The sequence below is a fragment of the Arachis hypogaea genome, chromosome 5 (assembly GCF_003086295.3).
Source record: "Arachis hypogaea cultivar Tifrunner chromosome 5, arahy.Tifrunner.gnm2.J5K5, whole genome shotgun sequence".
NCBI classification, from domain to species: Eukaryota; Viridiplantae; Streptophyta; class Magnoliopsida; order Fabales; family Fabaceae; genus Arachis; species Arachis hypogaea.
This window is the reverse complement of record NC_092040.1, coordinates 13724447-13794791: the sequence shown is the minus strand read 5'-3', so window position 1 is coordinate 13794791 and position 70345 is coordinate 13724447. Positions and strand designations below refer to the sequence as shown.

Genomic DNA, 70345 nt, shown 5'->3' with positions numbered 1-70345 from the left:
GAGATTATGATTCATTATAAACAGGGGCATAGGAAAAACAAAAGTCAGCGAGCGGGCTAGGAATGGTTATTTGTGAGAGGAAAATAAAATCAAAATTGTGGCCACCGAAACTCAATAGATCATTGTTGTCCATTCAAAATAACACCACTAATGTCAAATAGATAAAGATCTCCAAATGCTTTAACATTTTCACACCTGGCGCAGCTACTTGTCCCACACACACCGTATACTACACACGACAATGATCTTGATCAAGCTTCTTCAAGCACATCAAATTTTAAGCCATACACATCGTTTCATATCCATTACATCAAAGACTTGTGTTAGTAGTAATGAACTAATGATACGATGGCCATCTCTACTTTGTAATCCTAATCAAACAATGTATGATGACTCCCACTCACTTTGAAAGCAAACCTTAATTTACATATACTTTATATTTAAACAAAAAGAGAAAAAGAGTTACACAAGTATTATTTTTCATAATCCCTTACCCTATTCCATCATAATGTACATCCAATAAATTAGCGACACATATACGTGGTGATGACGAAATGGTTGAGTAAGATTTGAATCAGGGGAGTGGATCAGTAAAGGGAGATGGGAAAAAGATAAATCATTTTCGTCTCTAATAAGAGTTGTTTGGGATGATATAACACATGTAGGTTATAAAAAATATATATATGATATAAAAAATACGAGAACACCCCATAAATATATATATTAGTTCCAAGGTGGCTTTCAGAACCCATTGGTGGCCCCCAATTGGTCTCTGCCTCCTTATAATTTTTGTTATATATATAGGTGGGTGTGGGGCAATTGGGTTATTGGAGCAATCAAAGTAAACAAAGTAGTGTGTTGGTATAGCAGTATGGGGAGACAACCATGCTGTGACAAAGTTGGGGTGAAGAAAGGTCCATGGACAAGTGAAGAAGATAAGAAGCTTATGAACTTCATCATGAGCAACGGACAGTGCTGTTGGAGAACTGTGCCTAAGCTTGCAGGCCTTAAGCGTTGTGGAAAGAGCTGCCGTCTTCGTTGGACCAATTATCTTCGCCCTGACTTGAAGAGAGGCCTCCTCACTCATTCTGAGGAGCAACTTGTCATCGATCTCCATGCTCGTCTTGGCAACAGGTACATACAATCTTATTCCAACACTTTTTCCCTTGTTTTTGCTATACACAGATTAACTTTATGGAAAAGTCTAGGGGGCCAGCAATTTTATTGAATTTTGGCCAGCATGTAACCAGCAGAGGAAGGTGAGCCATTGGATGAAATCTCACACCAATCTCACATCATCAAATCATCATTGATGGCTAGTTGATGGCTAACAATCACAAAAATTGCTGGTCCTCTAGCATTGTTCTAACTTATGAATACTTATCTTTGGATGCAAAGCAACAAATAAGGAAGGCCCAAAACACATAGGTAGTGTTTGTCTACTAAAATTAAAATTTTGGTATTGGGACACAAAATTTAGTCCTTTCGGACTGAAATTTCTAAAACCGAAAACTAAAACTTTAATAATATTTTTTTAATAATATTTTTATTTAATTTTTTAAATTTTAAATTTATTTTTTGATTATATATTTATCTTAAATCAAACATAATACTTAGACATAATTCAATATATTTTACACAAAACACAATACAGAAACATAATCTAATCTCAGTTTCTAAGTCTCTGTCTCCCGATCTCCATTCCAAACGCAGCCTAAAGCTTACTTAACTACTTATGGTAAAGTTTCTTTGTCTCAGGTGGTCTAAGATAGCTTCAAGGTTACCAGGGAGGACAGATAATGAGATTAAGAATCATTGGAACACACACATCAAGAAAAAGCTCCTTAAGATGGGTATTGACCCTGTTACTCATGAACCTCTTGCTAAGCAACAGCTAGTTTCATCATCATCATCTTCATCCGAATCAGCAGAGCAATTGCCAGAACCTCAACAACAGCTCAAGGAAAGTGTTGTTAACAACAACGATAATAATGGGGTACCGGTTCCCATCAATTCACAGCAGGAGAACTCGTCGAGTTCGTCACCACCAACTGAAAACTCTTGTTCTGCATCGGGGGATGGGGATGAATCTCTAATATTGAACAGCTTGTGGCTTGATGATACTCCACTCATTGATGCATTATGGGATACTACTCCTACATCTTGGTTATTGGACTGTCAAGACTTTGGCATTCATGACTTTGGTTTTAACTGTTTCAATGAGACTCAGTCAAATGCTCCCCAAACTCTGGAAACAGAGGAAACAAAATGGCATTAGCATTTTAGGATATACATGGAGTACGGTGATGAGTGACCTGTGTATGTTTAAGAAGGTGAACATATATATATATAACAGATATAACCTTTTAATTAAAATACAATCTATATATACGTACATAAATACGTAAATATATACCATGGTTTTAAACTAAAGTGAAGTTGAAATTTACTATTGTATGTTCCGGAATATTCTAGGAAGGTGGACGTGAACCTTTACTCTTAATGAGGTTCCTCGCCAACCAAAATGCAAAAGTGATAGCAAACCAAATCCCCCCAATGCCGCATTGCTTGTAATTTTAAAAGTGCTGTAATCATTTGTGTATGTGTTAGGTTTAGGGACAAAATCTGGGAACTGTGAACTGCAAACTGTGTGTTGCTTTTTGTGGTTATAAAACCTATTGTACATGGATGTTGACCTTGAAGCAGATATAATGGTAAATCTTGTTTTTATTGCGGTTATAAATTTTGCTGTTTTTCTTTCCATTTCTTTGTTTATTTCACATCCTCATGGCTAGACAGAGAGAACTCTGAGATGAACATGCATGATTTAGCAGTTACCATCGGCATTGAAACCTAAATAAAGTAGTGGTTAATGTCATACTTTCATTTTAATTTTGTGTTAATGGTTGAAACGTGAATTTTTTTTAAGGATTTATCTATCAAGGTACATGTTAAGATTATAAGTTAAAATTTTTTTGTTGAAAATATAAAAAAATTTAAACTTTTAATGTGTTTATTTTATATTAAATTTTTTATTAGTGATAAACTTATCGTATGTCTTTAGGATAAATTAATTAAATTTTTTTAAGAGAACCACTCAGGTTAAAAAAAATATCATCTAAAGTGACAATGTTAGTAAAGTAATAAAATGATATTTTAATTACTTTTAAATTTATAAGATTTATTATTTGTGAGCCTACTATCTTAATTCAAGAGTAGGGGTAGAAAAAGGTTAGACGGCCTGCTAGGTGCCTGTAGTCTGGCCTGACCTGTTATAAAATAGGCACAGGCTCAAGTTTTTATAAAAATTTTATTATGTTAATAGACCAGTCCCAAACTCACTAATTAGCCTTATTAACCTGTCAGACCTGTTTGGGCCGGTTAATACATAATTACATATATAAATAATTTTTTTATTATTAACAAAATTATGAGATATTTTAAATTTATTATATTTAACTATAAATAGTTTTGTATATTTTAAATGTTTTAAAATTTAAAATTTTTTATAAATATTAAATATGACATATTAAATATAAATATGGTTATTAAAAAATAATTTTTTAAATAATATTTTTATTTTTGTAAGAAAAAAAATTATCAGGCCTTTTAACAGGTTTCATGTTAGGCCAGGCTGAATAACAAGCCAGACTTAGTACTTTAAAAAAAGTCTATAGCAGGCTGCAAGTCAGGCTCTGGCCAATTTACTACATGACAGGCCAGGCCTGTTAAAAGCAAAGTCTGGCCAAGCCTGACCTGTTTCCACCCCTATCCAAGAGTGATTAATGGTGTATTTTTTTCTAAAGTGACAACATAATTTTAGAGTAGTCGAATCCCAGATAAAAATGCCTATTTCATTTTTTGCTAATGATAGTTATGTTGTATTTTAATTGCTTCCTATGTAATTTATTCAGTATTCCTTTTCACATATTATTAAACTCCTTAAAAGATTTTTTTCAAAAAAATTGGATTGGGCTAAAACAAAACTGAAATAGCTTAATTATTAGGTTTTTTTTCTAATATTGTTTATACAAAAACAAAGTATGTCACAGCAAAAACTAAAAATGGAAGCACATCATTAAATAATTTATCATCCCAACTATATATGAATTAAATCGATAATAGGACTAATACCAAAAAAATTTATAACAAGACTAGAGGGATTCACAAAACGTTTTTTAAGTTCACAAAAGAAAATCACTTATATTTGTGTGACATATAAAATAATTACCATCTCTTATTATTATTATAGGAGCAAAAAAAGTTCAATTGATTTAAAGTATAATTTTCTTATATTGTATTTAGTATTTTTTTTTGGACTTCCTCTTAGTTAAAAGTATAATTATTATAATTTTTTTAATTACTATTGTTCGGGATTTTTGCAGATTAGATATGACCAAAATTTCAATTCGATTCGTACTAAACTCATTATATCAGATTCGATATCCGCACTTTTTATGTTCGGTCGGATATTAAATATATCTGTAAAATAAAAAATATTTAAAAAATATTTCTATAAAAAAAGTCAATAAAAACTTTTTGAAAAAAATATAAGTAGACAGCAAAAATCTGTCACTTTTTAAACAACTCTAATTAATATATATTAATTTTATATTTTAAAAAAAATAAAGAATTGATTAATAGGTCATTAAGCAAATTTTGAAAAATGAGGATTCCATTACGCCTCCATTTCACTGTTGCGTTACTTTTTCTTTGGTGAAACCACAAAAAGCCCCCATCCTGAATATTAACCATTGTCTCGCCAAATCTCAACCTTCCGAATTCTTATGCCGAACGCTATCATCGATCCCACTACATTGCCGATCGTATATATCACCGAAAGCCGCCTTCAACGTCCGTCATAACGTATCCGGAAGAAGCATCCGACGTCCTTAGTAACACTATTGACGTCGTCCGAAGCCGCAGACAAAATCCCGCATTCCCGACCGCTTCGTCGATGAAATGTACATTTGGAGAAGAAGAAACAAATGCATCATCCATTTACGAGGATTTTTTTGTTTTTTTATGAATGTGTTTTTTAACGGATGTATCTTTTTATGCATGTGTCTTCAAAAAGTATCTTTTTATGTATATATCTTCTAATGGAGATGTCTTTTGTGGATGTGTCTTTTAAATAGAGGTGTCTTTTGCAAATGTATCATCTACAGGAGGTGCCTTTTTGTGATTTATCTTATACAGGAGGTGTCTTCTTATGCATGTGTCTTGTATAGGAAGTGTCTTGTACAGCAATGACGACACTTAGATACACTTTCGAAGACTAGTGGTTACTCGCCGACGAAAGCTCGAGTGGCGCTAACCACCGTTGACATCGGCGATGAAAATTAAATGCATCCAAGGATGGAGGATGTAATAACTCAAAAAAAAAAACAGAGAAAGATATGCAAATAAATAAAATAAAATTGTGGGCCACTCTTCTTTTTCTTTTTCTCTAACCCTAATCACACACAAACACTCTCTCTCAACCTTCAGTCCCTCACTAGCCGTCACCCTCCCTAAACCCCCCTTCCTCACTCACACATGGACACAAACTCACAACACACACAAATCACATGAACAAAGAAGAGAAGAATGGAGGGAGAGCTGCGCTGTGAGGGAGAAGAGAGGACCGCCGCTGCGTGTCCTGCCGCTGCCCTCTCCACCGAGCCGCCGAATCCGCCACACCTCGTTGCCAGTTGCTGCCGTCATCTACAACGATGAAGGAGAGAGAAAGAGGCGAACGCAAGGAGAGAGAAGGAAGCCTTTGTGTTGTTGTTATCGTGCTGGAGGGCTAGCTGTCGGGGGAGTTGCTGCGACGAGCTCACCGCTGCCGAAGGCCCGTCGCCGTCCGTGGAAAGTCGTCGCCGTCTGGGTCACTGCCGAAGGAAGTGAGCTTGCACAAGGGTTTGCTGGAGTGGCTCGCCGCTGCCGCAAGTGTCACCGCACCTCTGGCTGTCGGGAAGTCACGTTGAGGTCGCCGTTCTTCTGTTGTCGCCGCTGTCGGGGTTTTTGGTCAATGGATATGGCACTGTTGTTGCTGGAACCACCACTAGTACTGCCGCTACTTGTTTCTCTTAAGTCGAGTCGTTGTGGTTGTTGAGAAAGTGGTTTGGAGCTGAGGTTGCGGCTGTCGCAGTTTTGGGTTGAGAGGAAAGGTTTCGTTGACACGTTTGGATTATAGTTTCAACAATCAAGAACTATCGCCAGCTCCATCTTGTCGCTACTCTGGTCCAAATTCTATGCTCATTCGTTCCATTCCACTTCAATCCTCCTTACCTTGAATTTGACACTCTGGGTTTGGTATTTTCGTTCCCTTGGGACCACGTTGTGAGTAGGTTTTATATTTATAATTATTTGACTGTGCATCTATAATTATTTTGACATATATCTATTATGATCTTTGAATTATACTCACTATATTTTCCTTGAACGGTTTTAAATTGATTAGAATAATTGATTTATTAAAATTAAATAATTCGTTTTTATGAAGTTTATACCTTCCAAACTATACATGAGACCATATATATTTTTGATGAAGTTTTGAATTATTTTAAAATGTTTGATTTTACTTGAATATCTATTTTTGAAGCATTGAAGTATTTGTTGGTATCCACTAAGTTTAAAGATTATAAAATATGTTTGAAATGTCTTATGATTGAAAAAGTATGATTGGAAGAAATTCTGATGAGAAAGTATAATATGATTTTATTTAATTCGATACCTTATATATTTGAAAGATCAAAGATTTGTTATATTTGAAATTATATGTTTTGAATTGGTTTGGAAGGCTCGTATTAGAAAACTGTAGTTAACGGCAGTTATAACGTTAACTTAGATGTGATGAGTTTGGAAAACTCTAATTTAATTTTGATGATGAACAAAAATTATTAAAATAATTAATTACAAAATTATTAATTTGATTTTCATTTAACATATGTTAATTAATAATTTTGTGATGCAGTTTTTAATATGGGCCGAAAATGAAATAAAATGTTGCAAGCCCAAGTGTGAATTTATTTCTCAATTCAGCATTGATTCAAAAATATTCAAAGATGTATGGCTGAATTGTTGTGATGTTAATTGGGTCAGATTGAATCTTGTTGTTACAAGCCCAAAATTAAAATTTCATGAAGGCAAGCATGATGGGTCCAAAATCATAAGGAAATGGGCACAATGCATTTCTTTAACTAAAATCCATTCCTTTAAACATGTTACAAGCTTCCAACGGATTCCATCTCTCACTTTAGGATGGATTTCAAATTTAATTTGCTAAGCATTGGAAACATAAGTGAGAGAGAGAAATTGATTTGATGGCTTTAATGATTCTACACGCCTCTCAGTAAAGGGAAGTAGGAAACTTGAGTGCACTTTTATTCCTTCTCTTTGCTACATTAATTATTTGATCAAATCCATTGAATATCTTCTTTCTTCTCTCTCTAATCTTTCTTTCTTCTCCCTTCGGTCATGTCACAGCAACCATGGAAGCTACATTAAGCTACCAAAAGGAAGGGAAAGCAAGTCTAAAAACCATCATGTTGATGGCAAGAAAATATAAAAAATGTGGTGGCTAAGATCATCAACCATGAATGATAAGATATGGTGATGAGATCTTGGCTTCTTCATACCAAAAATGGGTGATGAAGATTCGGCCAGCAAGGAAGATCTTTGGAGGATGGCTTGACGCTGATTCTGCTCAACCACCACAAGAAGTAGCTAGAGTGGCGAAGTGATGGAAGAGGCAGAGATTGGAGCAGATGAAGTCATCATCATCATGAAGCATCAAGGGCCAGAAATCCATCTTGGAGAGCAAGCCAAGGATGGAGCGCTCGGATTGATGAAGAGTGGTGACCAAGGAAGAACTAGAGATACTTGCATGTTGGGTTCTGCATGAGTTTCCTCTTCTCTCTCTGTGGCCGAACCGGTTTTGAAGGAAAAGAAGCTAAGCTCAGTTTTGTGTTTCAACTGTGAAGGCTTCACTTCTCTATAAAAAGGGTGAACAGTCATGGTTTGATTCAAGGAAAAGAAAGTGAGAGTGCAAGGCACAGAAGTCTCATAGCTACCTAAGCTTACAGATTTTCTTCTCCTTCAATGTTTTCTGTTTTGTAATTTTTCTGTTTAATTTTGTCATGTCTTGAGTCTCATGGAAAAAGGCAAACAGTGAGGTTTGTATGAAAAAGCCATAGAGCGGAAAAAGGCAGAGAGTGCAAAATTAAAAGAAAAAGCCATAGATGTCTTAGAGTTCCTTTGTTCATCTATGTTGTGTTTCATGATTCTGTGGGAATCCCCTTGTAAGTTGGGTTAGCACTTTACAATTTGTTATCTGGAAGATTATAGTGAAATTCCATCATGTTTGTGATGGAGACTGGATGTAGGCTGCACTGCACTTAGCAGCCGAACCAGGATATATCTGGGTGTAATCTTTTCTCTCTCCTACTCCATTTCTGTTTCTACTGCACAGGAGCTAAAAATAAAAAATGTCTCATGCCAAGTGACGAGACAAAATGAAAAAGTCTCGTGGCTAGGGACGAGATAAAAATAGAAAAGTCTCCTCTAAGTTCATCAAGTGTTAGCAAGCAAAAAGGGGGCTATGATTCAACCCCCCCTTCTCTTAGCCACTGAAACCATCAATTGGTATCAGAGCTTGGTCTCAAAGAGATCAAGCTTTGCAGCTTGGAGAAAAGATCCTCATGGCAGAAAGCAGTGGCTCAAATCTGGTGTCCTACAATCTCACAGAAGGACAGTTAAGCAACAGACCGCCTCTTTTCAATGGGAAAAACTATACCTATTGGAAGGAGAGAATGAAGATCTTTGTGCAAGCAGTAGACAACAGGCTTTGAAAGATCATCCTAGAAGGACCACAGTTTTCTACTAACACAAGTGCTGAAGGAGTAGTCACTCTTAAACCAGAAGCAAGCTGGACCGAGGAAGATAGGAAGAAAGTGGAGCTAAATGCCAAGGCCATAAATCTACTCAACTGTGCTATCAGCTTCGAGGAGTACCGACGGGTATCACGATGCACAACAGCAAAGGAAATCTGGGATAAATTACAAATCACTCATGAAGGAACCACCATTGTTAAGAAGACTCGGATAGACATGTTAAACAGGGAATATGAAATGTTTACAATGAAGGAAGGAGAATATATCGATGAACTGTTCGAACGATTCAATACCATCACTATTGGCTTGGATGCTATGGGAGTAACACATTCTAATTCTGTGCTTGTGAGAAGAGTGCTGAGATGTCTCACTAAAGAGTGGGAAACAAAAGCTTTAATTATTTCTGAGAGCAGTAGTCTTGATTCCATGACACTTGATGATTTGAGAGAAAATCTTCTTGTTTTTGAAAACACTTATTTGAAAAAAGAGTCAAAAAAGAAAGGAATTACATTTTCTTCTGTTACTAACCCTCTGGATGATGAATCCAGTGATAACTCATCTGAAAATGAATTTGTGTTGGTTGCCAAAAAATTCAGAAAAATGATGAAGTTCAAAGACAAAGGCAACAGCTCAAGGAAAATGAAGAAAGACCTTAGCAAAGTGACTTGTTTCAACTGCAAGGAAATATGGCATTACAAAAGGGAGGAGAAGAAAAAAGGAGGAAAGAAAAAAGATCTGATGGCATCATGGGAAGACTTAGAAAATGACTCGGACAGTGATGAAGAATCTGAGACTAATTCACAGCCTTGTCTCATGGCAAATCATGTAGATCAGGTATTTTTTCAAAACCCTGACACTGAAGACCTTCATCTCATGATAGATCACCTCTCTGAAAAAAATAAGATATTTTCTGACTGATAATCAAGATCTTGAACAACAAATTTTCATTCTTAAAGCTGAAAATGATTTTCTCAAAGAAAAGCTAAGGGAGGCCGAAACTGCTTGTGATCTTGTGGAAGAAAATAAGCAGTTGAAAGCCCAACTTAGAAGCTGTGAAAGTGATCACTCGGTAGTTGCGTATGTAAACTGTTTTAAGGAAAATGAAGAGTTGCTGGAAAAGGTTAAAAATGTTGAAAATGACTTAGCCAAATTTACTCTCAGTTCTAAAAATCTAAATCAAATCTTGGCTAGTCAAAAATCACTTTTTGATAAAGCTGGATTGGGATTTTATAAATCTGATGAGAAACCATCTTTTAAAGATAAACCTTCTTCATCCAATGACACAAGGTTTCAAGATCCCACCTATTTTAACAAAACAGCAACTCCAAGGTTTTGCAGGTTGTGTAACCGAAGTGGTCATTTTCCCATTCAGTGGTTCTTTGGTGAAAGATTGATTGGTGATAAAATTTACAAAGTTGTTTTTGATTACAATGATTTGGGACATAAGAGATGGTTTAACGTGAAAGGATCCAAGAAAATTTGGATACCTAAGGTCACTTGAGCTTATTTTGTAGGTATGCCTAGCATCCAAGAAGAAAGAAAATATGTGGTACATGGATAGCAGATGCTCTAGGCATATGACCGGAAAGACAACCTTCTTCATAAAGCTTGATGAATATGATGGAGGACTTGTCACTTTCGGTGATGATGCAAAAGGAAAAATAGTGGCTGTTGGGAAAGTGGGTAAAAATTTCTCATCTTGTATAAATGATGTCCTCCTTGTACATGGCTTGAAACATAATTTACTTAGTGTTAGTCAATTATGTGATTTGGGTTTTGAAGTTATTTTTAAGAAGTTTGTTTGCTTAGTTGTTTGTGAGAAAACTGGGAATGTTCTATTTGAAGCTAAAAGATGCAACAATGTGTATGGATTAACTCTTGAGGATTTAAAGAAATAAAATGTAACATGCTTTACCTCTCTTGAATCTGAAAAATGGCTTTGGCATAGAAAGTTGGATCATGCTAGCATGTACCAAATTTCTAAGCTAGTCAAAAAGAATTTGGTTAGAGGAATTCCAAACATCAAGTTTGATAAGGATCTTACTTGTGATGCTTGCCAATTGGGCAAACAAGTAAAATCCTCTTTTAAATCAAAAGATGGAATCTCAACCAAAAGGCCATTGGAGATGTTACATATTGATCTTTTTGGTCCTACTAGAACTCAAAGTTTAGGAGGTAAACACTATGGTCTTGTGGTGGTAGATGATTACTCTAGATTTGGTTGGGTACTTTTCCTTGCTCATAAGAATGATGCATTTTATGCCTTCTTCACCCTTTGCAAGAAAATTCAAAATGAAAAGAATTTGAAAATTGCCCATTTGAGAAGTGATCACGGAAGAGAATTTGAAAATCAAGACTTTGAAAAATTCTATGATGACTTAGGGATTTCTCATAATTTTTCATGCCCTAGAACCCCCCCCCCCAACAAAATGGGGTGGTTGAAAGAAGGAATCGAAGCCTTCAAGAAATGACAAGGGCTATGTTATGTGAAAATGAAGTTCCTAAATTTTTATGGGCTGAAGCTGTAAATACAGCATGCTATATTTTGAATAGAACAATAATTAGAAAAGGGTTGAAAAGAACTCCTTATGAGCTATGGAAAGGAACCCCTCCAAATCTTAAGTACTTTCATGTTTTTGGATGCAAATGTTTTGTGCTTAACAACAAAGAAAATCTTGGAAAGTTTGATCCAAAATCTTATGAAGGAATGTTTGTTGGATATTCCACCACTAGCAAAGCCTATAGAATTTACCTTAAAGAACATAGAACCATAGAGGAATCCATACATGTTACTTTTTGTGATTCTAACTTAATTCTCAGTACTGTGATAGATAATGATTCAGATGGAGAAGAAGCTGGAAGAAGCAAAGAAAATTCCAAATCTGTACAAAATGAAGAATCTGTTAATCCAGTTTTGTCTCGTCAGATTGGAGGAGACATTTCCATTTTGTCTCCTGAGCAGGCACGAGCAACTGAAACAGTGAGACCACCAGAAGTTCATCAAAGCTCTACACCTGTCCGAAAGCCTAGAGAATGGAAGTCTATGAGGGGTTATCCTCATGACTTCATCATTGGTGATCCCTCTCAAGGTGTAACAACAAGATCCTCCACCAAAAGGCAAACCGAACCTAGCAACTTTGCTCTCTTGTCACAAATGGAGCCCTACAATGTCAAACAAACTCTTGAAGATCCATCATGGGTCAAGGCTATGCAAGAGGAGCTTGCTCAATTTGACAAGAATAAGGTTTGGATATTAGTACCTCATCCGGATGGTAAGAAGGTAATGGGTACTAAGTGGGTATTCAAAAATAAACTTGGTGAGGATGGACAAGTTGTTCGTAACAAGGCTAGATTAGTGGCCCAAGGTTACGATCAAGAAGAGGGAATAGATTTTGATGAGTCTTTTGCTCCGGTAGCTATAATGGAAGCAATTAGGTTGCTTCTTGCCTATGCTACCCATAAAGGTTTCAAAATGTTTCAAATGGATGTCAAATGTGCTTTCCTTAATGGCTTTATTGATAGAGAAGTGTATGTGGCTCAACCCCCCGGTTTTGAACATAAAGATTTTTCAAATCATGTTTTTAAACTCTCAAAGGCCCTTTATGGCCTTAGGCAAGCTCCAAGAGCTTGGTATGAAAGGCTTAGTGCCTTCCTATTAGAAAATCATTTTCAAAGGGGAACCACCGACACTACTTTGTTCATTAAAGTTTCTAATGATGACATCCTTCTTGTTCAAGTTTATGTGGATGATATTGTGTTTGGATCGGCCAATGAGTCCTTGTGTGAAGAGTTTGGAAAACTCATGACTAGTGAGTTTGAAATGAGTTTAATGGGAGAGCTAACTTTCTTTCTTGGCCTCCAAATTAAACAAACTCCTAGTGGTACCTTTATTCACCAAGGCAAGTATGCAAAAGAATTGATAAAGAAATTTGGCTTAGAAAATTCTAAACCAATGGGAACACCAATGCATCCTAACACTAAACTTGAAAAGGATGATGATGGCCTAGATGTGGATGAGACACGGTATAGGGGAATGATTGGTTCACTAATGTATCTTACATCCTCTAGACCGGATATTGTTCAAAGTGTGGGTGTATGTTTAAGATTTCAATCTCACCCAAAAGAATCCCATCTTTCGGCTGTTAAGCACATCATTAGATACATTAAGGGAACATGTGATTATGGTTTATGGTATCCAAAATCTGATGATTTTTGTGCAGTAGGGTTTTGTGATGCAGATTATACGGGAGATAGAGTGGATAGAAGGAGCACCTCCGGCTAGTGTTGCTTCCTTGGAAGCTCACTCAACATGTGGTCAAGCAAGAAACAAGCCACAGTAGCTCTATCCACAGTTGAAGCTGAATATATATCCGCATCTGCTTGCTGTTCACAATTAATTTGGTTAAAAACTCAATTGGAAGATTACAAATTAAAGATCAATAATATACCCTTATTTTGTGATAACATGAGTGCAATAAATATTTCAAAAAATCCTGTTCTACACTTAAGAACAAAGCACATTGAAATCAAATATCATTTTATTAGAGAACATGTGCAAAAGGGTACTATTGATATTCAATTTGTAAAATCTGAAGAACAACTTGCTGATATTTTTACAAAACCCCTCTGTGAAGATAGATTCTGTTTGTTAAGGAAAATCTTGGGAATGTTTGATTTAAGCCATGTTGGAAATTTGTGAATGTCTGATTCTGTCCAGTTTTATCTCGTAGGAATGGACGAGATAAAATTAAGGCATGCTGGAGGAGCTATGATTAAGGGGGAGGCTGCGCAGACTTTGCTTCTCATGGGCCCCACAAAATCTTATTTGACCCCACCTTGACTTTTTATTGATCCCTCATTTTATGATGATCAAAATCTTTTTGTTTGTCATTTCAAATCTTATTGGAAGTGGTTATTGTCAAATCAAATCCTTCTCTCCATCTAATCCCTTGATTCTAGGAAACCACCTTTTTTCAAAACCCTTTGGTTAATAACCGCGCCATTATGGTCATTAACTTCCCCATCATCTCTCTCCAATCCACATTTATTGCACCACTAACCTCCTTCCCTCCTCACTCTCTTTCGGCACTCTCACCCCTTCATATTCATCTTCTCCATTCATCCTACCATGAAAAAGAAAACGGCACTTAAGAGAAGTGGCCGAACCCCCATTCCAAAAAGTCCACCTTTTTCATCACCTCAAACTCATATACATATCCATCTTCATTCTACCCCCTCTTCTACTCATTCACCTCCTTCTAAAAGGACCGAAACCATGCGCCGCAAGGTTATTGCTCATAAAACTTCAGGGAGAGGCAAGACTGGAAAGAACAAGCAATCCAGTGTTCAAGAAGATGAAGAGGAATCACATACCTCGCCACCTTCATCACTACCAAAAAGATCTACTCCACATACAAAAAGCTCTCAGAAAAGGCAGAAAAGCTTTGTATTGCATGATACAAGAGAACCTGCAAATTTGGAGTCACTAGAGTTCAAGAACAAATTTCACAAAAATCACTCCCACTTTGATCCCTCTCGGTTCTATTCATGTGCTTTCTATAAATTTCACAATGATGTTTTGTTGAAACGTCCTCTCTGCCTCTCATACTTGGTAAATTTTGAAAAATTGGCCACCAAAGGAATCAACTTTTCTTCCATGTTTGATGCTCTGAAGTGGACTCCACTGATTCACATTCAGAAATTTGCTTACTTGGGGCTGGTCCGAGAGTTCTATGCAAACATGCGCTTGATTGATGGCTCAATCCACTCTTACGTCAAGCGTGTTTACATGACCCTCAATTCTCAAACCATAGGCGCTGCCCTTGGGTATGAAGATGAAGGGTCGAAAGTTTATATGATTGATAAGTGGGATGATCAAGTTGGCATTGCACAGCAAACAGTCTTGCAACACATCTGTGCAAATCTCTCTGGTTTGGATGGACTAATCCCAACTCATCGAGCACTCGGCCCTGAGAACTCTCTGTTGCATCGTATCATCACTCACATCCTCACTCCACAAGGCGGTTCTCACCATAGAGTAACAGTTTCTGATTCAATTATCTTATTTGCTCTCATTACTTCTTCCCAAATTTCATTTGCTTACATTATGATACGTCATATGTGGGAAGCAGTGAAAAGTACTAAAAAGGCTAATCTTCCATATGGCATGTTCCTCACATGTATATTTGAGTATTTTAAGGTTGATATGTCTAATGAATCTGTTGAGAACAAGGTTTCAATGATTAAAGGAGGAAGAGTTTCGGGCAAGAAAGGAAAGCGGTCTGCTCACTCTGAACCATCTCTCAGCGATCTGGAGAGCCATCCTGAAACCTCAAATGTCACTGCATCAATCCGGGAGGTTCTCAATGAGTTACGCAACATGTCCAAGTTGATGTTCAAATCCCACAAGACTGCCCGGAAATTGGAATATGAACAGGAAAGGGCTAGGAAGAAATGTCATGAAAGGGTTGGCTTCATGATTAAGAGCTTTGATGATGAAATGGGAACAAGGGGATTGTGAAGATGATTCCGGTTCAGAGTTCAATCTTTCTGATGACTAATGACTGTTTCTTTACCTTTATTTGATATTGGCTCCATTAGGCTCAATCTGTTTTTTGTATGAGCATGACTTGATACTCACTGCTCTATGATACTTTGATACACTCTTGTTACTTTATTATGGATATTTTGTTGTGTTTTTCATATTTTGTGCAGGTACCCCTTGATGACAAAAGGGGGAGGAAAATTAGTTTCCAAAATTTAAATTGAAACTAATGAAACGGGGATGAAATTTTCAATTGAAAATTTATGATCACCATTGTTTAAAGAATGCATGTTGATAGTGCATTTGTTTCACTATGGTTACTACTGCTAAAAATGCATTTGGCATTTAGTAGTTTATGATGTTGTTTGACAAATATATTATTCTGATTATATAAATGCCTGGATGTTGATTTATCTTGATGAACATGCTTTTATTGAAATAGGAATATTCTTATTCATCTTGGTAAACATGTTGGATTGAAAACTTATTTTTGGCAGTTCCTTTAAACTGTGATATCTAACAGCTGTCATGTTTTGATCATGTGTGATTCAAAAATATTTTCCTTACTTGAATAATATGGCTCTGATATTTTGACTGAAAAATAATTGAAATTTTTGAACAACATTGTTTTGTGCTCAGTTGATGTGTGTAAAAGCTTTGAGCAGATAATCAATTTATTGATAACAAATGAGTTTTGTATATCACCAAACTCTGCTCATAAATCAAGCATTCAACATTTCAAAATTAATATGTTGAATAACATTGTTACTTCAAGCTTGATTTCAAAATTGTTACAGGTTAATGCTTCCCTTGGTAAAATAAGCAAACATTAAGGGGGAGCCATGTGACATTTAGAAAGGGGGAGAAATTCAAATTCAAAGAGAGTATTCTTTACTCAATCTTTAAATTTCTTTCCATTTCAATTTTAATAATGTTTGTCATCAAGGGAGAGATTGATGAGTTTGAAAAACTCTAATTTAATTTTGATGATGAACAAACATTATTAAAATAATTAATTACAAAATTATTAATTTGATTTTCATTTAACATATGTTAATTAATAATTTTGTGATGCAGTTTTTTAATATGGGCCGAAAATGAAATAAAATGTTGCAAGCCCAATTGTGAATTTATTTCTCAATTCAGCATTGATTCAAAAATATTCAAAGATGTATGACTGAATTGTTGTGATGTTAATTGGGCCAGATTGAATCTTGTTGTTACAAGTCCAAAATTAAAATTGCATAAAGGCAAGCATGATGGGTCCAAAATCATAAGGAAATGGGCACAATGCATTTATTTAACTAAAACCCATTCCTTTAAACATGTTACAAGCTTCCAACGGATTCCATCTCTCACTTTAGGATGGATTTCAAATTTAATTTGCTAAGCATTGGAAATATAAGTGAGAGAGAGAAATTGATTTGATGGCTTTAATGATTCTACACGCCTCTCAGTAAAGGGAAGTAGGAAACTTGAGTGCACTTTTATTCCTTCTCTTTGCTACATTAATTATTTGATCAAATCCATTGAATATCTTCTTTCTTCTCTCTCTAATCTTTCTTTCTTCTCCCTTCGGTCATGTCACAGCAACCATGGAAGCTACATTAAGCTACCAAAAGGAAGGGAAAGCAAGTCTAAAAACCATCATGTTGATGGCAAGAAAATATAAAAAATGTGGTGGCTAAGATCATCAACCATGAATGGTAAGATATGGTGATGAGATCTTGGCTTCTTCATACCAAAAATGGGTGATGAAGATTCGGCCAGCAAGAAAGATCTCTGGAGGATGGCTTGACTCTGATTCTGCTCAATCACCACAAGAAGTAGCTAGAGTGGCGAAGTGATGGAAGAGGCAGAGATTGGAGCAGATGAAGTCATCATCATCATGAAGCATCAAGGGCCAGAAATCCATCTTGGAGAGCAAGCCAAGGATGGAGCGCTCGGATTGATGAAGAGTGATGACCAAGGAAGAACTAGAGGTACTTGCATGTTGGGTTCTGCATGAGTTTCCTCTTCTCTCTCTGTGGCCGAACCGGTTTTGAAGGAAAAGAAGCTAAGCTCAGTTTTGTGTTTCAACTGTGAAGGCTTCACTTCTCTATAAAAGGGGTGAACAGTCATGGTTTGATTCAAGGAAAAGAAAGTGAGAGTGCAAGGCACAGAAGTCTCATAGCTACCTAAGCTTACAGATTTTCTTCTCCTTCAATGTTTTTTGTTTTGTAATTTTTCTGTTTAATTTTGTCATGTCTTGAGTCTCATGGAAAAAGGCAAACAGTGAGGTTTGTATGAAAAAGCCATAGAGCGGAAAAAGGCAGAGAGTGCAAAATTAAAAGAAAAAGCCATAGATGTCTTAGAGTTCCTTTGTTCCTCTATGTTGTGCTTCATGATTCTGTGGGAATCCCCTTGTAAGTTGGGTTAGCACTTTACAATTTGTAATCTGAAAGATTATAGTGAAATTCCATCATGTTTGTGATGGAGACTGGATGTAGGCTGCACTGTGCTTAGCAGCCGAACCAGGATATATCTGGGTGTAATCTTTTCTCTCTCCTACTCCATTTCTGTTTCTACTGCACAGGAGCTAAAAATAAAAAATGTCTCGTGCCAAGTGACGAAACAAAATGAAAAAATCTCGTGGCTAGGGACGAGATAAAAACAGAAAAGTCTCCTCTAAGTTCATCAAGTGTTAGCAAGCAAAAAGGGGGCTAAGATTCAACCCCCCTTCTCTTAGCCACTGAAACCATCAATATTCATCTTACTCAGGTCCCAGCTAGCAAGGGTGTTGCTAGCCTAACGTGTAGGCCACACGTTAGATCTGTTATTCTGTTATGACACACAAGAGGAAAGGGCTACCCATAGAGGTAGAGCCGCCTAAGTGTGGACTTTTGATTTGATTTTTGTATGAGAACTCCCTCATTGATTCACTTATTATAATTAACTATTATTTTCTAGTTAAAATTACTTTGATGATAATGTTTATATAGTCTCATGTCAATTATAAATGTATTGTCTAGTCACTAAGTTACAAAACTCACCTCGTTTTTCTAAAAATATTTTTCAGGAACAAATATTTGACTATGTAAGACTTTTTATTCAAGAGTAACGGTCTGCATTGAGTACTTATTCTTTATCGAATTTCTAGAAGTGTATGCTCTATATGTCACAGGCAGGATCCAACCATTCTTAGTCATTTTAATTTTTTTGTTAAAAATATATAACTATTTATTTTAGAACTTGTAAAATATTTGTAACTTGCTTATTTAACTTATATTTGACTATGTAGGCTTGCTATAGGATTATTTTTCTGAGCGCCAGTCATGACTCATTTTGGACCGTAACAGAGGAGGGAAGTTGGAAAGGAGACCATCAAGGGTTGGGGGATGAGGCTAGATTTGAACGGTGAAAGATATGGTTAATTATGTTTACTAGTGGTGGGGTTGAATTAGGTTTACCATGGGTGATTGGATATGCATTTTTTTTTCTGAAATGCGCTATGGGCTCCAACCCAATAGAAATTGGCAAGACCCCTCTTGATTACCTAGTGGGATTGAAACTTTTTTTTTAACTCTTTTAAACATATTCATTTCTATCCGTTTAGAGTGTGGATCAGATCTGACTAATAATCTTAGAGATCGGATTATATCCATAAATTACGGATTAGATATACAGATAAATATTGTAGATTTATGAATATAATTTAATTTATAAACACCCCTAACTACTGCTATAAATTCATTATTGCAAAAGTATGCTTCTTTTTTATTATAAACGATTATTAGATTTTAATTACTATTAAAACAACTTAATTGTCAACAGATAATACTTATACTGACCTCTGAAATTATATTCGTGTTTCAATCTAATTTCAAAAATTTTGATTTACTCAATTTAATCTCCCAAAATTTAGTAGTTACAACTCACATTGGTTTTTTATCTTATTTTTGTCACAGTCTCATAAAATCGTTAACGACATGTTGAGATGGACTGATAACTGCTACGCTGTACTTTCTAGCGATTATTTGATGTGACAATTAAAATTTTTTTTTACCTTATTTTTTTTAGCCAAACACTTAAAATCCTAATGTGAGTCACGAATACTAAATTAAAAGATCAAACTAAATAAATTAAAACTTTAAAAATCAGATTGAAGTTCGAATGTAACTTTATTTAAAATAAAATTTTTAGTTAGTGATTATTTTAAATGAGAATAAATGAATTAAGATTTAACATAGTTATCAATGCTTTCAAATTTAAAATTTCTATACCAAAATTAACTAAGATTTTCCTATAAATTGAAATTTTAATGAAATAGTAACTTTAATTATCTTAATCAATGCCCTAATTAATTATTTTTATGTCTTTAAAAAAACTGTATATGAGAAGAAATTAATTAGTTTGTCCACTTTAATAAATAGTTATTTGACTAAAATAAAAAATTACTTTTCACGAATTTTTTAAAAACTAATTAATATTATATATATTTTGTTACACTATATCTAATTATAAAATTTTTATTTATTTCTAATGTTTATATTAAAAATGAAAACAAATTTAAATTAATGAATTTTAATCTATAATATAATAATAATATAATAATTGTTTTATATATCACATGAATATAAACTAGTTATTTTTTTATTTGTAAAAATTTTATGAGGCTTGAATCTTGTTATAGATATAACTCGCTCGTATAATAAATTTCACTTTTAAAAATTATATATATTTATATTTAAGACAGTGACATATTTTTTTGTTTTAGTCCAATCTAAATATTTTTTATTGTTTTTGAAAAAAAATTAATTTAATAATATGTGACGAAGAACACCAAATAAATTATATAAAAACTAATTAAAATACAACACAAAATATCTTTAATAAAAAATAATATAAACATCTTTACTGGAGTGATTTTTTCTAATTGGACTTAAAATTATTCAGCGGTAGATGCAATTTGAGTGAATAATGTATTTGATAAAAAATATATTCACCTAACATAAATCAAACGTCATGTACCACTGTATCAGCAATACTGCTTCACTTTAATTTTATGAGCGTACAAACTTTCTCTCCGTTTCCCACCAGCGCCTCAGCATTTTGCTAGTTATACTCCATTATCATTTCTCACTTTTAGTTTCCTTTACTTTACCATGTAGAAAAGACTAAGAAGGATGAAAATATACAACAACAATGATCAAGGAACCGAATTGCATGCTAGACAAATGAAAAAGCATAGGACATTTCGTCGTATTTAGCGATAGATAACTTATTTGACTCAGCAAGTAGTGGCGGGATCGTGATATATTCCAGGCAAGGTGGTGAATATTGAATAGGTAACTACTCAAATGAAGATGGTAAAAATATTTTTTTATAAAGATGTTCTGTTTAAAAATGTGATTTATTTATTTAGCCACACTTTAAATAAAGATAACACTTTTATAAATATTAAAATTTAACCATCCAATTCATCATCTAAAAGTTAAAAAAAAAATTTCATACGAAGACAATTATAAAATTTTTTTAATTGTAGTATTCACCTATTGAATATTCTCGATGCTTCTTGTGTTACAAACTTACAAGTTACAATTGTACCCGGCAAGAATGCTATGATTGGCGGGTGCATGTAGCTGTTTTTTCATATATAAATCAAATTGAAAAGAAAGTGATGACCGCATTGTACAGTATATAGTTATATACTAATTAGATATATTTATTATGATATAAGCAATTGAAGGATTATTTTTATCTCTGTTTAAATGGATTCGCACTACCAAAAACTTAAAAGAAGCATTATATAACTCTAAGTTAAATGATAATTTTATAAAACAATGCATGTTCACATGGCTAGCGAAGAGGAGATAGACGAATGATAAATCATATGAGCAAGTTAGAGTGACATTCCAAACATGAAATAGAAATGGTGTAAGCACCGTACGATACATGTGTTGGTCCATATATCCTGATTTGAATTGATTGGGGAGTGGAATGTTAGATGTGGATCATATTATTCTGATTTTGATTCTGATTGTGTGGCTTTAGCGGATATCTGGGGGAATGTCTTGCCTCTTCCTTTGACTTGCACTGGAATTCATGAATTCGGTGCCACATGAAAAGTGCTTAGCGTGCACATAACAATTAACATCTCATCTCAACCAGGCCTATGGACGATGTATCGGCTCTCCAAATTTAAGAATTTAATCTTAAAAAATACTATTTATACATTAAAATTAATTACTAAAATTAGTCACTAATATGTTTGTATATAAATATTTATATAATTTATTTTATTTTTAATATATATTTATATTTTAATATATATTTTATATTAATAACTAATTTTAGTATATACTTGTAATTGTTTAATCTGTACTTTCTCCTGGCCTCTTCTCTCCTCAGCAAGACAGTAATAAGACATGCACAAATCTCATTTCATGGTATAACGTTATTAAACTCAATCATTTATATTATTTTTAATATAATACTTTATTTAAATAATAATTATTTTAAAATGAGAGAAGTTTATGTTATAAATAACTGGCAAGGGTGTGTTCGGAAGTATATTTTCAAGGGAAAAAAAAGTGAAAAAGAATTATTATTATTATTGTTGTTGGTATTTTCATCTTTATAGAAAATTTTAAAATAATTTGAATAAGGATAATATCTAGGATACACTTAATAAGATTAAACCACTGGTAATCTAGTTACCAAAAAAAAAAACCACTGGTAATCTTAGTCACAAAAAAACCACTGGTAATCTTAAAAGCATTGTAGATGCGACTAAGTAATTGGATAAAAGTATTAAAATATTTAAAAATATTATTTGTACGTTAAAATTAGCTAATTATTATTAGTATTTTTTAGTTCAATAGGTTAAAGATTAATCTATTGTAAATCAGAGTTTTATTTAAGAGTTTATTACTGTCTAATAAATTGCTGCACACACATAATAATAGTCAAATGCCTGACATTTTGCTTAAACGGACTAACGAACTAATTAACCCAAATTGGTTAAATTATTATTATATATTTAACCATGTTTTGTTGTCAGAATTATGTAATTGGACCAAACCAGGTTTGTTGTTTTTAAGAAAGAATAGAATGTGGCCTAATCCAATAGAATATTTTCAGTGTACCTTGTTTAAGATAATGGTCCGTGGAAGAGACGCTTGTTGAGAGCATTGTGCCCTGTTATGCAACCAGGCAGAAAGTCAGGTGTAATTATTGTCGACCGGAATTCAGTGGAGGTGTTTATAGGATGAAATTCCCCTTGACCCAAATTCAAAACAAAGATGTTATACCCTGCACTCAACTTCCAATGGATGTGAGGGACCATATTCAAAGTATACTAAGTACTCCAAAAAGACCAAAAACACCAAAGAAAAACAAGCCAGAACAAGCTGCTGTTCTAGCAAATGGTCAATAGAGTAACTCTTCTGCTAGTGGTGGCTTCCATAATAACCATAGATCTAGTAGGCAGAATGGTAGTGCTTCTCCGCCTTTGTTAAGATAGTGGAAGATTAAGGTCATGATGATGGTACTTACTTGTTTGAGTTTCTTGAGTCAGTTGTGCTGGAGGTTGGTGTAGAAAATGTTGTCCAGGTCATAACAGATACCAGTGCTAGTTATGTTTATGCTGGAAGGCTTCTCATGGGGAGGTATGGTTCTTTGTTTTGGTCTACTTGTGCTGCATATTGTATCGATAAGATGTTAGAGGATATTGGTAGACAAAATTGGGTAAATACAGTCCTGGAGGAGGCAAAGACCATCACACAGTATATTTATAGACATGCATGGATTCTTAATATAATGAGAAAATTCACTGGTGGAAAAGAATTAATCAGACCAAAAATTACTAGATTTGTCACTAATTTCCTTTCCTTGAGGTCCTTAGTGATACAAGAGGATAATTTGAAGCAGATGTTCGCTCATTCAGATAGATTTTGGAAATGCACATGAAGCCGTGAGCATGGTTGATGGGGACATGCCTGCTATGAGTTATATATCTCATGGAATAGAGGGCCAAAGTTGCGATTAACTATTGCATTGACTCAGTCCATTTATGATTTTATTGACATGTTAAAAGCATGATGGCAGTCCTTACACTGTTAAATTTTAATTATCAAGGATATTATAAGCATGCAACAAAACAAATGTGTGTGGTGGATTAGCTTTAAATAATTGCATATTTAATTCTTTTGGTTCTGTAGGTGATTGGTGGGCAAGTTATCCCCACACTTCAAAGAGCTGCGGCAAGGATACTTAGCCAACCTTGTAGTTCCCTTTGGTACACATGGAACTGGAGCACTTAGTATCCATAACAAGAAACGCAGCAGCACTATTGGTTAATGCCAAAAGCCCTTTGGTAATCTTGTGATTCTGGATATAGTTAAACAAAATATCAGATGACAATAAAAGTAAAGCAGTAAATATTTGAGTACTCTGACCATCTTTTTAGATATCTCCCTTTATTTGTATTCCTTAAAACTAAATGGATTAAGTTCATGAAATCTGTGTTATGCCGTTGATGGTTTGCGTCTTGGTAGCAAACTTGACCATATTGCTTTCTTTTATTTCTTTTTTTTTTTTTTTGACCTTATTGCTTATGTTAAAGTCCATCGTGAAAATGATGATAATAATAAAAGATTAGTTGCCCTTTTGGTACGTTATTGGTTTGCAAGATGATATGCATCATGCTAAATACAAAATAAATTTCCATTTTCATACTTAAATTCAGTATATATTGTTTAATGTTTATTGGCTATAATGTACGGTGTCTGTTGAAGTGTCGTTCTATGAAGCAAATATGAAATATGAAATGGAATCAGTCCATGTAGCAGATAGCGTGGCGCAAGAAGAGTAGAGTGAAAAGAGTTAGGAAGAACGACTGAGTCAGTCAAGAAGAGTAAAAAGTCAAAACACTGAAATTAAATTACGGGAATGCCAGTTCCCATCTGATTCATCTCCCTTGCAACCTAAACTATGTCTTTGGAATCTATCCGATCCCATTTCTGAGAACAAGAGAATCAAATCAAAACCATCTTCTCCTAATCCTTCCAAGAAACCCCAAAAATGTCGCTGGTGAAGACGGTGGCGGCGTCACACAACAACGTCGACAATAACATGCTGCCATCAACACCGGGCAAGTTGAAACCAGAAAAGTACCAACCCTACAACCACTACATGATCCACCGCCTCAGGCTATCAAAACTCACCCTCTGGTCCTCCATCTTCCTCGCCTTCATCCTCTTCTTCTTCATCCTCTCCCCTCCATCTCCTTCCCCCGCCGCCAACCGCCGTGAATCATGGGGAAGCCACCACTGGGAAAAGCGCGTCACCAAGTCAGCCTGCAGGAACTCCGACTCCGGATTCACCGTCCTCGTCACCGGCGCTGCCGGCTTCATCGGCTGCCACGTGTCCCTTTCCCTCAAGCAGCGCGGCGACGGAGTCCTCGGCCTCGACAACTTCAACCGCTACTACGATCAGAACCTGAAACGCTCCCGCCAGAAGGTGCTCTCACGCGCCGGCGTCTTCGTGGTGGAGGGCGACATCAACGACGCTGCGCTCATTCGCAAACTCTTCGACGTCGTCCACTTCACCCACGTCATGCACCTGGCCGCCCAGGCGGGCGTCCGCTACGCCATGCAGAACCCGCATTCCTACGTCCACAGCAACGTCGCGGGGTTTGTGAACCTTCTAGAAGCTTCGAAAGATGCGAACCCGCAACCAGCGATCGTGTGGGCCTCATCGAGTTCCGTGTACGGACTCAATTCTAAGGTACCGTTTTCGGAGAAGGACAGAACTGATCAACCGGCGAGTCTTTACGCCGCTACGAAGAAAGCAGGTGAAGCCATTGCGCATAGCTATAACCACATCTATGGGCTTTCCATCACTGGGTTGCGTTTCTTCACTGTTTATGGTCCTTGGGGTAGGCCTGACATGGCGTATTTCTTCTTCACGAAGGATATTCTGAAGGGGAAGCAGATCACTGTGTTTGAGGCGGCAGATGGTGGAACAGTTGCGAGGGATTTTACATACATTGATGACATCGTGAAGGGGTGTTTAGGGGCTTTGGACACGGCGAAGAGGAGCACTGGCAGCGGGGGGAAGAAGAAGGGGCCTGCGCAGTTCAGGATATATAACCTGGGGAACACTTCGCCGGTGGCGGTGAGCGAGCTTGTGAGGATATTGGAGAAGCTTCTGAAGGTGAAGGCGAAGAAGAAGGTGATGGTTATGCCGAGGAATGGGGACGTTCAGTTCACGCATGCCAATATTAGCAGAGCGCATAGGGAGCTTGGTTACATGCCCACCACAGATTTGGAGACAGGTCTCAGCAACTTTGTGAAATGGTACCTTGATTTTTACTCTCCCTCTACGAAGAACCCTGCTTCTTCTTCTTCTTCTTCTTCTTGGTGATGTATCCATTTGTATCAGCAAATAATTACTATTACCGTAATCTTTTGGAATGTCTTAGCCACTGTACAGTTTTTGGTTCACTACTACTGAGAAATCAAGTTGAATCTTTTTTGCCTTGATTGATTGATATATCTGTTTATCCACAAATGATTAATTAATCGAACATGGCAGCTTCCAATTTGACTTGTTTTTCTCTGCATTTGAACTAGTTTCTTTTGTGGTGATAGTAACTTGATACTAACTCTAAATGGCATTCACATTTTATCACTCGTCCCGATGTTAATGCCATTTATCCAAAGCAAATTAATTGATGAATGCGTAATTAAATTACAGCACTGTTAGGCCTCAGCACTTTTTTAGATTTTGGCTAGCAAAAAATCAATATTGAGAAAGAATCTTCCAACAAAGATAAAATTTGTAAGACGAGCTAATAGTCAAAATCTTCACAAAAGATCATTCAATCTTCATTTTAGTTAATTAGTCAAATTAGTCTCTAAAAAATAAGTGCAGTTGATGATGTGGCTAATATTTACTGAGGTGAAATGTTAGTTGACATTAACGTACTCTAAAACGATATATTTTTGTTCTTTTTGCCTTCAAGAATTGAAACGACGTTGTTTGATATCCAGAATGGGATATTCAATTGTGTTTTTTTCCATCACCACTTCTTATAACAACTACTCTTCTGTTTTGCTCCAAAATCTTTTTTTTTTCTCTTTTTTTTTTGATGTAAAATGCTTTTGTCTGAGGTGGTGCTGCAAGATCTTGCTACGTGCAAAATCCTTAATTTGGAGCGCTTTTAGCGATTCTTTTGCAAAATAGGTACGGGTCAAGTAAACAGAAGCAGTGGTGGTGGCCTAGATTCTAATAATGGTGGCAGTGATGGTTATTGTGACATGAGCTACTATAGCCGTATTTTCTCTTCGGGTTTTATTTTTTTTTTTTTTTCTTCGGATGGATTGCGACTCTTTATGGATGGTTCGCTTTCTCACTGGTTGTTTACGTGGATCTTTCCACCGTGGGTTGTCAAAAGGATAACAAGGATTTTTGGTCAATTGAAAATTTTTATGGTGAATCACCATTCACTCTTAAATTCATAGAATCTGTGAATTTTTTTCAAATTCTTAATCTTTTTGTTTTTATTTATAAAATTTATTGTGGTTTTTCTCACATGCAAACCTATGTTAGCTTTTAATTTGAAGTTGGTAGTTTTACTTTTGTTCTGCTGTGATTTTCAGTTTCATTATCTTCATGAGAGAAATTAATTTGAATTTTGAATTGGAGAGATTTGTTTTAGTGTGGATTATTTTTTGTTCTATAGAGGTAGATGGATGAAGGTGTTTGATTGTGCGCCATTCATGTGGAGGGAACCAATTTGAAGATTATCTCCGGTCAATCTTTTCTCGTCGAGTTTGAGTTCAGGCGGCGATAACTCAGTCCAAAAAATATCTCTTCGACGAAGGAAAGTGAAGTGGTGACGACGATGAAGGCTAAAAGAAGCAGAGACAGGCTTGTAGAGATGAGTTCGTCAACGTTAAAACCAGAGAGGGGAGAGCAGTGGTTCGTGCGGCGCGACACGATCCTGGAGTTTCGGAGAGGAGGAAAATGGAGATGGCACACATCTCTTTAGCTGGGTTGGAAGGCGAGGGTGTAGGGCTGGCAATGGGTAGGGTAGAGTAGGGTTGGACCTTATCCGTGGGTTGAAATTTCATTAAAACTCTATCCTATCTTATGTACGGGTTGAGAATCTCTCAACCCTAACCCTATCTGCACCCTAAAGTTCTAAGCCCCACTCTACTCGTAGAAATATCAAATTTTTTTAAAGTAAATGTAAAATTCAATCATTCCAAATTTTATACATAAAGTAAAATATCATTTTTGTCCCCAACGTTTGGGGTAAGTCCTATTTGTGTCCCTAACGTTTAAATCGTCCTATTTGTATCTTTAATGTTTATAAAAGTGATTCAATGTTATCCTACTATCAATTATACTGACAAATCAGATTATATTTTTCAATTATTCTCACTTGGATGTATTCATTCTCAATTAGGTCTCATTTGGATGTGTTCGATTTTAATATTATATCCATTATTTGTGTTTAGATTCAATTATGTTCCTAAAAAAGTGAATGAGTAAAGTATCGTTTTTGTTCCCAACGTTTGGGGTAAATCCTATTTGTGTCCCTAACGTTTAAATCGTTCTATTTGTATCCCTAACATTTTGAAAAGTAATTCAATGTTATCCTGCCGTCAATTACACATCATGAACGCTTTAGTTTGAGTTTTAAAAATCTCTTTTTGAAGTTAGAATACAAATGTTTGGGATAGAATTGATAATCCACTTCGAAAAATAGCTCATAAAAAATTGAAACTAATTCTTACCACATTTATATAATTCACTTTTCTAGGGACATAATTGAACCTAAACACAAATAGTGGGTATAATATTAAAATCGAACACATCCAAGTGAGACCTAATTGAGAATGAATACATCCAAGTGAGAATAATTAAAAAATATAATCTGATTTGTTAGTATAATTGATAGTAGGATAACATTGAATCACTTTTATAAACGTTAGAAATACAAATATGACGATTTAAACGTTAGGGACACAAATAGGACTTACCCCAAACGTTGGGGACAAAAACGATACTTTACTCAAAAGTGAATTATGTAAATATTGTAGGAATTAGTTTCAACATTTGATGAGCTATTTTTCGGAGTAGATCATCGATTCTATCTCAAACATTTGTATTCTAACCTCAAGAAGAGATTTTTAAAACTCAAACTAAAGCGCTCATGATGTGTAATTGACGACAGGATAACATTGAATCACTTTTGCAAACGTTAAGGATACAAATAGGATGATTTAAATGTTAGGGATACAAATAGAATTTACCCGAAACGTTGAGGATAAAAATGATACTTTATTCTTATACATATTAATAATATAAAAAGTAAAAAGACTAATGCTCTAAATTACTAAATTAATTAACTAATTTAGTAATTTTTTATTTATTGTAAATTATTACATGAGAAAAATTGTAAGTTCAATTTTTATTTTTTTTATTATTTATTTAATTTTTTATAAAATATGTGTTAAAATTGTTATTGACAGAATAGACGGGACCAATTTAATGATCAAGTAATCTTTTGGGAACCGCTGGCTGAAGAACGGCTAAATTTGATTAATAATGTTATGGATAACATTACATTGTCGAAATTGAGGATGGAAAATTGGAACATGGTCGAGTAAATCATGAAATTCGTGCGTTTTTCAAGAATGACAATTTATTGTTTTGACTATATGGTAGTTATTAATATTTAAAATTATGAACTAAAGATTTGATGTTATTAAATTAAAAAAATTGAATTGATGATTAAAAGTATTGATTAAAAATAATAAATTTTATTAGTTTTTGAATATTTTTTGTTTTTTAAATTGGTTTTATTTTTTAAATATTTTAAGTTAATTATATATATTTTTTTGTCATTTTTATTATTTATGATATCAAAGTTAATTTATATGTTAAGTGATATTATAATATATATCTAATAATTTTAATTGATAGTTAATATGATAAATTTATAAAATTAAATTAAATTAATTTTAAATTAAAAAATTTTAACTTTTTAATTTAAAAATGATTTAATTTAACTATATAAATTTATTATATTAACTACTAGTTAAGATTGTTAGTGTATGTTGTAGATTTGTGGTTAGTGTGATGTTATTTAATATATTATATTAATAAATTTTAACTTATTAATAATGAAAATAACAGAAACATTAAAATAATTAATTTAAAATTTTTAAAAAAATATTTTAATTAAAAAAAATTAAAAATTAATTTAAAAAATGAATAATTTTTTTCGGAAAAATTTGACCATTTGTTCGTAATTTCGTATACCATCCTTCCTGCGTGATGTCATTCGCGGTGCGGTGAGATATTGGAGGAGGTTTGCGGATCAGAAGAAAGAAAATCCCAATGCTTCCTTAAGATTTATGGATATTATTTATGTAAGATGTAGGGATATTCTGTTCACCCAACCGCTATCTACAATGGCCTCGTCAATAAAAGTATAAAATTAAGCATAGCCAGGACAGGGTATGTAGGGCTGTCAAACGGCCCATCTAGCCAGTCTAACATAATATTTGGTTAACAAGGATCAAGGATTAGTCACAAATTCTAATACGGCCCACAGCATGGTCGCTATTATCCTTTGGTGATAAATTGAATAATTTTCCATAATAACCCATCAGAATATCAGAAGATTAAGAACAATAGTTATTGCTAATGCCCAACCCAAAGGAGACAAACTTGGATTGCGATTGAAAGATTTAGGCAGGGTCTTTTAGAATAACCAACGTAAAGCCCTTTTATAATGAAACTACTCAACTCAATTAAGACACAACGAACTAGCTTTGTGAATACGCAAGCGATGGTTTGAGATCTTTCAAAAGCTAAATCAAACAGTTTGTTCAAATCAAACACCATATATAATATGGGAAGCATTTCAGGTGAGGAAGGTTACTGTGCTAGAAGTTCAGTACGCCATGCTTCTAAACCATTGAGATTTAATATAAAATATATGAAAGGATGAGATAAAGAGAAAGAGGAATGATGTGATGCTGAATCAAAGTGGGTGTATGGTAGTCTGGTTACTTATTTATCCGTTGTGGAGCGAGGAGGTGCCTAAAATGTCCATAATGCCCAATACAGTGTGATGATGTGGATTGGCTTCTGCGAATTGTGATGGTGTCATGTAGCTGGCTTAGAATGAAATGGTGAGCCGAGCAAAAATAATGATGGACCTATTGTGAAAGTTTGAGTGTTTATGAGATTGGGCCCAGTATATATATCAAATCAAGACAAAAAAAAGTACTATATTAAATCAAGACAAAAAAAGCACTATATATTAAATGAATATAAGTAAATATATTAAAATATATTTATACTATTATGAATTAAAAAGAATATTATATTTAATATTCAAAAAGTCAATTCCAAAATAAAATATATAATCTTTGAATATTTAAAATTATACAATAGTAGAAGTGTAGAACACTAGATGAGATTTAAATAAATAAATAAATATTATTATAATAAAAGCTGCCATAACATTAAAATAATAGAATAAATAATTTAAATATTAAACAATAAAAAGTTTTCGTTGCTAATTCCACGGCTAGCAAACAGTGAATTAGTGAATATTGTTGAAGGAATTTATTTTTTTTTTGGTTGTACATTGTTGAAGGAATTGAAGTGGGATACTGAGCTTTATTTTTTTGGTCATGGACCAAGTTAAAAGACTCGAACCGGAAATAGCCCATAGTGATCTGTGACCCGATTCTCCCATCTGCCCTAAAGGATTAACAGCGCTACTCGATGGCTGATGACAAAGCACTATGGTCTTGCCTAAAGTTTCGCCGCTGGGCGCTGGCTTCATCTAAATCCGACCGTGTGATCCTTGCTCCTTGCTCCTTGCTCCTTGCTCCTCTGTGAACGAGACACCTAACATCGCCAGAGATTCAGACCGGAGCATCTTTAATGAAGCGGTCATCTCCCTCAGCAGCTCAGGATCATCTTCAATGACGCCAGTCTGCTTACACTGCCAAGCTTGGAAGAAGGTTGGGAATCCACCAGGCTCAGCAGTCCGATTAGCCTTAGCTCGCAAAATGTCCCCCTCCCGCCGCCGCCGGTCAAGCCTCTATGTGAAAGTTGGCGCTACTATTGGTCCAATGCTCCGTCGACCTGCCGCACATATTCACACTACGCGTCCACCTCTTTACCAACCCCTCCTTGCGGCCTAATCTTTATACTTTATCCCTCTCCGTTTAATCCAAATAACGTCTCTCTCCCAATCCACATTACCCAGAAACGCACTAAAGCCGACTTGCGTATACTCCTGTAAAAATAGCTCAACAACTCTGTTATCTTTATATTCTCCCTTCTTTCAGCCGCCTATTACAGTCTTTTTATTTTTATTTCAAGGATACAATTGTCATTGCCAACTTGAATACAGATAAATTTTTTCAAGTTATCGGTTCCTACATGGTATATCAGTACTCCAGTAAAGTACACTGGAGTACTTGAAACGTATCCTATAATATGAATCCCCATAATTCGAAACAGACATCCTAGCATCTTTCGGAGATGGGCACCTTTTCCTGTATGACATATTAGTACGATCTTTACCAGGATTTTACGACTTCTAAACGTCCAACGCTAAATAAACATAGAAAATAATTCGAATAGAGATGAATTCAACCAAATTTTAAACAGAAGACAAAGAAAATCTAATATATCCCTACTTTTAAACAATCTCTATATACACCAATATAAAAGGTTTAAAATTTCCAACAGGTAATCTCATAACAGGATATAAAAGTTCCAATAACTTTGAGTTAACACAACACCAGAGGAACCCTACAGTAGAACAAATGAATACTAAAGTCTCGAACGAATGCTTGAGAAATGTATGATATAGAAATTTATCACGACAAAGACAGTAATACGAGTACTTAGAAAATTCGGCTGTGCATAGGCACTTAATGAAATTTTAACTACAAAACTTAGTGAGAGACGTAACTCCCATCTCAGCATAGTTGCAGGGTTTTTACCCCTCATTCACCTGGCTAAAAGGAAATCTCCCTTCAGCAGCTCCTAATATTTCATTCCCTTGAAAGTAACAGACAATCTAATATTGAGATTACACATTAACAATTCCACATAAAAATCTTATTTTAATACTCCAGTCTAACTCTGACCCAACCATTTGATGGAATAATAATAATAACTCTCATAGGCTCACAGACATACGAAACAAGCTCAAAATTTCACATTAATTTCTCACAAACCTATCAGCGTCCAAAGACGATTTTTGACTCTTTCCTTTTACTTTACATCACAAAAATTGTGTAAGCTACTTATAGTTATAGACCATCTCCATAAAGCTTGTCACACGACAGAATGATTTGCGCCTTCCTACACCAAACTTAGTAATTTAGACTTTAGATACAGGTTTTATTACTTAGTAAGATTGGACCACCTTTCTTCCGTTCTTTATACTTCATTCCACTTCACTCGAAATTAGAACACAAGTTTGATACACACACATTTGCGCAACCATGGCCTTAGTCTATTTAGCCAATAAACAATTACAGCAGAAACAGATAAAGACCGCTTCGGATCTCACCATACACATATATTCGATCCAAGCAACTTTTGAATCCCTAAAACGACCCGTTGTTAGCTACATGATGACATTAATATGGCAAAAAACCAAAATGCGCATAACATGGTTAACCCGTTCGTCCACTAAAGGAAACGTCACAAAACAACAACCAAACATGACCAAAAATAAATAAATAAAAAGAAGAAGAAGAAACAGCAATACGGAAATAGCTGAAAAAAAAGAAAAAACACATTTAGGAAAATCCAGAAGCAGAGCGAATGAAATTTGGAAGGATCTGATATGTGAGGAGTTTACTTAGCAACCATTCTGGCGATGAAATCCTCGTAACGGATCTTACCATCGGGGCCAACATCAACCTCCCTGATCCACTCGTCAAACTCAGAGGGCTCGAGCTTCTCGCCAATACTGGTGAGGATGTGGCGGAGCTCAGAGACGGAGACGTAGCCGGTGTTGTCCTTGTCGAGGACCTTGAAGGCGTCGCGGAGCTGGCGATCAAAGGGCTCAGCCTTCATGTGCTTGGCCATCAGATCCAGAAATCGAGGAAAATCGAAGGGTGCGGTGAGGTTCTCTTCGGCGATGATGGCTTTGAGTTGTGCCTGGGTGGGGTTGCCGCCCAGCGACCTCATAAGGATCCCAAGCTCCGACGGAGCGATCCGCCCGCTGCCGCTCGTATCGAAGAGAGTGAAAGCTTCCTTCATCGAAGCTACCTGCTCGTCGCTCAGATCCTTACCCATTTTTCTTTCTTCTTCTTTCGGTTTTTTCTTTTTACGCTTCGCTTTCTCTCTCTCTCTCTCGGCTGCAAACTGCAAAGGTGAAATTGAAAATGCTAATCGTCCCTCCTTTCTCTCTCACACTCGCGATTTGATTTTATTTGCTGAATGACTATTATGCATCTTGCTTTTTCTATTTCCTCTTGGTTTTTCTTTTTTTTTTTTACAAATTCGTGAAGCCCGTGGTTTGACGACGTCGTTGGAATCATGTTTTGCATTGTTGAAGGTGGAGGGCCTACGACACGTCGTGTGACAGCGAATAGGAATAAGGGCTTTTCCTTTTTGGGCCGGAAAGCCCATCAAGACTGAGAAATATGGAGCATCCGTGCATGCTGACCATCAATTATGTCTGGACTCTGGACTATTCGGAGTTGGAAATTGGAATAATATTCTGCACCCCTTATCACTCGCGTCTCCCTAGCTTCTAACACTATCAACTATTCGAATTTCGACCACCATCCATTTTTATTTCATTTTATTTTAAGAGTACTGAATCTTCTTTATTTATTTATTTTTATAGTATTTTTTAATCCTACAAGTCAAGGATTATTCATGTTATATTTATTTAAAAGTTTGTTATTAACTAATAAATTATAACATTTACAAGAAAATTTAAACCTCAATATTTATTTGAATAAACTAATAAGCTATCTATTAAAGAGTAGTGAAATTTATAACGATGTCCATTTTATTTGACCGGAAAAAAAACATGTTAGTAATAATGAGGCAAAAGTGTTCATCATCCTTTACTGGCATTTTTTTTTGAAGTGAGCTCAACTTTGGGCCCCTTATTAAGTGATTAATCCAATACTACTAGAATTTAAGCTCGTTCCTAATTAACATGACTAGATCAGTATAGTGGGCCGGGATGACAGGCTCGCCTGTGGCATCTCGGTGGGCTTCGTTCACGCAGGTCATGATGTTGTTGGACAACATCATAATCTTCTGAAATGTACCTATTCAGTATTCATTCATGAACATGCAGTCATCAACACTCTGCATTAATTTTGTCCACAAAGTGCTTCTATCACCCAAAAACAGTCTCGCCCTCACATAAATAGTAATTATTGTTCACTTTCCCTTTTTCGTTGGGATAGGGTCATAGGGAGGACCACTTGCATTTTGTCTGGCTATGATTTCGTAGGAGTAGTTAAATGTAAATATTAATATTTGAGGTATCCTTATCACACTCGAGAATCAAAAGATTGGACATTTGGCAAACGCACTTATATTATAAAAAGATAATAATATGGTTTTATATAGTATATTTTTTAGTATTTTTAGTACTCTTTTAGTACGTTATAATTTTTTTTATTATTATTATTTATGGTTAATTTTTTTTAATTTATTTTATCTAATGGATCAATAAATTATATTATAAAAAGATAATAATAAATATAATGCACAAAAATTATCATTATAAAAATATATAATGTTAAATAAAAAATTAGTAAAAAATATAAATAATAAATAATAGAAAAAAGAGCTCATATAAAGAGAAATAATAAGAATTCTATAAGTAATACAATAATATGTATAAAGGATAAAGTTGGTAAAAGAAAAATAAAAGTTAAATGTCAATGGCTAAAAGCCAGTTAGTGCAACGCAAGTTAGAAATTCTTGCTTCTTGTAAACGTGGTTTTGTAACTAAAATCACTTCTGTGTTTATAAATAGAAAAATTAGCCAAACTAAAAATGGAAGCGTTCAAGAAGCTGTAACGTGCTTTTCCTCTTTCAACATGGTTGCCAAACACATCCTAAGTGGTGTGATGTTAATACGTTTAAATTATTGGTCCCATTTAAGAGAATCCAAGTCCAAGAAACAGTTCCCATTTTTGTCAATATGCAGAAATTTGTCAAAGTTGAGGAAGGTTGGAACGTGGTTAAAAGTTGAAAACCACGTCAGTAGTATAATTGGCTACTTCAACTTATAATTACACAATTTGGTTTATAGTTTCCATTTGTAATCCATTAATGTTTAGCTGTAAAGTTATCAGTTTATTGCTGCCAAAGTTAGGTTTAAGGTTAGGTTTCCCTCCTTGACATCCTCTTCCATTCAATTGAAATTTAAAGTAGCCATAAAAATTTCGGAAGAAGGTGACATTTTTTTTGCCTTGCGTATTATTTCAGCTAACAAATGTCCTAAAAATATATTTTAAAAATGTGCAATATCCAAACCCTTCCTGTCAAAGTTCTGATTATGTTAAATTCATTGATATAAATTACTTGGTAATTGGTATTTTACTATAGAACTCTGTAACAAACTTTTGAATTAAATATAAGAGGACAAAAATAGCAAAGACTATAACTTATAGAAAATTTTGATTGAAAATGAATTAGTCAAAGGGGGTAGGTCCATGGCACCCACATATTAATTCATGCTTTAATTTAGCACTAGAAGTTGTTTTCCCTGGCAAGTGGCAACCCTCCCCGCCGACTATCAGCACTGATAAAATCCATTGAATTATTTCCCCCCTCAAAAAGAATATATATATATAAGCTAACTTTGAGTCAAGACTGAGATTAGAGAAATGCAAATGTGCACCAACTTACTTTAGCCTGTCAGCAACTAAAAAAAGTTATATCAATTAATTATGCAACCTCTTTGAAAATGTTTCTCATTAGCATAGCTAGTCTTCTCATTTTCTCCACTATAGTAGCATCTATTAACTAATTACAAAATCGTAGACTAGTAATAGTAATAGCAACTTCATACATAATAAAGAAATATCAAGCAAGGTGTCAAGTTTCAAAATCATGTTACAGTAGGAACCAAATACTAAAGTTAGATTCTTTAGGATACTGCCTCATACGGGTGTTTCTCTTTTAGCATATGTTTGACAAATTTTTACACCAAAATCAACTATGAATTCCCTTGGTTTCCTTCTTTTATTGCTTGTTCTGGTTGCATTTTCCATTGTGCAGCTGGTTCATGGAAATGCAGAACTGAGAGCTCTTATGGACTTGAAATCCTCACTAGACCCGGAGGGAAAGATCCTTAGCTCTTGGAGCAGTGATGGTGATCCATGCAGTGGCTTGTTCCAAGGTGTTGCGTGCAATGAGCACCGCAAAGTGGCCAACATTTCCTTGCAGGGAAAGGGACTTTCAGGGTGGTTATCTCCTTCTGTGGCTGAACTTAAATGCTTGTCAGGTTTATACCTTCATTACAACAACCTTTCTGGTGAGATACCCCCACAGATTTCAAATCTTACTGAACTTGTTGATCTCTATCTCGACGTGAATAGTCTCTCCGGAACCATACCTACTGAGATCGGCAACATGGCTAGTCTCCAAGGTAAGTATATATATTATAACATTCATATTTTGATCTTCTTGGTCTATGGATAATTGGATATCAATGATCCAACATTGAGTTAAGATCTATAAATTAATCACTCACTTGCTCATTATACTATGCAGTGGTGCAGTTAGGAGACAACCAATTAGTGGGAAGTATACCTAAACAGATGGGCTCCTTGAAGCAGCTTAGTACTCTTGCATTGCAATATAACAAATTAAGTGGCGAAATTCCACTAAGCTTGGGAAACTTGGAAAAGCTAAGCAGGCTGAATTTGAGCTTTAACAACTTCACTGGTATGATTCCTGCAACATTAGCTCATCTTGAACAACTCAAGGTTCTAGACATTCAAAACAATTCTCTATCAGGGTTTGTTCCTTCAGGTATGCCTCGACGGCTCTACCTTCTAGATATTTCTCTTTGTACATTTTTTTAGTGCATTTAAAGTGACTTGCGTTTTGAACACGAAAATGAAGGATTGAAGAGACTGGGGGATGGATTCCAAGGTGCAAACAACCGAGGTCTATGTGGAGTTGGGTTTTCTACTCTGAGAGCATGCAACAAAGATCAAGACATGAAAGTTAACCATATTGATGACACAGACCAAGATCTACCCAAAAATGATGATACTGAAAACGCTCTTCCAGAGCCTGCGAATGTGAAATTGAATTGTAACCAGACTCATTGCTCAAAATCAAGGAGGTTTCCTCAGGCTGTGATCACAGCAGGTCTTGTGACAATCACACTCACATTCTTCAGCGTTGGATTTCTTACTTTTGTCAAATACCGACGGCAAAAGCAGAGGATTAGGAATACATCAGACTCATCTGAAGGGAAACTTAGTCCTTGCCAGCCTAAAGACTTCATCAGGAAAAGTCCATCTCCACTTGTTAACCTTGAGTATCACAATGGATGGGATCCATTGTCTAACCAAAATCTAAACCAGGTTAGATTTAATGTGGATGAGGTAGAGTCGGCAACGCTGTACTTTTCGGAAGCCAATTTATTGAGTAAGAGCAAATTCTCAGCAGTTTATAAGGGAGTACTCAGAGATGGTTCTCTTGTGGCCATTAGAAGCATTAACTCGACATGCTGCAAAACTGAGGAAGCTGAGTTTGTGAAGGGGCTGACCTTAGTAACCTCACTGAGACATGAAAACCTTGTTAGGCTCAGAGGTTTCTGCTGTTCAAGAAGTAGAGGTGAATGTTTCCTGATCTATGACTTTGCCACCAAGGGAAACCTGTCTCAATATCTTGATATGGAAGATGGAAATGGACATGTGCTTGAATGGCCCAAGAGGGTCTCCATCATCAAGGGCATTGCAAAGGGTCAGTTCTTCCTAACTTGCATTATTTTTCTCTAAGCAAAAAAGAAATCTTCAAGATTATGTTATAATACTTGATTCAGAAAAGAAAGAAAATAAAAGAAATAAAGAATGAATGTCGATGGCTATGCTTTTATGAGCAGGTATTGGATATTTGCACGGTGATGAAGCAAGCAAACCTTCCCTAGTACATCAGAATATTTCAGTTGAAAATGTTCTCCTTGACCAGCAGTTCAATCCGTTGATCATGGATGCTGGGCTCCCCAAGCTTCTTGCAGATGACGTTGTTTTCTCAGCTCTGAAAGTAAGTGCCGCCATGGGGTACCTGGCCCCTGAATACGTTACTACAGGACGCTTCACTGAGAAGAGTGACATCTATGCATTTGGTGTCATTGTTCTTCAAGTTCTGTCTGGGAAGAAAACTGTAGGTGGTTCGATACGGTTGGCAGTTGAGTCTCTAAGATTTGATGATTTTGTTGACAGAAATCTGAGGGGAAGATACTCCAAACATGAGGCAACAATGCTTTCAAAGCTTGCAACTCTCTGCACCCATGAGCTTCCTGACCAAAGGCCAACCATGGTGGATGTGATTCAAGAACTGAATGTGTTTCCTGCTAATTCATGATAATCTACTACATTTCTACCCCAAAGGGTATCAGAAAAAATTGAGGCGTTTCACAATTTCTGGTTCCGTTCATGGCTACTATTTTCATGAACATTTGCAGTATTTTTTTGTTAGTTAGCAACTGAAATAACAATGACCAAATATCTGTAAATTTGAGTTTATTCGTCTCCTGCTATTTCAAACCATTTGAGATTGTTAAATGATATTCTTCGAATGTAAAACGAATGGCTCCGAAGGTAATAATTAATATCAGCACAGCAGACATCGTGATTTATTGTTGAATTTTCTTTAAAAAATATTTTGTTCTTTGATGAATTCTACGATCTTTGTTGACTTTTTTTAAATGTTATAAACCAAGCCACCTAAAATCAAATGACCTATTAACAATATATGTATGGTTTAAAGTTGAAAGTGGAAACAAGCAAGATGATGGCCTTCCCAACACAATTGTTCTGCGTTCAAGTTCTTTAGGAGGAGACAATGCCAAACTACCATTACCATAACGAAACTCATTATGCAAGAAAATTCACAAAAGTCGTCTGCATTGTTCTCCCAAGCCAGTGGAAGGATTAGTATTTATTTAGAATTACATTAACTCCCTGTTTACGAGCTCTTCTATTCACCCACAAAATTTTTATTTGACATGCTTGCCCCGTGAACAAGATTAGAATTTTACGCATAAGCAGTTTGTTGCTGATCTTGAAGCCATTCAGAAGGCCACCAATCGGGTTTACTAGCGACAACCTTCACATCCTCTTGTCCTTGTATGGATAATGTATTGGACCCTTTAAAGGCATCATCTAGCCGCAAGAGCCCCAACCCGCGACATCCCATGGCGGTAGTTACTGTACCAGCCTTTTTGCCAGATGCAGTGTTCATCACTTCTGACCCAGGAATCACCTTGTTTTCTACTTCTGAAATCATGCAAAAGGAATGGCTCAGCCCACATATTTTGATTGTTTATATGCGAAAAAAAACACCAAATACTCCTTGAAGCAATACCTTTCCCATCATCATCGATAAACTTTAGAGGAACTACACGCTTCCTTATCACCCCTCTGTGGTGTGTTCGAGCTATGAGTTCCTGGCCGACATAGCAACCTTTGTCAAAGCTAATAGCATTAAGGCCTGCAAGATTGTACTCTAGTGGTACTGCCTCACCTGGACATGATCAATCAATCAAGGCTTTGTGAGACGGAATGCGTCAGAAGAATTCTTTATTTATACAAGGAAAAACCATATACACACCTTTCGGGATCTCGCTTGATCCTTCTGCTACCCCTTGCTCTATTCTCCACAAAAGGTAATTCTGTTCATCTGTTTCTTTACCAACCTCAACAAGAGGTGCTGAAATGCGCAGACAAGAGAGGGATTTTATTTTAAAGTAAATAGCTATGGATATGTCACAATAACAATCATATTAAGAATGTAGCAACAAAAGCTATAAAAATCTTATCAGCAATAAAGGAGCGGATGACTAACGAATTGTATTCGATGGGAAGATCCCTCTGAAACCCAGACAGACCAATCTAGGATCCTTAAACCACTGCCATCCAATATTATTTGCACGTGAAGATGACACTCCAGCATTGTCCACACCAGCACCCCAGCCAAGAGAGGCAGCTTCTGGTTCTTCTTTGTTGGAGGACTTAACAGGAACACCAGCACCGTAACGCTGCCAGCACGAGAATTGCTCTGTGACATCATCAATCTCAACCTTTGACCTCAACCGGTATCTGCAGCACTAACATGTTAAGGGTCTCTGCATAAGAACCCAAATAATACCAACAAAATAGGAAGAATAATAACTGCAATTAAGAAGCACCAAAGCATAAACTTGCTATGAACGCCAGAAAAATAATAAACTTAGGCAAGCCCTATGATCTTGTTTGTGCAAGCTCAGTTGAATTCATGATGCAACTATTCTCATATCAGCAACATCATGTCGATGAAATCTATCTTAGTACTGTTGTATTAACAGTGTTATGGCAATGATCTCTTTGGAACTGACAAAGACTAATAGAAACAAATTGCAACCCTGAATGAAAGCATTCTGAAATTAATAACCATAACAAAAACGTCAATCAAAACCAACCATACTAGTAATAATGTTCACTTTCTGTCTCTTAAAAGTTAAATCCCTTTTTTCCTTTCCTCTTCTCCTTGTCTTCACGCACTTCTTGCTTCCTCAATACATTCATTGACGATCTCAATTTCAATTCTATGAGAAAGGGGGAGCAGAGCAGCAACCATGCCTATGTCCAATTCTAATTCTTGTGCTGCCGACCACGAAAATTTCAAGCAAATTACCTGCAACCTTAGCTCCTCTTCCATTGTTTATTCTTTCTCAACTATTATTATATACTCCAAAAATACTCTGTTTGTTATTTACGCTGTTATGTTTAGTTACAACTTTGTTGTTCAACTTCATTTTGATTGCTCAATGCTCATGTTGTCCTATTTATGATGTTTTCTCATTTTTGTTCGATTCTCTGTTCGGGGTTTAGCTTTAGCTCTAAAGTATGAGCTCATAGACAAGCACTAATTTTGCATTATGGACAAGTAGATATGCAGCAACTGCTGGCAACTAGATTGGTGCATGGGTTGCTTGCACGCAGGTACTAATAATGGACAAACTAACCGTACAGATAATGTCTCACTCATGTAAGAATCACAGGATTACATTTTGAGCATTCATTGTCATTTCTATCAACAGCTAATAAATACTTTTCCACCATCATTGAGTGGATGCAGTTACTATGACAATAGGAGAAAATTATTTAGCGGACTTTGTAATAGTAAGCAGTAAAAGCAGGATGAGAGGGTAAATGAGCTCACTTCTTTAAGGTGTGAAGCAATTCAGCCAAAGCAGAAGCATCCACATCGGCGAACAAATCAAAGGGATCATGAGGGTCGGAGCCAGGGGCAGTGCCGGTATCATCAAGCTTGGTATCAGGCTTGGGGGGCTTATAGAGGAAAAAGTCATAAAGGAATCTTCCCTGAGGGGTCAAAAGTGCGGCGTATAGAGGAGGGACAGTGGCCACAGGAACATTGGGCGTTGGCACATTCGCGGTTTTCTCACCCAGGGGTTCACCGAAGCTGCGTACATCGTTGCTCAACAAACCCTGAAGGAACTTGAGTGTGTCAGGACCTCGGAACCGGATAACACCCCGCGATTTCAAGAGAGACGCCACGGGACCAGCATCCAATAGCTGCTGGGTTTCGCGATGGTCGGAGAATTGTTTAAAGGCGGTGTGGTGGATGCTTCTGAAGCGCCCATAAATTGATTTGGTGAATGCAACGCAATTCATAGATACTACTGTTTTGTCGCAGTGTTTCGGAATCGTGGGAACTGGAAACAGTGATGTTGAAGTTGAAGAAGAAGAAGAAGAAGAGGTGTGAGAGAGACTGAGGGAGGAGGTTTAATTTGGATTTGGCATGGGCGCGTGGATAGATTGTGGGTAGACACGTTGGGCTAGAAGGTGTTCGATGAAAGTGGCGTGTGAGTGTGTAGGAAATACGCTGATATATTCTGATGCTATTTGCCACAATACATGTTAGGCAGCACTTATGACTTATCCAACCCACCGCCACAATTTCTTTTTCTTTGAAGGAGCTTTCTTTGGTGGGAAAAGAATAATCTGGACCTTAAAAGGATCAGGTTATAAATTCAAATAATAAAAAATGCACAAAAAAAAATCAGAATTTTTTATTACAAAAAAGCACCAACTTCGCGTCATGGTGGAGGAGATCCGCTCGGTGTCATCGCTGCATCGTCTTCCCCGGCAAGTTGGGCGTGGACTCAGTGCCGCTGGCTGAGGAGATCTGAGAGAAGAGCAAAACAGAGATTCAGAGAGGAGAGAGAGCTCGCCTCGCCGTCGTCGTTGCCGTCGCCACCGCAGTTCATCGCCTCTCCAGATCTGGTCGCAACGCCCAAGCCTCTGAGGATGTTCCATTACTACGTCCTCGACGAGACGCAGAACAAACTCGATTACATCCTCTCTCTCTCTCTCACTGTTGAGAACTTCCATTACGACCTCCTTCGTGATTCACCTCACTCACTCAGAATCGCACGTTCAAAAATTACCCAAATCAAAACCCTAGCTTCTTCAACGGTTCTGCCGCCGCTGTCCGTGGTTGCCTTCCCCAATCCCCATCTCCCGTGGCTTCTCTGTTTGAGGATTCAAGCTGCTCGCCGTCATGTGGTTCGTTTCGCCACTCGCCCTCGTCTCTTTGTCGTCCTGCTGTCCGTCAAAGGTTAGTGTCACTGCTTATAGGGTTTTTCAGCTCTTCCTTTCATGCTCCGTTTAGTGAGACTGATTTTTGAATGTGAATGGAAATATAATCATTGATTTTGTGTTGTTGAAATTATTGGTTAAAATGGATTTGTTACTCTGCTGCTGCTTTTTTTAATTTCTGAGTATGCTGTGTTTGAATTTTTTTTTGGATAGATTTATTGATTTCAGGTTTAGGGTGATTATTTGTTGTTGTTTTTTAATTTTGTTGCTGATTGTTCTTGATTCCTAGCTCTGTTCAGTCTGTTGTGTTGTTGGTAATGGTGTTTTTTATTGTTTATCCTTTGAGAGCTGCTGCTAGTGCAGTGTTGCCTTGATTTCAGTTATGGTTTTTGATTGGGTTTTTGTTGATTATTTGTTGCTGTTTTTGAAATTTTGTTGATGAAAATCTTGCCAGCAATTGCTCAGACGTGATAATTTTCAATCTTTCCAGCATGCATTATTGGTCCCAAAGGAGGAAGACTGCATTGAATGGTTTAAAAATGCTGGCTTCAAAGACGTTAAGCTCAAAAGGATAGGTCCAAAGTGGTACCATGGTGGCTTCAAAGTCCGGCATGGCCAAGTTCATCCATCAGTGCATATTAGGTTTTTTTACATCTTTTCACATTTTTCCTCAATTTATGGTTTTTAAATTCCTAATTTTCTATCACTCATGTTTCTTTGTTTTTTTGTGCTTATATTTAAAGTTTAGAATCTAATTTCTTAAACATTCAAGTAGCTCAAAATTTTAGTCTGATCTCTTTGTTGGTTTCTAGGCTTTTGATAAATTATTTAATTATGTATCTAGCTTCGTTCAAATGATTGTCAATGAAGGATGATTTCAACAAGTGACACAAATTTTACTGTGAGCAGCTTTTTCACAGGCCACAGAGGAGGTTCATTGAGCTGGAAGCTCATAGTTGTACTAAAGATACTGAATTAGACATGCTTTGGACATCTCACATGTTTACTCAGATTGAGAATTGCTAGTGAAAATGAAATCAGTAAACCTTGTCCCCAACCCGATTTATTCAGATTTGAGCATTCATTCAAGTCTTGTGTGCTGTGTTTTGATTCTTCCATATTCAATAACCTCTCTGATTTGAACTTGGTAATTGTGAAAAAGGGTGACAATGATTTATCAGCCATTTCCCCCATTGATACTTGCTTTTCTAAATTCATCTAAAATGTGAGGCAATCGATTGTACAAGACTGCTATCACCTTGCAATTGGGATGTTTATTCAGAAGGTTTTTTGTCAACTATGTTTTCTGATTAAGTGTGCTAACCATAAGAACAGCTTCATTTGAGCTTTGGCACTATCTAATATGTCATAGTAGTTCATGGTGTTGTGCACATTGGAAGAGACTCCCTTTTGACATCTTCTAGTCTTTGGCTCTTTGCAGTGCAGCTTCAACACCATGCTCGGCATCGCCTTCCGACATTTCAGTTGATCTTTGTACATGTAATTGAATCACTGGTTTTTGTTCCTGTAAGCACTCATTTTAACTGATAAACAATATTTGTCTGAATGCTCAGTTGTGCAATTTCATTTTAGTCTTAGCCATGCTGATAGTTTTCTTTTGTTCTTCTTGGGTTATTTCTTCAGATTATGATTGGTGTTCTGTTCTTTCTCTTAGTTTTATGACGACCAGCTGCTTGCCTTCATGGTCTTGATTCTTATCTGGTTGTGCGAACTCTTTACTCTCATTAGGTATCTCTCTCTCTCTCTTTCTCTCGAACTTGTATGGTCTTGGGTTAAGAAATTCACTGTTTTGATTTTTGCTTTTGACTATATTGGATAACTGTTTCCTTTTGAGGCCTAGTCTGAATGTTCTTGGCCAAATAGGGAATTGTAATAAGGAGCTACCGTTTAAGTAACACTACTTTTGTTTAATAAATATATTGGCCATAATTATAGATTCTTTTGACTGGTGTTCATATGAAGCTTCATTAATTAATTGAATCTTTATGTTGAAATGACAAATAGTCCTGCCTGTTGCACTTTTCTTAAACATACGTGTGATTAAGCAAGTGTTTGGCTGATTTCTGATATGGTTTTGCTATCTTTCATGCAGTGTCCGAACGCCGATTTCAATAAAGTTCTTCCCTCGTTTCTTTTTGTTGTATTTTCTGGTCTTTCACATATATTTCTTCTTTTATTCATATGGTAATGTTTGTAGTGTTTTATTTTTTTCGGTGCAATTTAATTAATATTATCTGAAAATAATTTTTTTTTAAAAAAATTCCAGGTTTTTCATATTTGGCTCTATCTACTACAGCAGCTTTTATGCAACATCTTATCTTATACTTTTGGAATCGTTTTGAGGTAAGAAATGATAAAGGTTGGAAAGAGCTACAATCTGGAAAGAGGCCTTTCCTTACCGGGTGACTCAATATGCAACAATAGGGAAGGAAGAAAGAAGAAGGGATGAGGTTGTGGAATATTTATAAGATGGATGGGAAGTTACTTAAAAGAGACTTGTTCAGCTGTAATAAGTTCATTTCTCAAGTTGTATCCTAAAAGCGCATTCACTTAAAGTAAGAAATTGTAGTTTTTGCGTACTTAATGTGTGTTTAGGTTTGTTGTTGGTCATTATTGGTTTTAATAATTTTTTTATCATTTTTAATACTTTTTTTTATATTTTGATTTTTTATTTTTTTAATTAAACCATTTATTATAATTTTGTTATAATATAAATTATTAATTTTATTAAAAATGACAAAATAAATAAAAAAATTGATCATATATAACAATAGAATCCTAAGTAATAAAATGTTATTGTCTAAAATAATACTAAATAAAAAATGTTGAAAATATTAAAATAATTATAGAATATTTTTTGTTTGATATTATAAAATTTATCATTGTAATTTTTGTGTATTGTTTATTGTTCTAATTTTTTATAATATGTATTATTGTTCTTATTAGAAATGATAAATTAAATCATTTGGGATTTATTATAAACTTTTTTTTATTTTCTTCAAGTTTTTCCAGAAAAAAAATTTATGTCAATATGAAAGATGAAGTTGTGATAGTTGGTAAAAAAAGTTCAAATTTTTCAAAAAAAAAAACGATCTTTAAATAGCTAGTCTAATTAAATCATACTGAATCGGTCTTTAAATTCATTAAATTTTGGGTCAAACATAGAATTTCTAACATTTGTTGTACGGATACAATTTTAACCATTGAATTAGCATCTTTCTATTTGATCTATTAAGGTCTGAAAAAATATCTTTCCCACCAAAGACAAAGCCATTCTTTGAAAACTATCTTCTCCTCGAAAAGCATGAGGCATGGGGGATTAATTAAAATTAAGAACTTAGAAGCTGATAATGCGTATCTCTCTAGTTATCACCAATACATGGCAACCTAACTACCTAACTAATTAAGATTGGTGCTAGACCATGCAATCAATTTCATTGTTGTTTGCTTACTATAAAGTTCGGATACTTGGCTGAGTTGTCTTATCTGCGTGTCGGACACATTTCGGACATGACACTCACCCGATAGGTTGTGTCTAACATTATCTTAATAAAAAATAAAAAATATTTTTCCGACACATCTAAATACCATTATATGTCAGTGTTCAGTTTTATTTTTAACATATATTTTTAAAATAAATTTAGATATAATATATATTATTATTTATTAAAATAAAAAATATTTTAAATACTTGATATAATTAAAATAAGATATTAAAAGCAATTAAAAATTTTAATTTATATTTTAATATCAATAAAATATTAAAATATCATTACAATTTATCCAAAAAATATTTTATCTTTTATATATATGTGTGTCCCGTATCATGTAAAATTTTAAAATTCACGTGTCGACATAATCGTATCGTGTCCCGTGTGGGCATCATAGTTTACTCATATTAGAAGGAGAATAACGAAGCACTATTTGATTATTTGTATTTTGTGTTGATAATGCTCACAGTTGGAAATTAAATCTATATGCCACCATGTTTAATTTGTTTGGATAAAAAAGTCTGTTTTGTTTTTGCCGAAGCTATAATTATCGCTCCTTTGTTCCTTACTTAAAAGAATACTACCTTTGTACGTACTCTATGGACCAACCGTCATATATTGTCTAATGACACAACACAGGCATTTTCCTCTTTGTCAATGTATGTACCCCACCTAATATTCCATTAAATAATTATCTCATTTAACTAATTTACGCTTTAATCGTATGCTCAGCAATCAATCCTTATGGCTGCTTTTGGTTTAGGATTGAAAATATTGCAAGTACATTAAATATTTTTTTAACGATAAATCTTTTTTGTTTACCTTTTCTTTTCTTAATAATTTTGCTTCACCGTAAATATATTGTAGCTTTTGTATTAAATTATTAGATTAAAAAAAGTCATTGTTAATTTTTTTATTTAATCTTTATAACAAAAATACTAAAAATAATTATTAGAATTTTTTTATTTTGATTTTTTATGGTTATGCTTTACAAAAAAAAATACTTTTTATATTATTATTTTAGTACTTTTTTAAAATTTTAATTTTTTTCATAGTATATATGTTCTTGTTTAGAGTTTTTTTATGTTTCCTTATATATATTGTTGTATTTTTTAATAGAAATTTTAATACTTATTATTTATATAAGTTTTTTTAATCATTTTTATTGATATATTTTTTAATAGAATTTTGTTGTTTTTTGTTTGATTTTGTATAATTTTCACTATATATTCCTAAATTAGTATGTATTTTATTTATTATTATTATTATTTATAATTTAAATTATTAATTCTATTAGAAAGATCAAATTAAATACAAGAAAATAGTACTAAAGATGAGTACTGAAAATTATGATAAAAAAGAATACTAAATTTTAATATAGAAATTTAAATTCTTTTCAAATAAATATTTATAGCCAAAGAGTTTTAAAAAACTTCATATTTTTTTTTAGTAATTTTAATCTAAATTCAAACAATATTTATTTTATTATAATTTATCTTAATACAAATTATTAAACATAAATTATTTTAATACAAACTCATTTTTTATCAAAATTAAATTTATAAAATCAATTTAATATAAACTTTTAATTCAAACAATCAACACACATACATAAAATTCCACTGCTTCGAGAGAAGAAAAGATATTCAACTTAACCTTAGAGAAAAAAACATAATTATAAAAATTATATTACATGTATTTTCACTTGAAACTTAAATTATAGTGACAGCTAGAAATGAAAAGTCAAGCACATCCGTTTCTTTAGCTTTCAGAAGAGTTTATGAATTGTGGAACAGAAATGGTCCACATCCAATAGGATACAGAGGTGGTGAGCCAATTAATTTATATTATAATAAGTTAAGTGCTGACGTTAATATAACATAACATACTTACACCTGGGTCTGTATTCTCTGATGTGGCTCATTTTGCTTGTTTTTTGGAAATGATAATTACCTAGTTTGACCTCGTTCTTTCTTTTGCTATTTTAAATTTTTTAATTTTTTAATTTAGTATTTGTAGGATTGAGTAATTCTGGACTTCCTACTTGGAATTTGTGAATCAGAGAATTCAAGATTTTAAGTAAGAAAAATAGTGTAATTTTTATTTTTTTATATTAATTTTAATTTTTTTTACGGTAAATAATTGAATTGATTTAAAATTAAAATATGTATTAAATAAAAATTTTAAAATAATACTAATATTAATAAAAAAATATCATATCATCTTAAATTTATATTAGATATTATTTTTAAATTAATATTCGTATCAAATAAGAAGATACTGTGTCTTTTCAAAAAATAAAATTAATAAAAATACCTTTTTTATTATTGATTATTTTTTGTTAATTTTTTTATTTGTCATTATATATTTTTATAACTGAAATTGTTGTATATTATATTTATTATTTTTATTTTTTATAATATAATTTATTGAGTCTATTAAATAAAACAAATTAAACAAAAATATTAACAATAATAATAATAATAATAATAATAGCAAAAAATTGTAAAGTATTAATACTATATAAAAAATATACTTAAAAAAGTAATCAAAAAATTAAACATGTTTAAAAAGATATAATATTATCATTTAATATCATATCTTTTTTAATAATTATTTATCTAAAAATAATTTTAATTAATATTATTTAAATAATATTTATTTTATTAAAATTAAGGACAAATCATATAAAGAAATAAATTGAAATAGAAAATTACATGGATCTCCTAGATTGGAAAACGTTACGTAGATGCTATAATTTTATGTAAATCGAAGCAACTTATTTCGATTTACGTTCAGTTAATATAAATCGAAACAAGCTAATTCGATTTACTTAGGATGTGTGTTCTATATAAATAGGGTAATAACATAGAGTGTTGAATTGAGGGTAAATTGACAATTGCTAGTAAAGATAGTTTTCTAGTTTTTGTGCACAATAAAAGTACAATTAAGAGAAAAACGCGATCGGAAATAAAATTCACTAATAAAGATATGTTGAGCGTCTTTACCAGACCTTTCATGAGCCTTGTTGATTTTCAGAACACTATACCACAGAAATTAGGAACGCATGGAATGAAACGAATTGAGAAGTTATATTATCGAATTCCAATTTTTGTTGTCCGCGATAGGGTGAAGTACAACTCGTTTGTGATAGTGACGAGGATTTGCAAGTTTTATTTCACTGTCGTCGTCAGTTTCCGAAGGTGAGAATCCCTGAATTATTGGCCAAGCTTGTGGATGCGGTCTCTAGCTCAGGAGAATCGAGCCGGAATCATCCATCATTACCAACGGTAGCAGCCTCCAGTTCAACCCCTGTTATTCCATCTTCATCTGTGTCTGTAATTGCATCTGGGGCAGATTTAGTGGCATTTCTGTCTTTTGCAGCTGATCTACACCACGATGAGATCGCGAAACTAGGTGCTAACATGAATACTCCTGTTGTGATTCTGATTCCTGGGGGAGTTGGAGAACTGGATGCGGTGGAAGATGTCCTAGGGGATGAGGATGATGTGGAGCCTGCCACGATTGCTGATGACAGCGATGATGATTTAGGAAAAAGTATTCCCATTGGGGATAGTGGAGCATCGAGCTTGGAAACTCAGTAGTACCTGCCGTACTTTTCGACTCTGGACTTGGATGCGATGAGACTGGGAGGTTACCGAATGTAGAATCCGATTTTGGCGTGAGAGATTCACAGGAAAATGTGGGTCTAGGGGAGTTCCAAGTCGGACAACAGTTTCATAATAAAGAGAAAATCATCTTATGTGTGAAGATTTATACTATCCGGTGGGGGATTGAGTACAAAGGGATGGAGTCGGACCATGACAAGTACAAAGGCAAGTGTAAGAAGTTTGAAAATAGTTGCAGATCGTTGATTCGGATCATGCTACAGCATCAAAGAAGTATATGGGAGGTCAGACAGTATAATGGACCTTATACATGTTTGGCTACCTCCATTTCCAATTATCACAAGAAGCTTGATTATCATGTGATATCTGCTTTCATCTTTTCTATGATCAGAGCTGATATGACTGTGTCCATCAAGATATTACAGAATGCGACAGAGGCACATTTTGGATTTAGACCTACGTACCAGAGGATGTGGTTGGCCAAGCAAAAGGTCGTCGCTCATATATATGGTGATTGGGAAGAGGCCTATAATAAGCTGCCAAGATGGGTGCTCGATGTGAAGATAACAATGCCAAATGGTATTGCAGTTTTGAGAACAAGTCTTGTGCGAGTTAGAGGCCAAGATGATGGTGAGTCATCTTTTTTCACCGAATTTTTTTGTCATTCTCACTGTGCATTGAGGAATTCAAGTATTGTAAGCCGTTGGTTAGTATTGTCGGGACCCACTTATACAGCAAATATGGGGAAACATTGCTAGTTGCGATAGCTCAAGATGGAAATTCTAATATCGTTCCTATTGCTTTTGCCCTAGTGGAGGGTGAGAATATAGAGTCAAGGTCTTTTTTCTTGTCTCACGTACTACAGCAAATGACTCCTCATCTAGGCATATTCGTGATCTCTGATAGGCATAAGGGGATCAAGACAGCGTTGGAAGCACATGTTGGTGGATGGAATCCGCCTGCTGCTTATCGTGCATTCTGTATTATGCACGTTGCAGTGAATTTTGAGTTGAGTTTCAAGGGATAAGAATATAAGATGGCAGGAGGCTTCTAGTCAACACTGCTTATGCGCAGAGCCAAAGACTGAGGTTGAGTTTCATTATTGGTTTGACATCCTTCGGACTGAAGATCTGACAATGTGTGACTGGGCAAATAGGATAGAGTATGACAAGTGGACTTAGCATCGAGAGGGTTGTAGATTCGACCATATGACTACAAATATTTTCGAATGTGTTAACTCAATGATAAAGGGTGTCAGGAACCTTTCAGATTGTTTTTTGGTGAAGTCCACTTATGGAAGATTGGCAGAGCTCTTTGTTTGCAAGGGAAGAAAGTTGAGGCATAGTTGGGTCAGGTCAGCAGTTTAGTCAGTCACTTATGAAAGTAATGGAGACAAACCTGAAGGCATCGAGATGTTTTACCGTGACACTGTATGATAAGGATAATTCAGAGTTTAATGTGGCTGAGACAACTCCAACAAATAATTTCTCACTTGGTACTTACAGGGTCTCGTTGAGATATCGGACTTGCGATTGTGGATACTTTCAGGCACTTCACTACGCATGTTGCTATACAGTTGCTTGCTGTGTATATTCCCGCCTAAGTTGGGCAACTTATGTCCACAAGGTATATCACCTCAGTACGGTGTTTAATGTCTACCAGATGGGATTTAATCCTCCCATCCTAGAAAGTTTTTGACCACCTTATGATGGTCCTACCATCATCCTGGATGCTAGTAAGAGACGTACATCTGAAGGTCGTCTGAGGAGCACTATAATTCGCACTAGTATGGATGAGGTCAATCCAAATCGACCAAAGCAGTGTGGGCTATACAGACAGCCTGGTCATACTAGGCAGAGCTGTCCACAGGGAGGAGGCATCGGGGGATCTGGAGCACCTAGTGGAGTTTGGTGTTTTCTTTATTATGTTTCTTATTTGGTTGTTCACTGTATTTGGGTTTATTGTTTCCTAGCAATGTTTGTGTTGTTTTGTGTTTCATTTCATGTGTATGTGTAGTTCTTTATTAATGTCTTGTAGATGTCTTGTGTTTGCTAATGTTAACGTATTTTTTTCAATATATTGTTACATGTACTATTTTTTCCTGTGAAATTTCAACAGCTATCAACGAAGAACTTTTGTTGCTTATATTTTTCAATCTCATCCAAGAAGTATGCAATGAAATAACACAATAGGATAATAACATAATAACATAGCATGATAACCTAATAACATAACAACATAGCAAGATAATATAAAAACATAGCATCGTAACCTAAACACATGATAACATATTGGCATAACATAATCCTGAACTCAACACAATGACAAGAGATACACAACGTAACAACATATAACTAAACAGTCATCCGAATAGTCAGAATAGATGCGATCTTGTGAAGTAGCGGCATGGACGCCTGATCCTCTGTGCTTTCTGAGCGAGAGGTACCTCATCCTCATTCTTGTAAGCTAACATGCGAAAATATCCAAATTTTCAAGACTCTAAAGATTATTTGACATGGTAAAATTCACTTAGAAAAATATAACAAAAACAACCCTTCTCTAAAATTAAAACATAATCACAATTAATATTAATATTATTTAATAACACGAAATATTTAAATCAATACAAATAACACAATATTATGCATTAGTCTAAAGTCTTATTCATTTTAAACATAAAACATTAACTTATAGTCTTATAATGAATAATAACACAAAATATTAAGGTTTACAATACTTAAATTCCACATAAGAATAGCCATCATCCATCACTAATAACACAAAATATTAATTGTGTATGACGACCAGGCCACCGGGTCGAGTTTGGATGACCCGAACTATGGTCCAAACCCGATCCGAAATAATGATCAAGTCTATTTTTGAGACACTTACCCGACCTTAGACCCGTTAAAATCACACTAAATTAGTCCCTAAAATGCTCGGGACCGGACCATACACACCCCTAGCTGCAACTGCCGAGGGAGAAGTGCCACCCAAGGAAAATGTCTCATCCAATGAACTTGACGGAGGCTCGTTCAGGTCCACATCAAGGGGACTCTGGTGTTTGGGTACCTGGACTCTATGGAAGGTTGCCCCATCCTCCTGGATAATAGCGCTGATCTCTTCCAAGAAGCGAGATCCTCCGAACTCACTATCAAGCCCGTCGCTACCTAGCAAATTCGAAAGGAGCTCACCCGGGCTCGTAAATGTTTGACTCTCATGCAGTGCTATATCACTGCTAAGGACATCAACAAAATAATCATTGAATACCCACTACCACACTGAAAGCCACCCTCACCCCTTCTTCCACCTCCACCTTCACCCTCTTCATCACCCCCACCACCACCTCCACAACCCCCATCACCTCCATCGACATCATATCCACCACCACTACCATCATACACTAGCACCTCCAACTCTACTCTCATCCTGATCACCCCCGCCATCACCTCCAACGTCATCCCTACCATCACCACCGTCATTGTCGCCTCTCCTAATATGTCACCTTCTACCTCGACCGCGCCCTTCGCCTCATCGACAACATCAATCACATTATCAAGCTATCTCCACTCATGATCACTTGCTCGTATACCGACACGATGTCTCTGCTCCACTTGACATCTGTCAGGAATGTCTGGCACCTTATCCATCCCAGGAATCCCACCGGGACCTCTCTGCGTCGCCTCGATTGGGATTGGATCTGCTTTGGGGTCTTTGAGAAAGAACTCTGGAGATAGGAATCTCCTCACATGCTCATGTCACTACTCCCAAGTAAGCCTCTGATCGGTTCGCCTGGACTAATGTATATGCCAACTCTGTAGGGTGGTCAGACACCACCGGTCTCCGCCTCTACCATCCTTCGACATCAGAAAATCAATGTCGAGTGCAGGTTGTGGGCGATGCTGTACTCCACCAAGTTGTGATAGTTGGTAAAAAAAGTTCAAATTTTTCAAAAAAAAAACGATCTTTAAATAGCTAGTCTAATTAAATCATACTGAATCGGTCTTTAAATTCATTAAATTTTGGGTCAAACATAGAATTTCTAACATTTGTTGTACGGATACAATTTTAACCATTGAATTAGCATCTTTCTATTTGATCTATTAAGGTCTGAAAAAATATCTTTCCCACCAAAGACAAAGCCATTCTTTGAAAACTATCTTCTCCTCGAAAAGCATGAGGCATGGGGGATTAATTAAAATTAAGAACTTAGAAGCTGATAATGCGTATCTCTCTAGTTATCACCAATACATGGCAACCTAACTACCTAACTAATTAAGATTGGTGCTAGACCATGCAATCAATTTCATTGTTGTTTGCTTACTATAAAGTTCGGATACTTGGCTGAGTTGTCTTATCTGCGTGTCGGACACATTTCGGACATGACACTCACCCGATAGGTTGTGTCTAACATTATCTTAATAAAAAATAAAAAATATTTTTCCGACACATCTAAATACCATTATATGTCAGTGTTCAGTTTTATTTTTAACATATATTTTTAAAATAAATTTAGATATAATATATATTATTATTTATTAAAATAAAAAATATTTTAAATACTTGATATAATTAAAATAAGATATTAAAAGCAATTAAAAATTTTAATTTATATTTTAATATCAATAAAATATTAAAATATCATTACAATTTATCCAAAAAATATTTTATCTTTTATATATATGTGTGTCCCGTATCATGTAAAATTTTAAAATTCACGTGTCGACATAATCGTATCGTGTCCCGTGTGGGCATCATAGTTTACTCATATTAGAAGGAGAATAACGAAGCACTATTTGATTATTTGTATTTTGTGTTGATAATGCTCACAGTTGGAAATTAAATCTATATGCCACCATGTTTAATTTGTTTGGATAAAAAAGTCTGTTTTGTTTTTGCCGAAGCTATAATTATCGCTCCTTTGTTCCTTACTTAAAAGAATACTACCTTTGTACGTACTCTATGGACCAACCGTCATATATTGTCTAATGACACAACACAGGCATTTTCCTCTTTGTCAATGTATGTACCCCACCTAATATTCCGTTAAATAATTATCTCATTTAACTAATTTACGCTTTAATCGTATGCTCAGCAATCAATCCTTATGGCTGCTTTTGGTTTAGGATTGAAAATATTGCAAGTACATTAAATATTTTTTTAACGATAAATCTTTTTTGTTTACCTTTTCTTTTCTTAATAATTTTGCTTCACCGTAAATATATTGTAGCTTTTGTATTAAATTATTAGATTAAAAAAAGTCATTGTTAATTTTTTTATTTAATCTTTATAACAAAAATACTAAAAATAATTATTAGAATTTTTTTATTTTGATTTTTTATGGTTATGCTTTACAAAAAAAAATACTTTTTATATTATTATTTTAGTACTTTTTTAAAATTTTAATTTTTTTCATAGTATATATGTTCTTGTTTAGAGTTTTTTTATGTTTCCTTATATATATTGTTGTATTTTTTAATAGAAATTTTAATACTTATTATTTATATAAGTTTTTTTAATCATTTTTATTGATATATTTTTTAATAGAATTTTGTTGTTTTTTGTTTGATTTTGTATAATTTTCACTATATATTCCTAAATTAGTATGTATTTTATTTATTATTATTATTATTTATAATTTAAATTATTAATTCTATTAGAAAGATCAAATTAAATACAAGAAAATAGTACTAAAGATGAGTACTGAAAATTATGATAAAAAAGAATACTAAATTTTAATATAGAAATTTAAATTCTTTTCAAATAAATATTTATAGCCAAAGAGTTTTAAAAAACTTCATATTTTTTTTTAGTAATTTTAATCTAAATTCAAACAATATTTATTTTATTATAATTTATCTTAATACAAATTATTAAACATAAATTATTTTAATACAAACTCATTTTTTATCAAAATTAAATTTATAAAATCAATTTAATATAAACTTTTAATTCAAACAATCAACACACATACATAAAATTCCACTGCTTCGAGAGAAGAAAAGATATTCAACTTAACCTTAGAGAAAAAAACATAATTATAAAAATTATATTACATGTATTTTCACTTGAAACTTAAATTATAGTGACAGCTAGAAATGAAAAGTCAAGCACATCCGTTTCTTTAGCTTTCAGAAGAGTTTATGAATTGTGGAACAGAAATGGTCCACATCCAATAGGATACAGAGGTGGTGAGCCAATTAATTTATATTATAATAAGTTAAGTGCTGACGTTAATATAACATAACATACTTACACCTGGGTCTGTATTCTCTGATGTGGCTCATTTTGCTTGTTTTTTGGAAATGATAATTACCTAGTTTGACCTCGTTCTTTCTTTTGCTATTTTAAATTTTTTAATTTTTTAATTTAGTATTTGTAGGATTGAGTAATTCTGGACTTCCTACTTGGAATTTGTGAATCAGAGAATTCAAGATTTTAAGTAAGAAAAATAGTGTAATTTTTATTTTTTTATATTAATTTTAATTTTTTTTACGGTAAATAATTGAATTGATTTAAAATTAAAATATGTATTAAATACAAATTTTAAAATAATACTAATATTAATAAAAAAATATCATATCATCTTAAATTTATATTAGATATTATTTTTAAATTAATATTCGTATCAAATAAGAAGATACTGTGTCTTTTCAAAAAATAAAATTAATAAAAATACCTTTTTTATTATTGATTATTTTTTGTTAATTTTTTTATTTGTCATTATATATTTTTATAACTGAAATTGTTGTATATTATATTTATTATTTTTATTTTTTATAATATAATTTATTGAGTCTATTAAATAAAACAAATTAAACAAAAATATTAACAATAATAATAATAATAATAATAATAGCAAAAAATTGTAAAGTATTAATACTATATAAAAAATATACTTAAAAAAGTAATCAAAAAATTAAACATGTTTAAAAAGATATAATATTATCATTTAATATCATATCTTTTTTAATAATTATTTATCTAAAAATAATTTTAATTAATATTATTTAAATAATATTTATTTTATTAAAATTAAGGACAAATCATATAAAGAAATAAATTGAAATAGAAAATTACATGGATCTCCTAGATTGGAAAACGTTACGTAGATGCTATAATTTTATGTAAATCGAAGCAACTTATTTCGATTTACGTTCAGTTAATATAAATCGAAACAAGCTAATTCGATTTACTTAGGATGTGTGTTCTATATAAATAGGGTAATAACATAGAGTGTTGAATTGAGGGTAAATTGACAATTGCTAGTAAAGATAGTTTTCTAGTTTTTGTGCACAATAAAAGTACAATTAAGAGAAAAACGCGATCGGAAATAAAATTCACTAATAAAGATATGTTGAGCGTCTTTACCAGACCTTTCATGAGCCTTGTTGATTTTCAGAACACTATACCACAGAAATTAGGAACGCATGGAATGAAACGAATTGAGAAGTTATATTATCGAATTCCAATTTTTGTTGTCCGCGATAGGGTGAAGTACAACTCGTTTGTGATAGTGACGAGGATTTGCAAGTTTTATTTCACTGTCGTCGTCAGTTTCCGAAGGTGAGAATCCCTGAATTATTGGCCAAGCTTGTGGATGCGGTCTCTAGCTCAGGAGAATCGAGCCGGAATCATCCATCATTACCAACGGTAGCAGCCTCCAGTTCAACCCCTGTTATTCCATCTTCATCTGTGTCTGTAATTGCATCTGGGGCAGATTTAGTGGCATTTCTGTCTTTTGCAGCTGATCTACACCACGATGAGATCGCGAAACTAGGTGCTAACATGAATACTCCTGTTGTGATTCTGATTCCTGGGGGAGTTGGAGAACTGGATGCGGTGGAAGATGTCCTAGGGGATGAGGATGATGTGGAGCCTGCCACGATTGCTGATGACAGCGATGATGATTTAGGAAAAAGTATTCCCATTGGGGATAGTGGAGCATCGAGCTTGGAAACTCAGTAGTACCTGCCGTACTTTTCGACTCTGGACTTGGATGCGATGAGACTGGGAGGTTACCGAATGTAGAATCCGATTTTGGCGTGAGAGATTCACAGGAAAATGTGGGTCTAGGGGAGTTCCAAGTCGGACAACAGTTTCATAATAAAGAGAAAATCATCTTATGTGTGAAGATTTATACTATCCGGTGGGGGATTGAGTACAAAGGGATGGAGTCGGACCATGACAAGTACAAAGGCAAGTGTAAGAAGTTTGAAAATAGTTGCAGATCGTTGATTCGGATCATGCTACAGCATCAAAGAAGTATATGGGAGGTCAGACAGTATAATGGACCTTATACATGTTTGGCTACCTCCATTTCCAATTATCACAAGAAGCTTGATTATCATGTGATATCTGCTTTCATCTTTTCTATGATCAGAGCTGATATGACTGTGTCCATCAAGATATTACAGAATGCGACAGAGGCACATTTTGGATTTAGACCTACGTACCAGAGGATGTGGTTGGCCAAGCAAAAGGTCGTCGCTCATATATATGGTGATTGGGAAGAGGCCTATAATAAGCTGCCAAGATGGGTGCTCGATGTGAAGATAACAATGCCAAATGGTATTGCAGTTTTGAGAACAAGTCTTGTGCGAGTTAGAGGCCAAGATGATGGTGAGTCATCTTTTTTCACCGAATTTTTTTGTCATTCTCACTGTGCATTGAGGAATTCAAGTATTGTAAGCCGTTGGTTAGTATTGTCGGGACCCACTTATACAGCAAATATGGGGAAACATTGCTAGTTGCGATAGCTCAAGATGGAAATTCTAATATCGTTCCTATTGCTTTTGCCCTAGTGGAGGGTGAGAATATAGAGTCAAGGTCTTTTTTCTTGTCTCACGTACTACAGCAAATGACTCCTCATCTAGGCATATTCGTGATCTCTGATAGGCATAAGGGGATCAAGACAGCGTTGGAAGCACATGTTGGTGGATGGAATCCGCCTGCTGCTTATCGTGCATTCTGTATTATGCACGTTGCAGTGAATTTTGAGTTGAGTTTCAAGGGATAAGAATATAAGATGGCAGGAGGCTTCTAGTCAACACTGCTTATGCGCAGAGCCAAAGACTGAGGTTGAGTTTCATTATTGGTTTGACATCCTTCGGACTGAAGATCTGACAATGTGTGACTGGGCAAATAGGATAGAGTATGACAAGTGGACTTAGCATCGAGAGGGTTGTAGATTCGACCATATGACTACAAATATTTTCGAATGTGTTAACTCAATGATAAAGGGTGTCAGGAACCTTTCAGATTGTTTTTTGGTGAAGTCCACTTATGGAAGATTGGCAGAGCTCTTTGTTTGCAAGGGAAGAAAGTTGAGGCATAGTTGGGTCAGGTCAGCAGTTTAGTCAGTCACTTATGAAAGTAATGGAGACAAACCTGAAGGCATCGAGATGTTTTACCGTGACACTGTATGATAAGGATAATTCAGAGTTTAATGTGGCTGAGACAACTCCAACAAATAATTTCTCACTTGGTACTTACAGGGTCTCGTTGAGATATCGGACTTGCGATTGTGGATACTTTCAGGCACTTCACTACGCATGTTGCTATACAGTTGCTTGCTGTGTATATTCCCGCCTAAGTTGGGCAACTTATGTCCACAAGGTATATCACCTCAGTACGGTGTTTAATGTCTACCAGATGGGATTTAATCCTCCCATCCTAGAAAGTTTTTGACCACCTTATGATGGTCCTACCATCATCCTGGATGCTAGTAAGAGACGTACATCTGAAGGTCGTCTGAGGAGCACTATAATTCGCACTAGTATGGATGAGGTCAATCCAAATCGACCAAAGCAGTGTGGGCTATACAGACAGCCTGGTCATACTAGGCAGAGCTGTCCACAGGGAGGAGGCATCGGGGGATCTGGAGCACCTAGTGGAGTTTGGTGTTTTCTTTATTATGTTTCTTATTTGGTTGTTCACTGTATTTGGGTTTATTGTTTCCTAGCAATGTTTGTGTTGTTTTGTGTTTCATTTCATGTGTATGTGTAGTTCTTTATTAATGTCTTGTAGATGTCTTGTGTTTGCTAATGTTAACGTATTTTTTTCAATATATTGTTACATGTACTATTTTTTCCTGTGAAATTTCAACAGCTATCAACGAAGAACTTTTGTTGCTTATATTTTTCAATCTCATCCAAGAAGTATGCAATGAAATAACACAATAGGATAATAACATAATAACATAGCATGATAACCTAATAACATAACAACATAGCAAGATAATATAAAAACATAGCATCGTAACCTAAACACATGATAACATATTGGCATAACATAATCCTGAACTCAACACAATGACAAGAGATACACAACGTAACAACATATAACTAAACAGTCATCCGAATAGTCAGAATAGATGCGATCTTGTGAAGTAGCGGCATGGACGCCTGATCCTCTGTGCTTTCTGAGCGAGAGGTACCTCATCCTCATTCTTGTAAGCTAACATGCGAAAATATCCAAATTTTCAAGACTCTAAAGATTATTTGACATGGTAAAATTCACTTAGAAAAATATAACAAAAACAACCCTTCTCTAAAATTAAAACATAATCACAATTAATATTAATATTATTTAATAACACGAAATATTTAAATCAATACAAATAACACAATATTATGCATTAGTCTAAAGTCTTATTCATTTTAAACATAAAACATTAACTTATAGTCTTATAATGAATAATAACACAAAATATTAAGGTTTACAATACTTAAATTCCACATAAGAATAGCCATCATCCATCACTAATAACACAAAATATTAATTGTGTATGACGACCAGGCCACCGGGTCGAGTTTGGATGACCCGAACTATGGTCCAAACCCGATCCGAAATAATGATCAAGTCTATTTTTGAGACACTTACCCGACCTTAGACCCGTTAAAATCACACTAAATTAGTCCCTAAAATGCTCGGGACCGGACCATACACACCCCTAGCTGCAACTGCCGAGGGAGAAGTGCCACCCAAGGAAAATGTCTCATCCAATGAACTTGACGGAGGCTCGTTCAGGTCCACATCAAGGGGACTCTGGTGTTTGGGTACCTGGACTCTATGGAAGGTTGCCCCATCCTCCTGGATAATAGCGCTGATCTCTTCCAAGAAGCGAGATCCTCCGAACTCACTATCAAGCCCGTCGCTACCTAGCAAATTCGAAAGGAGCTCACCCGGGCTCGTAAATGTTTGACTCTCATGCAGTGCTATATCACTGCTAAGGACATCAACAAAATAATCATTGAATACCCACTACCACACTGAAAGCCACCCTCACCCCTTCTTCCACCTCCACCTTCACCCTCTTCATCACCCCCACCACCACCTCCACAACCCCCATCACCTCCATCGACATCATATCCACCACCACTACCATCATACACTAGCACCTCCAACTCTACTCTCATCCTGATCACCCCCGCCATCACCTCCAACGTCATCCCTACCATCACCACCGTCATTGTCGCCTCTCCTAATATGTCACCTTCTACCTCGACCGCGCCCTTCGCCTCATCGACAACATCAATCACATTATCAAGCTATCTCCACTCATGATCACTTGCTCGTATACCGACACGATGTCTCTGCTCCACTTGACATCTGTCAGGAATGTCTGGCACCTTATCCATCCCAGGAATCCCACCGGGACCTCTCTGCGTCGCCTCGATTGGGATTGGATCTGCTTTGGGGTCTTTGAGAAAGAACTCTGGAGATAGGAATCTCCTCACATGCTCATGTCACTACTCCAAGTAAGCCTCTGATGGTCCTGGGTCTTCCACCACATCAAATCGTAACACATGATCGGTTCGCCTGGACTAATGTATATGCCAACTCTGTAGGGTGGTCAGACACCACCGGTCTCCGCCTCTACCATCCTTCGACATCAGAAAATCAATGTCGAGTGCAGGTTGTGGGCGATGCTGTACTCCACCAAGTTGTGGTAGCATCCTATCCATTTGATGTCACTCTATCACAGCAAAGTAAATCAATGTAGTGACAGTCCTCCATAGTGCCATATGTCAAGGCTCCAGGATCTCGGGATAAACTACATGAACCATATCCAATGCGCTATATGGCATCTACGTGAATTGGTAAAGAATGAAGAGCATTGCAAGTCAATTTACATCCAGTAAGTAGTTTAAAGAAACACCAACAATGAATGCTTGAAAGCTAAAACACTCATGTCTCTCAACTGGAGTAAATCTATCCTGAGCCTCCAATGTGCGACTCTAGGTTCCTTCTCGCTCGATGTGGGCTGATAACCGGACTACCTGACACCGAAAACTTGTTATTAACAACGACAATAATCTGTAATATATATTACTAAACATGACAACTATAAACGGTGAGTACGTCGTTGCCAACAGCCAATGAAAGGCCTCAAAATCATCGAACCTGAAACCCGGGAAGAGCCAAAAGATCCATGACTGGAGGAGCTGCAGAGGACCGGCCAACTTAACCACATTTTTGTTGGCCGCACGACACAAGCACTGGTATAACCACGATAGAGCGGTAAATTTCCAATTGTATCCACCCATGTCCTCTAATCTCGCTACGTACAATAGCCACCAGATATGTATGCATGTATTGGACTTGTTACCAAAGCTGGGTGGATAATAACATCATGATGTAAGCCCTCGCGTACCTCCTGATTGTTTCCTCGTATGTGCCTTGAGAAAGGTGAGTGAATGTCTCCTGCATCCAAGTGCACTTTACAGTGAACTTGTCGATGCAGTCCGCCGGAGGAAACACACCTAACAACTTTTGGAACCAACTCTTGCTGTTTGCTCGCCATCAATGAATCGCTCGAAGTCCGTCAGGCAACTGCTGATGTACTGTCCATCGATGGGAAGCCCTAAATGATACGCAACATCCTGAAGCATAATTGTGCACTCCCCGAACGGCATGTGAAAGGTATGAGTCTCGGACCGCCACTATTCGACAATCGCACTGACCAGCAACTCATCCAACCTAAACCAGTGGTTGGTGAGCCTTACAAGATGGGCTAATTCGGCCATCTGCAGGTACGATATGATTCTGTCATCTAGAGGAATACTATGCTGCCTCCTCATGCTAGTGATACATCGATGTAGCTGCACAACAATAAAAAAAGATTCTTTTAAAACCATCACAATTAATAAACCAATTCACCAAAAGACTATCACAGAATTCAGACCCTTCTCAACAAAATGATATCCAACTTTAATCCATAATATCCTAAAGCAGACAACTCTACTATAAATAAACATTAATATAAATCATGATACATCCTATACATAAATAACCTAATGATAAATAATTTAATTAAGTTCTATTAAACCAAATTAAATTAAATTCTAACGGTACATAATTAATCTAATATTCAATACGCAAACTATAAAAACAAACTAAATTAAATTATTTTAGTTTAAAAACTAATATTTAAGTATTAAATTACATTAACTTTAAATAAATTAAACTCGCCAAAAAAAATTTTAATCCAGACTAAATTAATTTTAACTAAAATAAAAATAAATTAAATTATTGTCCGTTAACCTAATATTTAAGAATTAAATTAATATTAAAAAATTAAACTAATTTAAATCATTGCCAAATTTCTACTATCCATTTAAAATCTACATTAGTAAATCCTAAATTTCCAAAAACTCTCTAATCTAATTAATTACTATTATAACTAAGCTAAAATCTACATTAGTAAATCCTAAATTTTCAAAAACTCTCTAATCTAATTAATTATTATTATAACTAAGCATCGTTTAATACTATTCTATCTTACATTATACTTTTAAAATTTTAAAAAACACTAAATCACTTGCGAAATTACAAATCTCAATAGCCCACATAATAAAATTCTAAACGACTTAACATCACAAACTACTATTTATTTTTTAAAGATATTCAATTTCGGAAACTAACCTCTTCATGAATAGAGCGAGCAATATGGACGACGCCGTCTAACCTATGGTCCAGATCATCTTCCATTTTCATAGTCTAAATCTCAAGGTATTTTTGGGTGAAAATTTTTTTGAAATGAGGTAAAATGTAATTTGAAGCATTTAACTTCAAACTCTTTATGTAGGTAGCCACCCAATAAATCGAAGCACTCTACCTCGATTTACCAATATCATCGTTTTAAGTAAATCGAAACAGCTTATTTCGATTTACTAATGCCTAATTCGAATCCACTCAATTCGAATTACTATGGACAAAAATCATAAATATAATTCAAAGTCTACATATTCAATTTATCCATCATGGATGTACTTCAAACCTTATTAAATCAACCCAAACTCATTTAATTTATTATTAAAATGACTAAATTGAATTAATCTAATTCAATTTACATAAATTAGTGTATGAGAACATACACATAACGTTTTTTATTTTAAAAAATCTATATAAATTTAATTTTCATTTCACTTTTTAGGTCATTTGCCTCAAAATTAATTTTAGTATAAAATTGTCAAATATAAATTATATTAACCCAAACTCAATTTTACTTAAAATCAATTCAATAAAATCATGTTATTCAAACTCTATAATTTAGCTATAAATAAATTATATTTCATCAGATACCGGAAAAAATATTATATTTTCATGCCACTTTTGTGTCGGACTAGGATCATTATCATCCTTCATCTATCATTCTATTGCCTATTTGATACTCTAATTACAGTTACGGATGCAGTGACCTCACAAAAATCCTCTGACTAGTACTTCTTTTCTTTCGAAATAATGACTTAAAATTGCTCCTACTTTAAACCATTTTCATTCCTTGTGGACTTTTGCATTTCAGCGTTCAGGTCTTTAACCTCTCGCCCAAGTCATCATCACTCCTTGATAAATTATGCAAATCTCTTCCAATCATAAAATATCATGTTTTTAATTTAAATTTCTTCACTAGACAACTTGTCAAATCATTAGAGTTAATTTTAATTTTAAAAGGTGACTTCTTCTAAACTGTAAATTAGATATGTAGGAAAATGTATGCATAATTTGAGTGTTAATTATGAAGAACAAATTAAGAAAGAGCGATGATATTCAAACTCAATAGACATAAATTATTAAATATCGACACGGGAAACATTGATATTTTGGGGGCACTTGGATATTTTATGCGCTATCCAACCAGGAGAGAGTAGTGGCCTTGGCCCGCAAGCATTTGCAAGTAGAACGAAAAAGGTAACTACCACCACCATTACCCAAAACCATCAACATTAGATATACAAAACAACAACGGTATTACCTTTGCATTAAAAACTAGTCACTAAATTAATCACTGGTATAAATTATATATTAAAATATTTATTAAAAGTAAATTAAATAATATGTATTTAACTATTTATACAAATATATAATTATTAATTTAATAATTAATTTTTAATATATATTTAATATTTTTTATTTTAATATATACTTAATATTTTTTTAAATTGAATGAAAAAGATTGATGCAGAGTGCTCTGCCTTTTTTCTCAATTGTCAATGATGCCATGAAGAACGGGCCAGCCTCACTATTTACCAATTCATTAATTAATATAATTTCCACCTTCGGTTAACAAAGAAAAGTGACACAACACTAGACATCGTAATTGCATTTACAACTCTCCTTAAAGACAATAATAAAATAAATGAAAGTAAAAGAAATGGTAAATGCTAAATGCTAATGCTGTCGTAATACAAGACGTACGTTAGATTTGGCGAGGATTAAAAAAGGTCAACGGTCCTTGTCTTTATATTCCCATCCACAACCTCCTTTCTTTTCGATTCACAGACACATTCAACATTCAACACACACCACAGATCACAGAAAATGAAACTAGTTTGGTCCCCAGAGAGAGCATCTAACGCATACATCGACACTGTTAAATCAGTAAGTATAACCACAACTACCTTTTTTTTTTTTGCTTCATTGATCTCTCCAATTTACGCATTCTGGCGTCCTAACTTTGTTCTAATTTCGTTATGAGCAGTGCAAGCTTTACCGTCAATCAGGAGTGGCGGAAATGGTTTCCGCCATGGCTGCAGGGTGGAACGCGCAGGTCATCGTGGAGACATGGTCGCAGGGAGGCCTCATCGCTACTAGCGTTGGTTTAGCCATAGCTAGGCGCCACACCGGAGGAAGACACGTCTGCATAGTCCCCGACGAGAGGTCCAGATCAGAGTACGCCGCCAGCATGGGAGAGGCGGGGATGTTACCGGAGATCATGGTGGGTGAACCGGAGGAGGTGATGGCTGAGTTGACCGGGATAGATTTTTTGGTCGTGGATTCACGGCGAAAGGATTTCCCGAGAGTTCTGAGGCTGGCGAAACTGAGCAACAATGGTGCTGTGCTCTTGTGCAAGAACACGGGTTTTTCTCTCTCTTCCGTCAAATGGTGGAACCTTCTGGGAGGACATGGTTCAAGCCGTGGTGTTGTTCGTTCGGTGTTTCTTCCGGTGGGGAAGGGGCTTGACATGGCGCATGTCTCCTCCTCCGCCACCACCGGGGGTACTTCGGTCAATTCACAATCATCAGTCAGGGGTAATAATGGTAAGAGATGGATTAAGCATGTTGATCAACGCTCAGGGGACGTCCACTACATTCGAACTTGAATTAATTAGTTATCAGTTAATCACTGCTAAACCCTTTTTTATTATTTTTTTTCTTTCATTTTTGTAAATAGCAGCACGCGTGTAGTTTAGTACTGAGAAGTTAGAAGTATGAAGTAGATGTTATAAGAGGAGAAACAGCAGGACCTACCTACAATATTCGGGGTAAGGTCAATTGATTTTGCTGGCTAACTCTTATTAATTAATAACTTAACCTCCGCTTCCATGTAAGTAAATAACAAGAGACGATTTCGATCTATTATTTATTTATTTGTTTATTTCTCTTATTTGTGCTATCTTATGATGCCTACTCTTTTTTTAGTTGATTTCCCAATTCTGATTCTGCAGTAGCATATCTTCAAGTTTGAACTTTGAAGCAAGTTCCCTAGTGCTGTTGAGATGTTAGGTTATGCTTCTCCAATTCCAGGTTGTTTTTTCAACCATTCATCTAATATGGATCAGAGTATTTGAGCTTCTGTGGCTGCTACACTCAGAAACCACTATGGTTTAGATTTTAGAACTAATGATGTTACATAATTTTTGCTTTTTAAAATAACTTGTAGTATATACTCAATTAGGTTCTGACAAATTTTGTAGCAAATATTTTTGTTTTAAAAAATTTTATTATATTAAAATTTTTAAACTTTATAAAAATAAAATATATAAATTTTTATTATATATTTTTATTTAAATAAATAAATTCTAAAAAATGTAATGCAAAAATTTATATATTTTATTTTTATAAAATTTAAAAATCTCAACTGTTCAGAGATAAACATGTCCCATGCAAAATTTTTTCAAGTTATTTGAGTATATCCTCCATAACTTAATACTAAGTCACATAACTAGTTTGACGACTAAAAAACAATAAAAAACATAACTAGTCCAACTATTTTAACTTCTTCTGAGTGCTTTCTGTAAATGGCTAAAAGCACACTAGCAGGGTTAGGATAGCAGCCATAAGTGATTGATAACAAGTGTCATCTGCATGCTCTGTCAACAGGACCTTAGAAAAACAAAAGAAAATGCAATTACTATAATCAACCGTAGCAAAATTAGAAAAATTAAAAACTCAATTTCTTGCTATTCCAGAGGAGGTGGTGGGACATACGCACTAAGATGCAAGTAACATCAATTATTGTCTTTCGCTCCTAAATAATAAATACACAAAAAGTAGCATCGATAAGTACAAGGCATTTTCAGGCAAAATTTCAGTGAACCGAAACATAGCTTATCAAACAGGGGAGATGGTGTAGACTGTAGACTGACAATTTACCTTAAGGGCTTTAACCCGAATTTCTCAATTTTATCTTATTCAAGAGAAGAGAATCATGTATAGCGGACTCAAAAGAATATATATATATATATATATATATATATATATATATATATACACGTGAGTTTTTTTTTTAAATTTATGTGATTTTTTATTTTATTTTTTAAGATAATAAAAGTAGCTTGCTATTTAAATATTTTATGTAAAACTATATATTTTTATTTATCAACATATTTTTTTATTTATCAATCATATTTAAATACAACAGTATAAAAATATTTTTTATTTATGTATTATGTTAAAAATATTTAAAAATATATATAAATTATATCTTTTAAAAAACTTTTTAATTTTTGTAGTATTTTTATTTTTATTATTTAAAATTTGTTAAATATAGAGCTTGTTTGAGTAAGTTTTTTTAAAAAAAAATTGAGTTCTTTTTAAAAAAAATTTATAGAAAAATAAAAATAATTTTATGTTTAGATGTCTTATACAAAATTTTTTTTATTTATCAATTATAATAATATAAAAATATTTTTTTATTTATTATGTAAAAAATATTTTTTAAAATTGTTTTTTAAAATATATAAATTATAGCTTTACAAAAAATTTTTTTATAATATTTTTACTTTTATTATTAAAATTTACTAAATACGTTAAAAAATAAAAATATATATTTTTTATCAACTTAATAATACCTAAATAAGCATATACTAAAAAATAAAAAAGATATTTTTTAATAATTTAACGACACTCAAACAGATTCTACTATTTGATCGTAAATTGCAATGCACGCTAGCAACATTAACCATATGTTTAGGAACCAAATTACCAAAATAGAAAACAAAGACTCAATCACTAAGTAGAAAAAGATAACGGCAGGGAACCAAATTATATAGGATTTTGTGGTGTTTATCTCTCATAGTATGTTGTAAACTTGTAATTGCATGTTAAAATTAGCGAAAAAGACACGTGGATGATGAGATCACACCTAAGAGTGTTCATGGGTCGGGTTGAAAGAAAATGATTTTGAGTTGAAAGAAAACGTACATTACAATGGAAAATGTATCAACAATAATGAATAACGCTATTGATCTGATTCCGTCAACTATGAAAATGACCTAAAACTTGAGTTGAAAGAAAACGATTTTGAGGACCCAAAGCCCGAAAATTGTATTATAGCAATCCCTCAACTCGTTCTCAATTGCACCAATCGCTTGAAAGCCCAGCCATTTCCTCAAAAATGCCCTAGAAGCTATAAGTCATCAAAACAACTATATGCAAGAAATAATCAACTTGGGTTGGTCGAGTGGTCAGCTCACTTGTCCGTTTAAACAAGTGTCGGGTGTTCGAATAACGCCTTGTGCATGCAGCAACCCATTGGCCAGCGGCAGACCCTTAAATGGAGCTCAGATCCGTGACGGATTAGTCCTTGACCTGTCGCGTTGGGGGATACCATGAAAAAAAAATTATATACAAGAAATAATCTTTCAAGAAAAAAAAAGGTACATTCAACTAACAAAATAGGAAAAAGCACTATCCCTATCAGCTATCAACAAGAAAAAATACAAAACCAATAAGGCATGCAAGAAACGAATCATTTCAAAAAGCAAGCAAGAAGAAATGCAAACGTCTGATGCAAATGATAGTAAAACAAAAAGAAAAAAAAGGAACCAACCTTGGAGAAGTTGCAGAAGGATCAAACGGAAGACGGAATGCAAATGATAGAAAAACAAAAAGAAAACAAAGGAACCAACCTTGGAGAAGTTGCAGAAGGATCATACAGATGACAAAAGTATAAAAAAGAAGCAGTGACTCCACAAGTAGGGGTGACAAACAGGCCTAAACCTGTCAGGCCGGCCCGCGTAACCCATCAAAAAAGGCGGGTTGGGCTGGGAAATTGAGACCGCCAAATAACAAAAGCTCGTCTAACCCGCACCGCTTAAACTACGGGCTTTGGCGGGGTGGGGCGAGCTTTCCCGCCGGACTTAGCATTTTTTTGGCAAGGGGTATTTTTATAATTTTTTTGCCAAAACCCAACT

The 70345-nt window shown here is 34.8% G+C and overlaps 9 protein-coding genes across 14 annotated transcripts; 7 read left to right on the top strand and 2 right to left on the bottom strand.

The window, feature by feature from the left end:
- Positions 1–817: 817 nt before the first annotated feature.
- LOC112800885 (MYB-like transcription factor ODO1) lies at positions 818–2743 on the top strand. Its single transcript, XM_025843332.2, has 2 exons — positions 818–1134; positions 1759–2743. The coding sequence occupies exons 1-2, from the start codon at positions 872–874 to the stop codon at positions 2276–2278; spliced, it is 783 nt and encodes a 260-aa protein (XP_025699117.1). The 5' UTR covers positions 818–871; the 3' UTR covers positions 2279–2743.
- A 21507-nt stretch (positions 2744–24250) lies between these two features.
- LOC112800884 (UDP-glucuronate 4-epimerase 5) lies at positions 24251–25946 on the top strand. Its single transcript, XM_025843331.3, has one exon. The coding sequence runs from the start codon at positions 24484–24486 to the stop codon at positions 25825–25827; it is 1344 nt and encodes a 447-aa protein (XP_025699116.1). The 5' UTR covers positions 24251–24483; the 3' UTR covers positions 25828–25946.
- A 7003-nt stretch (positions 25947–32949) lies between these two features.
- LOC112800882 (probable calcium-binding protein CML13) lies at positions 32950–34280 on the bottom strand. Its single transcript, XM_025843330.3, has one exon. The coding sequence runs from the start codon at positions 33760–33762 to the stop codon at positions 33319–33321; it is 444 nt and encodes a 147-aa protein (XP_025699115.1). The 5' UTR covers positions 33763–34280; the 3' UTR covers positions 32950–33318.
- A 1998-nt stretch (positions 34281–36278) lies between these two features.
- On the top strand, positions 36279–39327 carry LOC112800879 (protein NSP-INTERACTING KINASE 2). Its single transcript, XM_025843322.3, has 4 exons — positions 36279–37093; positions 37219–37479; positions 37573–38424; positions 38564–39327. Exons 1-4 carry the CDS (start codon positions 36664–36666, stop codon positions 39043–39045), a joined length of 2025 nt encoding a protein of 674 aa, XP_025699107.1. The 5' UTR covers positions 36279–36663; the 3' UTR covers positions 39046–39327.
- Positions 39328–39539: 212 nt separating this feature from the next.
- LOC112800880 (putative transferase At4g12130, mitochondrial) lies at positions 39540–42356 on the bottom strand. Its single transcript, XM_025843323.3, has 5 exons — positions 41884–42356; positions 40528–40781; positions 40294–40392; positions 40048–40206; positions 39540–39959 (listed from the first exon to the last, which is right to left on the bottom strand). The coding sequence occupies exons 1-5, from the start codon at positions 42354–42356 to the stop codon at positions 39718–39720; spliced, it is 1227 nt and encodes a 408-aa protein (XP_025699108.1). The 3' UTR covers positions 39540–39717.
- Positions 42357–42566: 210 nt separating this feature from the next.
- Positions 42567–45948, top strand: LOC112800881 (membralin-like protein At1g60995). 5 transcript variants are annotated; one of them, XR_003201546.3, is made up of 7 exons: positions 42567–43302; positions 43774–43925; positions 44193–44323; positions 44725–44810; positions 44928–45032; positions 45397–45488; positions 45571–45948. XR_003201546.3 is itself a non-coding variant. In XM_072236735.1 (6 exons), the coding sequence occupies exons 2-6, from the start codon at positions 43874–43876 to the stop codon at positions 45708–45710; spliced, it is 444 nt and encodes a 147-aa protein (XP_072092836.1). In that variant the 5' UTR covers positions 42590–43302; positions 43738–43873; the 3' UTR covers positions 45711–45948. The 5 variants fall into 5 exon arrangements, 4 of the variants coding, with proteins under 4 accessions (XP_072092836.1, XP_072092835.1, XP_072092837.1 ...); XM_072236735.1 differs by lacking the exon at positions 44193–44323 and having other exon boundaries at positions 42590–43302; positions 43738–43925; positions 44959–45032; XM_072236734.1 differs by lacking the exon at positions 44193–44323 and having other exon boundaries at positions 42670–43302; positions 44959–45032.
- Positions 45949–50603: 4655 nt separating this feature from the next.
- On the top strand, positions 50604–51451 carry LOC140184832 (uncharacterized). Its single transcript, XM_072238015.1, has 2 exons — positions 50604–51054; positions 51183–51451. Exons 1-2 carry the CDS (start codon positions 50604–50606, stop codon positions 51449–51451), a joined length of 720 nt encoding a protein of 239 aa, XP_072094116.1.
- A 7144-nt stretch (positions 51452–58595) lies between these two features.
- On the top strand, positions 58596–59443 carry LOC140184831 (uncharacterized). Its single transcript, XM_072238014.1, has 2 exons — positions 58596–59046; positions 59175–59443. Exons 1-2 carry the CDS (start codon positions 58596–58598, stop codon positions 59441–59443), a joined length of 720 nt encoding a protein of 239 aa, XP_072094115.1.
- A 6709-nt stretch (positions 59444–66152) lies between these two features.
- LOC112800877 (uncharacterized) lies at positions 66153–67662 on the top strand. Of its 2 annotated transcripts, XR_011881826.1 has the most exons (3): positions 66153–66309; positions 66410–67192; positions 67376–67662. XR_011881826.1 is itself a non-coding variant. In XM_025843321.3 (2 exons), exons 1-2 carry the CDS (start codon positions 66250–66252, stop codon positions 67028–67030), a joined length of 681 nt encoding a protein of 226 aa, XP_025699106.1. In that variant the 5' UTR covers positions 66153–66249; the 3' UTR covers positions 67031–67310. The 2 variants fall into 2 exon arrangements, 1 of the variants encoding a protein (XP_025699106.1); XM_025843321.3 differs by lacking the exon at positions 67376–67662 and having other exon boundaries at positions 66410–67310.
- Positions 67663–70345: the final 2683 nt, after the last annotated feature.

What these genes read in the sequence shown, in the direction of transcription:
- LOC112800885 (XM_025843332.2), top strand. Translation starts at nt 872, where the DNA reads ATGGGGAGACAACCATGCTGTGACAAAGTTGGGGTGAAGAAAGGTCCA. An exon ending in CATGCTCGTCTTGGCAACAG is followed by an intron (nt 1,135 to 1,758) that starts GTACATACAATC and finishes TCTTTGTCTCAG; the next exon opens with GTGGTCTAAGATAGCTTCAA.
- LOC112800884 (XM_025843331.3), top strand. Translation starts at nt 24,484, where the DNA reads ATGTCGCTGGTGAAGACGGTGGCGGCGTCACACAACAACGTCGACAAT.
- LOC112800882 (XM_025843330.3), bottom strand. Translation starts at nt 33,762, where the DNA reads ATGGGTAAGGATCTGAGCGACGAGCAGGTAGCTTCGATGAAGGAAGCT.
- LOC112800879 (XM_025843322.3), top strand. Translation starts at nt 36,664, where the DNA reads ATGAATTCCCTTGGTTTCCTTCTTTTATTGCTTGTTCTGGTTGCATTT. An exon ending in ATCAGGGTTTGTTCCTTCAG is followed by an intron (nt 37,480 to 37,572) that starts GTATGCCTCGAC and finishes ACGAAAATGAAG; the next exon opens with GATTGAAGAGACTGGGGGAT. An exon ending in CATCAAGGGCATTGCAAAGG is followed by an intron (nt 38,425 to 38,563) that starts GTCAGTTCTTCC and finishes TTTTATGAGCAG; the next exon opens with GTATTGGATATTTGCACGGT.
- LOC112800880 (XM_025843323.3), bottom strand. Translation starts at nt 42,356, where the DNA reads ATGAATTGCGTTGCATTCACCAAATCAATTTATGGGCGCTTCAGAAGC. An exon ending in TTGCTTCACACCTTAAAGAA is followed by an intron (nt 40,782 to 41,883) that starts GTGAGCTCATTT and finishes TTAGTGCTGCAG; the next exon opens with ATACCGGTTGAGGTCAAAGG. An exon ending in ATCAAGCGAGATCCCGAAAG is followed by an intron (nt 40,207 to 40,293) that starts GTGTGTATATGG and finishes GATCATGTCCAG; the next exon opens with GTGAGGCAGTACCACTAGAG.
- LOC112800881 (XM_072236735.1), top strand. Translation starts at nt 43,874, where the DNA reads ATGGTGGCTTCAAAGTCCGGCATGGCCAAGTTCATCCATCAGTGCATA. An exon ending in GAACTCTTTACTCTCATTAG is followed by an intron (nt 45,033 to 45,396) that starts GTATCTCTCTCT and finishes TCTTTCATGCAG; the next exon opens with TGTCCGAACGCCGATTTCAA. An exon ending in TTTCTTCTTTTATTCATATG is followed by an intron (nt 45,489 to 45,570) that starts GTAATGTTTGTA and finishes AAAAAATTCCAG; the next exon opens with GTTTTTCATATTTGGCTCTA.
- LOC140184832 (XM_072238015.1), top strand. Translation starts at nt 50,604, where the DNA reads ATGGAGTCGGACCATGACAAGTACAAAGGCAAGTGTAAGAAGTTTGAA. An exon ending in AGTTAGAGGCCAAGATGATG is followed by an intron (nt 51,055 to 51,182) that starts GTGAGTCATCTT and finishes AAACATTGCTAG; the next exon opens with TTGCGATAGCTCAAGATGGA.
- LOC140184831 (XM_072238014.1), top strand. Translation starts at nt 58,596, where the DNA reads ATGGAGTCGGACCATGACAAGTACAAAGGCAAGTGTAAGAAGTTTGAA. An exon ending in AGTTAGAGGCCAAGATGATG is followed by an intron (nt 59,047 to 59,174) that starts GTGAGTCATCTT and finishes AAACATTGCTAG; the next exon opens with TTGCGATAGCTCAAGATGGA.
- LOC112800877 (XM_025843321.3), top strand. Translation starts at nt 66,250, where the DNA reads ATGAAACTAGTTTGGTCCCCAGAGAGAGCATCTAACGCATACATCGAC. An exon ending in ACATCGACACTGTTAAATCA is followed by an intron (nt 66,310 to 66,409) that starts GTAAGTATAACC and finishes CGTTATGAGCAG; the next exon opens with TGCAAGCTTTACCGTCAATC.